Raw genomic sequence first — 72,089 nt, forward strand, 5'->3', positions numbered from 1 at the left:
CTCAGTTAAGGTGGTGTCTTGTCACTGCTCCTGTTTGTGGTTTTCATGGACAAGATGTCAAGATGCAGTCAAGGATTTAAGGGTATCCAGTTGGGGAGTTTAGGGGTAGCATGGTTGGTTAATGCAGTTGGTGTTGTGCTGTTTGTTTCATCTGATTGTGTACTTCAGCACACACCTGAATGATTTGCTGTTAAGTGTGAAACAGCAGGGATGTGGAGCAGTACCTCCAAATGAGAGGTTGTGGTTTTCTCCCAGAAAAGAAAGGATTGTTCACATCAGGTGAGGGGGGACATCTGTCCTTAGGAAGAGTTCAAATATTACAAACTCTTATTCACAAGTGATGGAAGAAGGAAACATTGACTAGCAGACAGGAGCAACGGTAGCTGTTCTGCAAGTACTATACCTGTATATGGTAGTAAAGCAGGAGCTGAATCTAAAGACAAAAGTGTCAGTTTACTGATTAACCTATATCCCATGAGCTGTCGGTAATGACTGAAAAAAATTGGATCATGAGGTTTCTTCGTAGGACCGCTGGGCTGATGCTTCGTGATAGGATGAGAAGCTCTACAATTAAGGAGAACCTCAAAATAGATTGACTGCCTCTCTTCTACCTGACAGGTGGTCTGAGCATGTTGTAAGAAGGCCCATCCGAGTGGCGTACCCTGGAGCTGCTTCAGGCACACCCCACTGAGCGGAGACCCTCTGAAGGACACTCTGGAGGGATTATACCTCTTGGCTGGCTTGGGAAACGCCGGAGATTTCCCCAGTAAGAGCTGGAATCTGTGGCAGGGCACAGGAGAATCTTGGCATGCTGTAGCCCCGATCTTCACCAGGAAAACAGGCTGAGATGACACGATTATGAGATGAGATCCATCCACCCACCTTTCAAACCCACTTGTCCAGGGCAAGGTCATGAAAAAGCTGAAGCCTAACCCAAACAGCATCAGGCACAAGGGCGGAACAATCCTTAGACGAGGCCCCAGTCCATCACAGATGAGCTGTTAAAACAAATTACGGCAGAACAGTGGTACATTGGATAGTACTGCTGCGACATGGCCTAGTGTATTGCATTTGAATTCTGTGCCTAGATGACGTTCGTGTGGAGTTTGCATGTTTTTCCATTGTCAGTTTGGATTTTTCTATACATATTCCAGTTTTCCTCCCTAATCCCCAAAGACTTGCAGATTAGGCCAATTGTCAATATTAAGAGCCCCAGTGGGAGTGTGAGTGGGCCCAACAATGGACTAGCACCCTGTTTACAAATATTTCCTGCCTTGCACCCACTGATTACGGTATAGGTTTTCATTCCAACACCTCACAACCCCTCACTGGATGAAGCAGATTTGAGGGAGAGGCATTTAGAAGGATATTTTAGTTTATTTTAACAATATTATCTCAGCTAATTTCAGAGGAAAGTGTGACAAATTAATATTTAGTTTCACATGTTCTTTTTAATTTACATTTGAGTAGATTTTTAAAACATTGTGCATTTATAATTTTTGGGAATATGAACAGCCAATATATTTTGCCATGTCTCTAAACACTCCTATAAAGTAAGTAAACTAAAGAATAAAATTAATTACAATAGCAGCCAAGCCACAACTATCACTGTAGCCTTTGAATTTGAAATGAATATGCAATGAAATATTACATTTTTCCATCCCACCAAAAGATTACATATGGGTCTTTCCTGCCAGAAGCATAAACCATGAAATAGAAGGCAAATGTAAAAATTCGTTAACAAAAGGAGAAAAGCTATGGACTGAAAAATATGAATGATACTAAGTATGGTACAATGACAAAGGAGAATAAAACACATTTTCTGCAGTGTCAGCTGATTCTATTTCAAACCAGTTTTTTTCCATTTGATGTCATCACTTTTAATCTAAATTTCTGTTTAAATAGCTGGCATCTCTGAGCTATCAGTTTGTAATTGGGGAAATTACCAATATATGCAGGATTTGTTAGGTACAGTTCGGTGTAGGACTAAGTTGTGTTTATAATTTTCTTTCTTAGATCTAATGTCTTTAAACTGGGCTGCACAGCCTGCTCCCTGTGGCAGGTTTGGCTGATTAGCAAGATAAACTTGGAGGTGTGAGTGTGTGTCTCGTGATGGATTGGTGCCCTTTACAGTGTTGGTCTCTGCTTTAGCTCTAATCATTCCAGAATAGGTTTTAGCCGTCACCATCTTACAAATGGATGACTTAGGTTTAAAAATACACGGATTGATGTCACTAAATCTTACCAGCAGCAAAAGTAATGGATGTTGAGATCTGATATTAAGCCACAAATTGGATTAATGATCTGCTCCTCATTTTTAACAGCTGTGGTAGTTAGCCCCAGACACAGACAGACAGACACCGAATGTTCCAAAATACACACAGTTTATTTACAACAGTCCGGCACACAACACAGTGCTCTTGTACCAAACAGTTTCATAAGAGTCCTTTTCTCTCCCTCCGGACTTCTCCTGTCGCCTTTCCTCCACTCCTCCCAAGCGTTGCCTTCTTCCTCCCAACTCAGGCTCTCTCACTCAAGGGAGGTGGCCTCTTTTATAATCACCCAGATGTGGTCCAGGTGCTCTCTGACGACTTTTCGGCGGCACTTCCTGGTGTGGCAGAAATGCCACATGAGCACCCAGAAGAACTCCAGATGTCCCCGGTATTCCTTCCGGCAGAACTTCCGGGTGTGGCAGAAGTGCGGACATCCAGAGCTCCTCAGTCCTCCAGGTGCTCCCTTGTGGTTGAGCTTCCATGCTCAGTTCCCGTGGCCCCCATACAGACCAGGGGCCTCATGTATAAACGGTGCGTACGCACAGAAATGTTGCGTAAGAACTTTTCCACATTCAAATCGCGATGTATAAAACCTACACTTGACGTAAAGCAACGCACTTTTCCATGGTACCTCATACCTTGTCGTACGCAAGTTCTCCGCTCAGTTTTGCAGACTGGCGGCACCCAATGTCAAAGCAATGCTGTGTGGTTACACTTTATTTTCCTGACGCGGCTTTATAAATACACTGAAACTAACCGCATATTGTTTATTAGTATAATGCATCTGATTGTAATTAACTCGTAACAATATAGTGGTTCAGGGAACAGCCATAGTATTCCAAATACCATAACTGCTTTATTGTTGTTACTCTAAATGCACCTTCTTCTTCTTCTTTCAGCTCCTCCCGTTAGGAGTTGCCACAGCAGATCATCTTTTTCCATATTTCTCTCACTGCACCACTTGGAGTATTGATATCACTGTATCTGAGTGTGAATCACAGCAGCAGCTGATCGGAAAGAGAATTATCGGTATACAGCATCAAGCACATGCTACCACAGCCACGGCAAAACGTTTCAAATTTAACGTGATACTTTAATTACGATGTGATTTGAGAAACTGGTTAATTAAACGATTTTAAGATGAAGTTTATGATGTTTTACTTTAATGACAAAATAAACTACGTGATTAAAGTGGAGATGTCGAGATTGAAGTTGACATTTCGTGCTTTTTCCCCACTGTGTGCCTTTTTTCTCTGTACCTTACTAAGCTTTCATATGACACTCTGACAGTGGGCTACAACTCGCCTTTTCATGGCGACTTTGATATGTGACTTTTTTATTTCCAGCACTGTGCGATTTTGTGAACATGAGCTTTCAAGTTTCTCCAACACGTTATGTCACTCGATCAACTTCCTTTTGTTGATTATACCACGGTTTATTTGAACAAATACTATGTTTTCCTTTGCCTCCACTTGGTATTCGCTGAAATTCTTATATTTTCCCCCGTGCTTTTCCCATTGTCTTTTCACAGAAGGCTGAGCTTAAGGGCGATTTATATTGATTTGCATATTCAAAGAGGCGTAATTCTGGGAGGAGTTGGGGCGTTACATAAAGCACGTGCACGAGCGTTACTTTTCACGCTGATCGGGATTTATGTAACGGAAGAACGTGGAAGTTGGAGTACGCACAGATTCCTGCATCTGGATTTTTCTGTGTGTAAGCACATTTCGGCTTTTGTGCTTACGCCATGTTATAGTGCGAGTTCTACGCACGGCGTTATACATGAGGCCCCAGGCCAGTTGCCCTCTCGTGGACCGGGGGAGGTATGCTCACTCTCCCAGTCCTTCCAGGCATCCCGGCTGGGCATGGGTCCCATTCGTCTGCTACACAGCAAATATTTTTATTATCCAATTTCAATGCAATGTGTAAATAACTGTTTTAGGAAATTACGTTCTATTGAAAATGTATGTTATTTACAAACCTTCAAATTAAAATCTAACTCTTAAAAGAGTCATTTGCCTTGCCCTTAATAAAGATGCAGCAGAACTACAACATCAATAAATAGCAGGGTGCATCAGGTGTAATGTCCGTTTTAAAAATCTTTTGATTCCACTCTGCTCACACTACTATTTTTCATGATATCATAAATTTTACTACCTGCTTATACAGGTATCAAGGGGAGTGGGTGCCTCTCATGATTTACCCACCTTAATAAAAGGATAAATGTCTTGAGTGTTCATCTGGTTCTTATGGCTCTATCATTCCAAAAGTTGGCATATCACAAACATTTTTAGTAATACATTACATTCTCATTCCAACAGATGACATTAACACTTATGTTTGTGATGCAATCTGTTGGAACGTCAAATGTAATTCATTACTACATGCATTGCATAATACATTCCAAATAGATGGCACACTGCGTATGTTAATAATGTAGTCTACATTGATTACATTGATTACAAACAGTCTTCAATGAGTAGTGTAGATAGTGTTAGATATTTCAACAGACATGTCTTCAAGTAAAGCATATATTTCATTTCTAAACAAAACGTATAATTTACTGTACTGGTAACTGATTTGACACAGTGAAACACTTGTTGACAGAAGATTGCAAGTGTAGACACTGTGGGAGTGGGCTGGGTGAAAACATGGCATTCCATTAAATTTTCCTTGCACAAATGGAAATGGCTGCAACATCTGACAGCTGCTTTATTGTAAACTTTCATCTCCTTTTGTAGTAAAGTTGATTAATTTGAGTATTAGTTACTGTACTTGTATCCATTTCTAGTGTAAGAGTAACATAAAATAAATTTAGTTTCAGACTACAATCACAGCAAGATTTTACCCATCTCCTGGAAATGAGTTCTGTAAGGAAATGTGGATTTTGTTTATTCAATTACAGGATACACCAACAAAGTCAAGTAGAGTCAACAAAATCCTGATTTGCACATCTTTGGATGTAGGTGGAAAATCCAAGCAAACTGCAGTTTAAACAGCAGTCAGTAATTTAATCAGAAATACATAAATGCTAAAAATAAAATAACCATGATATCTGAAATAACAACACCTATCTGCCCCAGGGTTATACCAGCAATAAACACAGGAGGACACATTTTTATTCTTCAAAGATCATTTTAAACATTTATGGTTCCATTCAAAATCTATTTTACAAACTTTGTAAAACCCCAAGGGTTCCTTTTCTAATACTGTTTCTCCTGGCTTCTCTTCCATTAATCCTATTGGTTTTCACGTTCTGCCATCAGTGTATTTTCATAGATGCTCGTTGGTCATGGCACTATAGCATATATGATTGTGGAGCATGCTAATAAACCTCATGCAATTTCGATGATACAGAAGTGTTTAGAAGAGGAAAACCACAGACACACAGTGGTAAAATATTAACAGCACAAAGACAATGACTGGGCACAAGATTTTTAACCAGGGGTGATGGATGCATGAAGGGGAGCACTACTAACTGCAGCATGTAGCAAAAAACACAAAAGTATATCCCTCTGTTTGTTTGTGTAACAAAGATGCACTATACCTATCTTGTTTTAAACAGTAACCAAGGGAACAGTGAGACAACAAAAAGAATTTATAATTACAGAGCTTCATTTTAGAAATAAATGTGTGTGTGTGTCAAAGACTTTTAGTATGTTTAACGAATTTGGTACATCAGATTTTAAGACATTAGTTATGTTACAAGAGCATACTATTTATATGTATGCTGATCAGGATATATTGAAATGATTTAAATAGGATATATAAATGAATCTGATGTATTGAAGATCTTTGTTTTTTCCTTTAAGTCAATCTCCCATGCTGTTTTGGACAATAGAGCAAGCACATGGTTGCTGCACCACCTTGGTGTAAATAAAGGACATACATTTTTGGATGCATCTGGAACAGTGGCTCAAGTCTATTCTTTATTTTCAAAGTATTTCCCTAACAGGCACCAAAAGGATTTTAACCTCCTTAGAGTTAAGATTTATTTCTCAAAAAACATGTAAACCACATTGCACTTTTTGGCTTGAAAAATTACATCTTGTTAAATCTCATCTTTCTACTGTAAAACGTGCAAAACACAATCCTGAAGAAAAAAAAAAAGATACAAATAATGATTACTATTAATAATAATATGATTAGCATCACTTTCGTATTCACCAGAATCACTTTCAGTTTCACCGACTGCTTCAATTTCACTGCCTAAAGACCGATTCACTTTAGTCATCACTGCTGATAAGAGGCATTTCTTATGAGATGCCATTATGAGGCTAGGAGAAGATGTGTCTACATCATTGATCAGGTAAAGCTCAGGCCTGACCCTTATGCAAGACATGTCTATACCGTTACCTAAGTAGCTTTTACGGTCTAAGTAATCCTCGGGCAATGGTATAGATTCATCTCGCATAAGACCCAAGTGCATTTGGGACTTTAACACCATTTTTACAGCTCGAGTGACACTCAGGTCTAATGCTAAGGAGGTTAAAGTAAGCCATTTCAAAAACTCTTTAACAAGGGTTCACAGATTTTGAAGTCTTTCTTTCAGTGTGGGATAGGTTTCATAATTTCCATATATGTACAATATATACAGTTTTACCATACATAAATTAATAATTTGTGGTGACGCACCACTTGCTCCCAAGTGCTGTGTTTGAATCATGTCAGGCAATATATGTTCTTCCCATGTCAAAGACCCAAGTATTAGGTTAACTGGTGACTCTAAACTGGCTCTGAAGTATCTGTGTGGATGGATGTGAGAGTGTGTCCTGACCAGTGATAACCTGTCCAATCTTGGTTCCCACCTCACACCTAACGGGTCCCTGTATACCAGACACAGAGGAAAATCATTGGGAAAAGGGCAGGTTTGAGAATTGGCAATAAATTGTTCACTTAAAAGTACAGTATTCACTTTATTTAAATAGGAATATTAAAAATGCTAAAAAAAATACATGAGAAGTAAAACATAACAATAAAAAAAGATAACATCTCCAGTAAGTCAGCCCAACAAGGTTCCAAAAAAATTCAGTCTGGCTAGCTTACAGCAGGTTGAGGAAACTACTAGTCCGATGACATTTTGGGGGCGGACAAAAAAAAAAACCACCACAACTTTCCATTAAAATATTCACTTAATTAATGTATTAAATACAATGTATATAGGTAGTATTAAAGCACTATATATTTGTATTTCACATTAGTACACATAAAACATCAACAATCAGGGTGCAGGTTTTAATATGGTCCAAAATGTGCAAAATATTTGTGCATTATTATAGTTAGATCCAACCCTTACTGAGCTGCAGTGAGCGACATAACAATTACAACCCTATCAGCATTTAAAACAGAGCAGTTTAAGCCACTCCCAGATAAAGAGACAGTTTGGTGAGCACATAAAAGTAGCTATGAAAGCACTCAACTACATCAGTGGTTTCATATTTAATAGGTGATCTCTAAGGGTGATACATACATATGAAAATGAAAATAAAAACAAGGATGATAATACTTGTAATCTGCACAGAATTAATGATCTAATAAAGGCAAACTTCTAGTATTATAAAAAGTGTTCTACATTAATTGGCACATGTGTATGAAGTGGCACATTCGTTTTGTAGATTGTATAAGTATATTGACAATATACTAATCTGACTATGTGATTAAGTAATATGGCATATGGTAGTGTTTACTTTCATCCTAGAGCTTGGTGTCTGTGTGTTTTCAGCTATAAGTTACTGTACCTTGGGTACAAAAACGTGGACGACAGCATGCGGAGTGGTCTTTTCTTGTTATAAAATAACACCAAAGTGCAGATGTCATTACATTCACAACAAAAAATGGTAAACCATCTTGAAGTTATAACTGTTGTTTTATAGCTCACAAGTCATCAGACTACAGAAACCGTGAACAGAAGATGTCACAATCCATGTCATGAAAATAACTTGTACCAGCAATATGAGTTTGTATTTTCTTTATATATATATATATATATATATATATATATATATATATATATATATATTATACACATATACAGTATATATACATACTACTACAGACAGACAAAACATTTCTGCGGTCCAGTTAATTTTTCATGCATATCTTTGATTAATTTAAATGTCTCAGAGAGCTGCAAATGAACAAAATAAATTAATCATGATTCAGCAACAGAATTTAAATCTACCAATCATATAACATTACTGCCTGCTCAGTGTTCCTAACTTATCTGTTGCTATTTTCCATTAAAGAAAAAGTCTTCATGTTTCGTCCATTCTTCAAATGGCATCTATTTGATATAAGGTATACATATTTTTAACTAAGCCTTTCGACTACTTTAAGCAACAATAATACAGATGTTTTTATTAACAAACATTTAACTTGGAATAAAATTATTAGATTAAATTCCCTATTAAATAAAAAATAAAAACACAAGTTCACCCAACCACAAAGTCTGTCCTGACTTTATTATGCAGCTGTCAAAAAAAAAAATCAAATTTATGTCCTGGTGTTTTATATACTTTTAGACCGTACATAAAAAAGTCCCTCAATATCGAAAAACACAGCAAAATGTTGAAATAGAAATTAAATAAAAACACTACCAAATAATGCTACCTTACCAGTCTTTTTTCCTTAGAAAAAAACCCAACATCTCATCTTTCATTAGCTTATTTCAAATTAAAAAATGTGCAAAACTAAACATTTTTAAATAAAAGTAAGCAAGGAATGAATGTAAGCCTTTTTATATATTTTTTAAACTAAAATTGATGATTTGTGTGACAGTGGAAGACAAATCATGAAAATGTCTCACAATTACTAATTATAAAGGCAATGCTTTCATGTTCCCTCATCTTAACGTATTAGCCCAAAAACTTTTTTTTTCACAAACCAAAATCCATTTATTAAAAATAGTCATCAAATGCAGTGTTAAGCCTGCATAACATAAAAGGTTAGCGTTTTCCCAGTTCACCTTTTGCTATGCATTTCTCACTTAAATGACCAAAGTCTTTAATGAAATAACAGCAGTCACATTAATTAATAAATTAGAGAGAGAGACATAATTAAACAAAATGAAAGACATGTATTTCATCAAACCTTTTGATCTTTTCAAAGTTCTCATTTGGGTGGTGTTCTTTTTTTAGTGTTTGACAAATAGAAAAAATTACAATTTTACATCTTACATGATGGTTCACCTACAATAAAACACTACAGCAGAATTTCCCTGGAAATTACTGCATCCAACTCTCAGACATTGATAGTAAATTCTGGCTAATACATCAAACAGATCTGTTAATGGAAATGATTAGAAATCAAAACTTAGCAGTACCCTTTTGTAATGGGGAGGAAATTCAGTGTATCCATCCCAAACGAATCAGTTGATTTGAAAATGGGTTGCATACATTACAGAAGATATTACAATACATTTACCTTTTTTAAATAACTATACTGAAAACATAATAAAACTTAAAATGCAACAAATAGCTGTATCCCCGTTTTGGAAATATTGATTTAGCTGACGTTATAAAAATATATTACACTCTGATTCATGGAATAGTTAAAACTAGTATTTTCATAAATTCTACAATTACTGAATTGTGAACTATTTACACCAAAATTAACATGAGCTGATGTTAGCTGTTAGCCTTCAGAGTAAGAAAAAAAAAAAAGGATACAGTATATTGTACTATTAAAAATATTAAAGGAGTACTTTTCTAAAAGATCACATGATATAAAACATCCAGCTTTAGTGCTGGAGGTATCACAATAAGATTTATAAACATTCATCTAAACTACAAAAAAAAATTAAAAAACGTGGGAAAAAATTCAGCAAAAAAAGGCATAATTCTGTTTAATGTCCTCTTTCTGCACACGCTCTTTTAAGTTTATGTCCATGTTTGCTGCATTAGCTCTTCAAATTCCCATCTTAACATACGCAGATGGTTTTTCGGTGCTGTTGCAACAAAGCAGGCATCCGAGGCCGCCTCTGTCCTCTTAAGCTACGACGCATAGACAGCCTATCAGAATTCTTGCGTTTCAGACTGCTTGGAAGACTCAACGATGATCCTTCTGCTGGGCGCGGAATACTACGGCGGAATCTTTTGCTGGCTGGAACAGAATTTGACTCTTCTAATGTCCTTTTAAAACTTGGCTGCAGATGCACTGAAGAGGACTTCACTGAGCCCGAGTTGCTGCTACTGCTATGTAACCGGACAGCATAAGAGTCCACGTGGGTGACAGAGGTAGTTGGTGTCAGTTGGGAACAGAAGCTGCTATTTTCTTCTTTGGTTCTTACTGACAGACATCTTTCTGGAGATTCAGGCACAGCTCCTGTTTTCGGATTAAAAATAAAGGGGCTGCACTTTCCAGAAAATGGACTACAGCCACTGGTTATTACGTCTAGCTTGCAATTTGAAAGAAATTCCATTTTGGATTCCATACTTAATCCGCAAATTGCATTTCGTCTCTCCAGTGGAGGCAGATCATCACATAATGAGGATATATCTGTAGACTCCGATTCAGTATTCTGCATAGGAAGAAAATGGATAAATTAAAAATACAGAGCCTGACAAAATGTTTCTCCCCCCCAATTCCCAAAACAAGGTAACTAAAACAAAAGCCTCAGCATCGACTTGAAACAAAACACCACCATATGTACATCAACACATCAAAACGTGATCACCACTAATCAGCAATGCTACCCACAAAAAACAAAACTACCTAATCCTTCTTTTTTCTATAGCAGCACTCCATTTCTAATCATAGCTTTCTTTCGTATTGCTTTTATTCTGCTCTATATAACATGGAGAGAAAATTGGCACACATGAAAGCACAAGTACTTTTGCAAAGTCATTGATTAGAACCGCCTACTACCATTCTCAGCACTCTTTACCATTGTAAACACCAAATAATATGCACCCTAAAAAGAGCTCCTTGTAATATTACAGGAGAGAAAAAAAAAAACCAATCTGAAAAGACATACAATCGCCTTTGAAGAGCTTTCCTCAGTAAACCATCATATTTTTAACAAAGCTGCACAATCTTAAGTAAGCTTTTACTATAATTGGAGTAGCAGACGAAAAACACCACAAGTGTTTTGCTATCTGTACTTCAATGGTAATTTGTAAGGATGTGCAATCTGCCTGCTAGCCATTTTCCTCTCTCTCAACTACAATGGTGCAAACACTTGATTTATCAAGAGAACACGGTGTTATGGTATTTAAGACAGTGAGAGAGTCTACACCCATTATAAGGCTCTTCATGGCCGAGGGAAGAATAATAAAAATAAATAAAAAATAGAACAAAAAAAACATTAAAACAAATTTGGTAACTAGTAACAAAACAACATTGACTATGAATAACAACTTTTTTTTATTTTTGCCATCACCCGGTTTCTTTTCAGATTTCACATTATTTTTCATGAGTACATTGAGAACAAGGCAAGTTGAAAAATTAGAAAAGGGCTTACATCAATTTTTTTTTACTCAGAATTCAAAGAGAAAATAAAATTTTACAGACTGCCTTAAAGTGATTAGCAAAACATGAGAAAAATCACTGAAAACATTGAAACTGAAAAAAAAAAAACCCAACAAATCAAAATAAAGATTCAAAAAGCAAGCATCTACCAATATACTTCCTTACTAATCTAACTTCTCAAACGAAACACACACCTTTTTAAAAGGCTGGACTAAGATTTCTTTTTTTTTTAACAGAAAATAAGAAAATGTTAAAAAGAATCTACTGTAATTCTTAATTTAGTAATAAATAATGAACCCAAACAAAACAATATCCAGCACAAATAATATGGATAATGCAATCTATTATGTCACCAATTAAAAGTCAATGTATTTTGATACCCATAAATAGTTTAGTCAATTAAAAATTATGTTTTGCAAATCCAAAAGATTTTGGAAATTCATGTTCAGCTAAACCTTCAGCATAACATCTGTTGAAAGATAAGACAACAATAAGGAACGCTCCATTACTAACTGTACAATAACAATATATTTTATTAAAGCTGCCAACCATGTTTTTATTTTAAAATCCGGTTTTATGAACAGGTAAAGAATTATAATCCATTTACTTTACTATACATCATCACTTGCTTAAATCCTAAATAAAAAAAATAGTCTAATATTAAATAGTTGTTCAAGACCAATTTTTCATATACTGTATTTACAAAAATAACCCACTACCTTAAAAAAAATATTTGATTTAAAAAACTGGTAATAGTAGTATTGAAGTTAACCAATTGAAACCTTTTATGTTTTAGGTTTGCAACTGACTTTACACTTAAAAGTTCTGTATTTGTTAACACTAACATTAATTAATGTTAACACTAACATCTAATTAACAGATTTACATATTATGAAATAAATCCAAGTCAAAGATTTATACAAACTGCCCCACAAGAATTAAAACACTTATCAGAAAAAGAAAATAATTAAAACTTGACAATACCCTAAGGGATCAAAGCAGTGATCTGACACAATGGTTATGTACCTTGATAAGTGGGGTGGAAGCTCGGGACCCCAGGTTCTGGCAGGAGCTGTCATTCAAATTCAGCAGCATCTCTTCTTTACGGATTGATGCATTTTTTTCAAGTGGAGGTGAAATGGCAATAACGATGGCACTGGTGTTGTCTGCACGCAGCATGCGCTGCCTCCACCTTAGCAAAGAGTGACTGACCAACTGTCTTGCACTGGACATGCTAAACTGCCCCTAAGTAAAAGGTAACAAAAACAAATGCAGTCATTGAAAAGTTAGAGATCATGTCAATCCCTTTAAAGGAAAATGTAATCTGAAAATTTGTATGCTACACAAACTTAAAGATACTTCTTACAGAATGCTAGAAGGCTACTTAAACATCTCCAAGTATTATCCCAGACACTCACCATCATGTCATTCTCATGGTCCTGGCACATAGAGATTGCTTCTTGGGGTGGAATCATATTCCAGAGACCATCACTGCCCAAAATTATGTAGCGATGTTTTTGCGGGTCAATTACATGCACACTTGTGTCTGGCTCAGGTGAAACTACAAATTCTCCACTGTAGAAATCATAGCTCCAAAGGTCCCCTACAGAAAAACAGAGTTGAACATGGAGTATGTCACAATTTGCTTGGTAACAAAGCTGTAAACTGTAATGTCCAGCAAAATGTGTAGGCATTTTTGTCTTAAATCTAATACCAGTTTAAAAGAAAGAGAGAGATGAATGCTACAGTGTTTAAACAGCATTTTCAACATCTAATGTATTCTTTAAAGAAAAAAAAAGGTACAAATACAGAGGCGTGCAAAAATATTCAATGCCCTTGAAACTTATCATTACTTCCTCCATGAAAAACTATTTGTACCCATGTTTATCCATTAAGTATTTCAATGTGAACTGTTACACTGTAACAATAGTCAAATAGTCAAAAGTAAAAATAAACCATTTTCTGTAGATATTTAACTGAAGAAGAAACACTCAAATGTTAGTGTTTGCAATATTCCCAGCCCCAGAACATGAAAAGGATCCCCATAGCATGATGCTGCCACCACCATATTTCACTGTAGGTATGGTGTTTCTTGAGGCACGGCCAGTGTTAGTTTTATGCCATTCATACCTCTTTGCAGTCTAGCCAAAAAGTTAGATTTTGGTCTTCTGACTATAAACCCTGCTCCCACATCTTAACCGAGTCTTTCTTGTGCTTTGTAGCAAGTGCTATATAAGTTTTCATGTGGACCTTCTTAAGGAATGGCTTTTTTCTTAATACCCTCCTGTAGAGGCATTTTTTTTTTGTGGAGAGCTCTTGAAATTCTGGAACCAGGCACCTTCACTCCAGTTTTAGCCAAAGAGCATTGCAGACTTCTGAGAGTGACCGTTTGATTTTTATTAGCCTCTCTCACCAGTCAGCGTCTTGCTGATGTTTAGGTTTTAACAACAATCTGTAAATGTTTGGGAACTGAGGAGACCAGTTGCCGGACTTCTGGGTGAAGAATTTTGTTCCATTCTTGTCTGATATAGGATTCTACCTGCTCAACAGTCCTGGGTCGTGTTTGTCATATTTTTCATTTCAGGATGTGCTAAATGTTTTCAATTGGTGAAAAGGTCTATACTGCAGACAATCCAGTTCAGCACCCAGACTCTTCTGCTATGAAGCCATGATGTTGTAACAGATGCAGTATTTGGTTTAGCATTGTCTTGTTGAAGTAAGCAAGGCCTTCCCTGACAAAGACATCATGTGGATGTGAGCATATGTTGCTCTAAAACCTGAATATACCTTTCAGCATTGATGTTGCCTTTCCAGATGTGCAAGCTGCCAATTTCGTAGGCACTAATGCACCCCCATAAAATCCGAGATGAAGGCTTTTGAACTGAGCGCTGATAAGCTGGATCGTTACTCTCCTCTTTATTCTGGAGAATGTGGTGTTGGCATTTTCCAAAAAGAATTTCAAATTTCGATTAGTCTTACCACAGAACAGTTTTTCACTTTACCTCAGTCCAAGTTTTGGCCAAAGAAGATCATGTTCACATATGGCTTCTTCTTTGCATGACAAAGCTTTAACTTGCATTTGTGGATGGCACAGTTCACAGACAATGATTTCTGGAAGTGTTTCTGAGCCCATGCAGTGATTTCCATGACAGAATCATGCCCACTTTTAATGCAGTGCCACCTGTGGGACCGAAAATCTCCGGCATCCAATACTGATTTTTGTCCTTGACCCTTGTGCACAGAGATCTCTCTAGATTCTCAGAATCATTTGAGGATATTATGAACTGTAGATGATGGGATATTCAAAGTCTCCGCAATTTTACATTAAGGAACATTCTGAAATTGCTCCACAATTTGTGCTCAGTTTTTTGCAGATTGGTGAACCTCTTCCCATCTCTCTTGTGAGAAACTCTGCCTCTCTAAGATGCTCTTTTCATACCCAGTCATGTTACTGACCTGTTGCCAGTTAACCTAACTAACTAGTTGCAAAATGTTCCTCCAGCTGTTTCTTTTTAGTACCACTTACTTTTCCAGCCTTTTGTTGCCCCCATCCTAACTTGTTTGAGACATGTTGCTGTCATCAAGTTCAAAATGAGCTACCATTTTTTCCTGAAATTGTAAAAATGTCTCACTTTTAACATGTTCTATTATGAATAAAATATGGGGTTGATGAGATTTTCAAATCATTGCATTCTGTTTTTACTTACATTTTACACAGCATCCCAACCTTTTTTGGAATTGGGGTTGTATATCATCATAGATACATTTAGTGGTGTAGAAATGTATATGGAACAAAATAACCCATAGTCTGGTTAATATTTGATTTGATATCTGTGCATTTAACAATGGAATAGATAAAAAATAAAAAAAATAAAAAGATGAGCACAAATATTATTTAAACCTAACAGAAGTTACATGTGAAAAATGTTCATTATATACAATGTTAAGTGCCAGGGAAGATTAGCATCCTGCCCAGGAGAAACGGGGGACCCTTGCCAAGGGTGGAAACCAGAATGGTAGGACAGCAATGGAACAAAGGAGTCCTAGTCAATAGGAAGGAAGGCAATTCTCACTGGAGGGAAGTAACCAGAGAGAGAAGAGAAAAGAAGGGAAGGAAAGAATAATTTTGCTTGTGCAGCATTTGGAGAAAACCTTTTGAGAGGTATTTTTATAATAAAAACCTTGGCTTTAAATCCATGAGTGTATTTGTGTTTGTTGTGTCCAGGGTTTTGGGCTTGGGGCTCGGGGCTTAACACTGCTGCCTTACAGATGCAACATCCTGGGTTGGTATACCATACTTAGTCATCATCCATGTGCAGTCTGTAGCCCATCAACAACCTCCTTCCTATGTCTGCATAGGCCTTCTTCCAGTTTTTATCTGACACTCCAACTGGCAACTCTAAAAATTGGTCCTGTGTGATTGTAAGCATAAGTGTGTGTGTGTGTATATAAGGAGAAAATGCAATGGACTAGAAGCATTCCACAGCCATTTATTGCCTTGTACCCAAGTACTACTAAGAAAAGCTAAAACAAAACCCCCATTATCCTGACCTGAATTAACCGGGTGTAAGAATGTTATGTTACAAAAAACAATAATGGCCCCTTTTCAACATAATAGATTTTCTGACAAATGCACTGAATGTGTTTTTTGTCGAGTGAGAGTGAGTGAGGTTTATTGCTCGAGTGCCTATTCATGAAGATCTACTTTTATGTCTGTCAATATAACATGAACATTTGCCGATCCCTCCCCATTCAAAAATTAAAATCCAGAGCTGTATACTGTAAATGTTATTTTGCCTCAGTGCATTATCTTCAGTTTTGTTTGAAGAGTGAACCTATATTTTGTGAGGGTGGATGTTTAATGGATCAAAGTGCATGGATATTTTCAAACTGCAGAGATGAAGTCATGCTGTAAATGACTTTTCAAAGGGTCAGAAGCATTTTTCGGCTTTGACCAAGCGTTTTATGGCAGTCCATTGTCCCCAGTATTAACTGTGTGTCTGTGGGAGCTCAAGTCACAAGATGGATGTTCAATCCATTGATTAAGTCAAGTGGTTGTAGAACATGTTGCGTTACAATCAGGCTGTAAGAAAGTTTTAAGGTGTAGTTAAAAATTACAGTTTTACTTTAAAACTTAGATTAAGAAAATAAAAGGAGTGAAATTACAACCAAATGCCACAAGATGGCATAATATAACACTTTTACATTCTGAAGGGCTGCAATAAATTTCTTTAAGGAGAAATGAGGAAATAGTATCTAAGAAAGTTTCAGGCAAGTATACTTTTATACGTGCATAGTATTTTAAATTTCAATTCTAAGCCGTCTCTGAATACTTAGTTTAGAACGAAAGCATAACATAGCTGCATCTTGTGTTTTTATTTTCATTTGCTGTCCTTGTAAAGGTACTGAGCAGCGTGCACATTTTATACTGAAATGTTGTCATTCATGTGCATGCCAATGAGCACAAAGGGTCAGGGTAAAGAATATAGGGGACAGGTTAGATCAGTTTTTGCTGTAAACTATAGTTTTGACATTAGCTTCATTAAAATGACAAACTGTATGAAACTACAAGTGGTGACCCAGAAAAGAAACCCACGTCCAGAGTAGTGCCACATGTAAAACTGCATTTTGCACCATGACGGTACACTTGCACTAACCGCATTGTATGATGTTTTTGACCAAGAACAATGTATTTGCTGCTTTGCACCCTGCAATTTTGCTAGAAGTCACTCCCTGTAACTTTTTTGTTCTTGAAATTAAAATTGAAACTAAAGGGAAGTTGCCTTGCTACCATGGAAGAAATCCAGAAAAAAATAAAATCTCAGAAGGCTCTAGACATGGTAACAAAATATAAGTTGGGGAAATGTTCACAGTAATGGAACAAGTGCTAGGACAGGTGTATTGCATCTCAAGGGGAGTATTTTGACAGTATAATAAAAGCTTTCTTTTCCCTTTTCTTATTTAAAAACTTAGCGATTTTTGACCAATCAGGATGGATGGACAGCTTAAATATAAAACCCACTCTGGATTGCTTTGGCCAACCTACAACATGCACACTCATTTGAACTAACTCTTTTACTTTTACCTAGGGCCCTTGCGACAGCAAGAAAAGGGATCTGATCAATGACTGTACTTCTTCTCACAGGACCATTGTGGGTTAGGCGTGGACGCTTCCAAACCACACGATTGACTCCAGACTTCTTGATTACACTGAAACAAAAAGAAGCTTATGAATAGTGAAAATAATGAAAGGCAGGCACTACTTGTGCCTGACAAACCCAGGCATGCTGCAGCTATAAGACATTCCCAGAACTGGAAATAAAGTGGGAAGCACATTTTACTGACTATTGAAAAGTGCAAATTGACAGAAAAGTTCTACACCAATAAAGTCTCAAATACTTCAGAAATATCTAGAATCTTAGGATTGTCCCAGAAGCTACCAATATGCATTTACAGTACACTGTTAAACGTTTTAAAGTGCAATTTATATGACATACCTGTCCATAACCAATTTTATATCTATTGATTCTTTTTTAGCAATGCATTTTTGTTATGTACCCCAAAATGATTCAAACTTCCTTTTATGATCACATGGACTTATTGCAGTTTAGTTGTAAAATAGTAATTTTAATATTAAACAAAACAAAAAACAAGGATACTTCTTGGTAGCACAATTATGTCTTCAACATTTTTCATATTTTCAGGAGACAGGTTGGATTTGCAACTTTACCTTTTATTTTTGATCTTAAGAAATGGGATGTGCATTGCTAAGGTACAACCTGGTAAGATGGTCACTTTCCAATAGCAAGCCTACACCGGAAGCAATGCAATAATATCCTTAATTTCTACATTGCTAAATACAAATAATATTGATGAACGTCTGAGCTACTGAAATGTAACTTGGAAGAAAATGTAAACACTTACAATTTTAGGACAGAAATGACTGCCATGGTTTCCTAAATTACAGTGCCATGCAAATGAATTCAGGATATTTAAAAGTGTTAAAAGTGGGTTGATTTTGAATGACACTCGCACATGTTGTCCTAATTGAAATTTTACATTATTACTGCATACTCAGAATTAAAAAAAAAAAAAAAGTATTTTAAAGATAAAAGTGGTTATTTGTCAGTACATATATTAAAAGTGAAATATGCATCTTTCTGAAGTTTTGACCCGTTTGTTCATTTATCTACAATTCTTTATTTGAAAAATTATACCAAAATTAGATGAACTGCCTTAACAATGAACCTGTGAGGAGTTGATGTTACTGTCACATAGCCAGCATATTTCAGAATCACTGGAAAAAACTGTAAAATTTAAAGAAAAGGAATGAACACTAGAGTAACCAGTAAGGTGCACCATGCATACCTTGGTATGCTGGTAAAAGGGAAGATCTACATTGCTGGATCAATACTCTATTAATGGAAACTACATCACATCACCCAGATACTGACTGGAAAAGAATGTCCATCAATATTCATCATTTGAACAAGATGGAAACATGTTAGAGAACTTCAGAGCAAACACACATCAGTTTGTAACACCTATAAGGTGTAGTGACAGAGACTGAAGAGGAAGTACATCAGTCAACTATATTAAAGGCTATGCATAACACTGGCTCATTTGGGAAGGATACAGAAGAGTAATCATTCCTGAAAAACCATGTTTTTAGACTAATTAGCCACAGGCAAAAGAGACAATGATGAGTTTTCTGGCTAAGATTCAAAACACTATGCATGAAATAATGCTAACACTGCTTATGCTCTACCTGCATTAGTACGGCAGGAGTACAATGCTGTGCGGATGTATCTTATAAGGGAGGACACAACAAAATACTAGAAAATATTGCAAAAAGAAGAAGTTTCTTCAATCTGGTAGATTAGAAAAAGAAAAAAAACACATAAAACATGGGAGTAGCTCAAGTGCAATCAGTGGCCCAGTGTGAACATTGAGAATGTTCATAAAACAGAATAACTTGAAAGTGGTAGACCATAAGCAATGTCCTAAGAAACTGTAGGAACTAGAAAAAAATATCCTAAAAAGGAATTTTTTTTTTAAATCACTATCAGTGAACACCAAAAGACTTGTACCTGGCACAAGAAATTGCCAACATGAACATCAGTGAATTTAACTTTTTAATCTACCAAAACAAGTATAGGCACCCTTTTACCACAAATTGGTAAGTTGACACAAAGAATGCGTTAGGTTTTCTTCATAATCCAGCAACATGTAAAAGCTTTTAAATTTTAGTGTGTGACTGTTTCTGCTAGACATTGTAGTACTATTCATTGGGTTTCCATGAGTAGCAGAGAGTAGCTTAAATCCTGAATGTACTCTGCTTTATTAAGTTAATGTACTTGTTTATGAACCGCAACACATTTTGAGAAAATAAAAGCAAAACTCAGGAAAACCTACCTAAGCACTGCTGAGTAAACAAGCTGGTTACTCCCATTACACCCATCAGCAGCAGAGAGCATCAGCTTAAGCAGCATTTACCAGATTAAAGTGTATAGATTTTACACAGTAGGTCAGTAGGACACATTTATGCTTGGTAAGTGAAACAGGAGGAATAACGTCACCATTTGTGACTGCCTAGAAGCAGCACAATCTAATGGTGGCAGCTAAGCCTCTATAACAAGGAAGACATAAATAAAAAAAGGAATTACATGATATCTGTAAAACAATTTGTAGGCTGTCCAAATAAATACAAGTATTCAAGAACTGTGCCTTACTTAGCGCAGACCAAAGCGCCGACACCTGCTTTCACGTCATTTTACAAGGCTAACACAAACAGTGCACTACTATCAAACTGTCCAAATATTAACACAAAAAAATACAAATATAAGTGAATGAGAGTAAATATCTATAAAAGGGGGAAATCACAATTCCCTAGAATAACTTTCACCCCGTAGATTGAAATGCACCAAAAAAAAAAAAAAAAAAATGATCAGTACAGCTTTTATCTAGCTATCAGCGTGCTGCCAAGACACATATTACATGTTGTACAACATATAGTTGTGAAGTGGGGAAAGGTGAATGTTAAATTTACAGTTGTAAATAAGCACACGCAAGTAAAGTTAATGCATCCTGTCATGCTATTTATTCACTCAACAGCAGGCGATCATGGTACACGGTGCTCAGTTCTTAAAAGTAAGGAATAACCACATAGCACATTATAAGTAATCTATACAAACTTCAATCTGCACAGACTGTGCATAACAGAATGACACTGTCACTATATTCTTCATTCTGTTACAATTAGGTCGGTCACAAATGATGTTATGTTTAGCCTGAATGTTTTTTTTAAGCCAAAAGTATGTGGGGGTACAACAGTGACACAACTAAACAACATGGTAAATCTAATCTGGAAATCTTGCATACAAAATTTGCAGAATTAGGGGTCTCTGGCATTACTCAAATTTACCTTTTTACTCTGCCGTTACTCAATTTTCCTTTTTACTCACCAAACATAAAGGGGACAATCAGAAAAAAATCTGTCAATCCATCCATCCAGTAGGAACTTAGAAGGCAATCGATTGTTTTCTCCAGGTTGGCTAATTTCACAGACCAAGGAATCACAATTACTGCAGTTTAAAGGACACTTTCTAATATGAGTCTTACCTGCCACCCAGCTCCTCAATTCTTTGCCTCTCACGAGGAAGCTCTGGCTTATGATCTTGTGTCACTTCAATGGCACGAATGAAATTTTCCTTTGGATCATCCTGCACTCCCAAAACGACAGCAGAGTCTCCAACATGTGCCACAAACATCTGGTCTCCCCTGATAAGCACCACACTGGCAGTTGTACCGGATGTACTGGGAAGCCCTGTGATGGTTTTTGGCCAGTCCGCTATATAAAAAAAAAAATAAAAATAAAATACATATTTATATTTGAGAAAAATCACAATTTGGGATGTAAAAATGCATTCTGTTCACGATTCGATTCACAATACTGGGGTCACGATTCAAAATCTCAATTTTTTAAACAAAATCTCAATGAAGAAACCCTATAATTGAAAAGTTTGTTTTTATTATTTCTGAGGCAATTCTTCATCCGTGCATTTCAGAATCACCAATTGTATTTTCCTTGCCACTACTTAAACAATATGGTAATACCGAACGTCGTCTTCACTATGTATAAAAAAAAAAAAACATACTTTTAATACTATGTTTAATGTTCTACTTATTAAATACAACTAATGATTCTAAAAGTTTTTTTTTCTTTCCAGAGAAATTATAGTCCCAAAAATAGCCACTTGTCGGCTCTGCCGCTCACGTATGGGGAAACAAATGGACAGTTTAAACAGATTGTTATTTTCCTGGGAATTGTTACATATACATAATAGACCTAACTATTTCACATTATAGCGTGTAATTAACCATAGTAAAAAACAGTAAAATTTAATAAACTGAAACAAAATTGTCTCATGTTGTGTTAGAGGTATTCGTTGGATTATACGTTTCCGTTCCGTTTGGCTTTGAAATTTAAAAATACTTTTTAAACTTACACTTTTACTGTAAAACTTCAGTAAAAATAATTTTTTTAATTAACTTTTCGTCAATATCGCATTGAATTTTGATTCTGTGTTTGGACTTGCATCATGACAACGCAACGTATAACTCAGGTTAGTGAATACTGTTTCTTTCTCTCTTGACTTTTTCAAATGTTTCTCCCTGTGATTTGTTAATTGTCATAGCAAAAGCTATTCTAACAGGAAACTGTAAATATTTTAATACGAATGCAATATCAACATCTCCTTTGGTGTCGAATGTTATTTGCGGAAGATATACTACATTACCTTTTCTTTTGTCGCCTGTTAAAATTTTACATGTCAGAATTCTTCCACCAATTTTGAATACAACTAATCTTGTCCTATAACATAGCCCATCACTCATACATAAATTACGCAATAACATTACAATACATCCTCCTTTCAACAGTAATTAGGCCGGTGGAAGACCGGACGGTGTTAACAGTTGTATTCAGTCTATAGGATATTGTAAGTTGATGTTTTCATCTTCCGCACAATCACCTCCAACGTTTTCAGCATAGGCTATTGATACACATTTAACCAATTTGCAGTGTAACAAATAAACAATTTTTGCGTTAATTCGTTTCATTTCATCGTTTCTCAGTGCTAGAATTTCTTCTGTTGATAACCCTTCGGGATGAAATTCTTCAATAAGATTTGGACATAAGTCTTCTTTAATTGGGAACTGAAAGGGAGGAAGATGTAAAAAATCATAACAGCTGAGAGCGCAGGAACTATGCCTGACAAAAGCATTCACACAAATGAGAGGACCGTGGGTGTGGGCCATTAACTGTAAATGGTTGAGAGGAGGGTGGGACTTGAGAAAATCTCTTGGCAATAGTCTTCCCTCATCATTTTCTTTTAGAATAGAGAGATTATATCTAATAACTGGACTGAATATGAACACTAAGAATAAAGGTTAATCTCATTTCTTCGTCTAGAATATCAACACATTTTTTAGGAACGCAAGCATATCCATATTTTCAGGTAGCAACTGCAACCTTTGGGCATTCACAATATCCCCTACATTTAATAAAAAAAAAAAACACACAACAAACATTCAGTTGGAACAGCAGTTGCTGAAACTGAGAGATGTGTTTTGACCAGTAGGGAAATGGTCTCCACCATTTCAATTGGCAGCACGTCTTTCTGTACATGTCAACTTCTTGCTCCGTCGCACTCATAGGCAATGCCACTGATTCAGTGAAATAATCTCCAAGCAGATCTTCCAGAGACAAATTTTAGGAGTTGGCTGTTCCAACGAAGCACCATGTTGTTCTGCTCCCTTATTCCCTCAATTTTCCATAGTTTTTTTAATATTAAATAAAGTTTTCTTACTATAAAAACGACTAATTGCATTTAAAATGCCTATAGGTAAACTCTGACTAGTGAGAAACAATTTGGTTAGGTAGTCATGATATATGTCCAACATTTAATATGTGACTAGCGTCAGCATTTGAACTGTCACTATTCTGCTTTCTATCTCAGATGCTACTGTGAGTAGTACTACTTGCACTTTACAAAACTTACTTTTTACTGCTGAGCACAGACACAGACCTGGCTGTGCTGTAACTGCTTAGCTTCCTCCTTCAGTCAGATGAACACAGCATTGCTCTGGCTAGGCTCCAGATATGGCAGAGCTCTAAATCTTGCATCCATCATTGTGCTCTCAACAAGAATTGCAGTCTTTATGCCAGACACAGTGGTTCAGTCTTTTTTGTTTGGTGCCATGCTTTGTTCAATCATGTGCGTCTTTGTCACGATGACAGACACAATGGGAATATGTTCATTGCATAGCACTGCGGTGGGCTGGCTTGACGGGTTTATGCAGTTGTACGAAGTCCTCAGTGCCACTAACGTCATTGTCATCCAGGGTGTCAATTTCACATGCTTTTTGCTGTGTCTGTGTGCTTATGAATGCTACTGCTATCAGTGCTCAAGATAACAACCAAAAATTTCCAGCGTACTCTCTCATCATGTTATCATTGTATGCAACAGTAGACCCAGTAATTTGTTTGGTGGCGAATACAGCTGTAGCTGTGTAGCTCCAGTGAAAAAACAGATGACAAGGAGACAACTAATATGTGATACAGCCAAGCCTGCCTAGGAAGTGAAATTCAGAGTATGTGCAGAGCTCCCGATATGAGGGCAAAGCGCTGCCAGCCTCTCTGACTGCTACAGTCATGTTACGTGCATTTATCATTAACAACAGTGATGATGTTGTGATTAGCCCTTTCAAGCTCCTACTCCAAAATTGCCGATTTTAGTACCTCAGCAATGTTGCGTCCAGAATGGGTTTCAAAAGAGGACTAGTTTGAGGCACAAAACACCACCATTTCCCACCATTTGCTGGTGATAGCTTGGGTTGTGATTGTGACAGAACTTTGGTTCGCCCTGGAGGTCCATCTGTCAGCAATTATTCCAAAGCTCTTGGCGTCTTTCAGAGATTCCTTCACACTCATCATGGCCTCGTTGTACACAACCAGCAATGCAGTGCCAGTAAAGTGCGCGTGTGAGGCAAATGTTGTTCTTTCAGCTGTAGGGTGTTCACGAGCAGCCAAAACCCCTTGTTCTCAATGACTGAAAACAGACCCATGTTCTTTGCAATTAAAACACCAACACACCTTGTTCTTTCTTTGTCCCTTGCAATCGACAGTGGAAGCAGCCCTGCAAATACATTTGCCAGAGATGCTTGGACTTTAGGGAATTGCTTTTTTGCAGGTGGTGAATTGTATTTGTCACTTAGATGGTATTTATTGTACATTGTTCAGAATGTTGGAAGCGTTTGCTGTAACTTATGTGAAAATTCTCTTGCAGAGCTTGCAAACGGTCCTCATCTCATCAACTATTTTTTTTTTTAAACCATAAAAACAATAGGTTCTCAGACAGCAGACTTAAGACAACAGGGACTTCTCAATTTCTACTTCTCCTGACTCCATTATTATTTAGGTTACTCCATGCTTAACCAGACACACTCAAACTAAGGCCAGAACTTGTTAATCCATGTATGATGCTGACTGCACCCACTTTTTTTTTTTTTTAAAACAAAACAACATTTAAGAGAGACCGCATATCTTTTTGTTAGCGCTTAGAGAAACAGATTCTACATCATTGCAACGAACATCTACATACCCATGAAGCATATTGTCCCATTTTTGAATCACGAAATTCCATGGCACAAAATATTGTTAAGTTCCTAATCACAATAGTTCTTTTTATTATAATTACAGTATAAGAAACTGCATTCTGACAAAAAACATTTATGAAGTCCATTGTATTCACACAACAAGTTTTCATGAACACTCCTTACACTCTAGGTACAGTGTACCATGTAGAGTTAGCTAATCTGGTAATGTTTTCCATACATTCCTCAAAGTTTCTTGTTCGTACAGTTATTTACCATTTTAGCTTAACAATAATAAAACTTGTGAAACCAATTTCTTGGTCAACAATGCTATGTTAATATTAAACGAAATGTTTAAAAGACAATTCATGCATCTTGCCTTCATTCTAATCTCACACACAGAATGCTATCCAAGCAACTGTTACATCAGAACAAAATCTGTGTAGTATTTAGTTGAGAAAAATGATAATTAGAGATGTACAGTACACAGTATATTGCTTATAAACGTCATTGTCTGTTAAGATGTCTACTAGTTCAGCTCAGAAACTTTCAGGAAACAGGGTATAACACCTCTTCAGCAGTGGAATAACTCATCATACAGCCTGATAATCTAATGGTGAAAACAACCTTAAACAGAATTTCTTGGAGCAATGAAGTTGTCTCTTGTCTGCTTGTAAATGCACTTCTCCGTTTGGCCTAAACCTTATACAAGGGATGTGTGCCATTGTTCAGGATAGTCAGCAGCTTCCCGAGTGACCTCTGTTCTACCACCAGCCTTTTTGATCAGTTTGTTTAGTCTGTTAGCATTACTGGAACTAAGGTAATTTCTCCAACACAAAAAAAAAAAAAAAGTATTCCACCACTCTGTAGAGGCCAGAGCAAATATAAAGTATCTATCTATCTAAGAGCAGCCAGCATACAGAAAACCTCAGCTTTCGCAGAAAATGGAGGAGACTCTGACCCTTCCTGTATACAGCTATTCAAGCCTGTCATTCAGATCCACTTGGAGGTATAGGTGTACCATCACCACCTCCATATCTTCACCATCAATGAGAACTAAAGGCAGAGTGGAACAGTGATATTTCAGTTCTGATATTAATTGTTGTTTTAGTGGAACTGACCTTCCTGAAGTGTACAAAAATCTCCCTGGTCTTACTGATGTTGAGGTGCAGGCAGTTTAATTTCTACCATTCAACAAAGTCTTCCACAAGTGCCCTATATTTATTCTCCTACCCAACAGCTCATACACCCTTCTGTTGATGACATACCTAAAGTCTAAAGTATAAGAGGTAGAAAAAAATGGGAAAAGAACCAGAACAGTTCCCTGTGGAACCCCCTTTCCTACTCATTGTCCATTGTCCCCAGCAGTTTGGGCTGTGTAGTTGAAACTAGAGAAGTCAAAAACCACACAACCCCTCACCATGCAACCCTGTTTCTCCATGAGGGAATAAGCTCTATGCAGCATATAGATGACAGCTTCGCCCACTCCTATATAGTGAATGGGACCATGGCAGGTGGGGACTGCATTATACCTTTCAAAACATACCTGGTACTCTTCAAATTATACCAAATGCAGCTCACATTTCAAACATGTATTTAAGTTTAGGGATAAGTTTGAATTATGTCATAAATAGTGTTTTCTTCAGAATCTAAAGTCCAAAAGGAAAAAAATAAATGAAGCAAGTACAAAAATTTTAGTTTGTTATAAGTTTAAGTCCTTTTCCTACAAAACATCATCCTGCAATATCCCATTGTATATCATCCAATTTAGAAGGTTGCATACCCTGATATGGAAAATAGACAATGGCTTGAGGATTGCTTCTTGTCTAAAGTACGGTTTTATGAAGCCATTATTCATTAAGGTTTTATTGAGAAGAACAATGCCTATTAGTTGTAAGTGCCTTACAGGATAGACAGGCATCCCGACCAGGGGCCTCATGTATAAACGGTGCGTATGCACAGAAATGTTGCGTGAGAACGTTTCCACGTTCAAATCGCAATGTATAAAACCTAAACTTGGCGTAAAGCCACGCACACATCCACAGTACCTCATACCCTGTCGTATGCAAGTTCTCCACTCGGTTTTGCAGACTGGAGGCAACCCAGCGTCAAAGCAGTGCTATTGTTCCTGTGTGATTATCCTTTCTTTTCCTGACGCAGCTTTATAAATACACTGAAATTAACTGCATATTGTTTATTAGTTTAATGCAGCTGATTGTAATTAACCAGTAACAATATAATGGTCCACTCTGAGCAGCTGATCGGAAAGAGAATTATCGGTATACAGCATCAAGCACATGCTGCCTCAGCCATGCTTCCTATTTGAACTGTTTCTCACACGGCAAACGCTTCTAACCTTTCCTGTATGGTCCTCGAGGTTTAGAAAGAGTTTCATCCCAAGAGCTCTAAACGCACTCAATCAAGTGCTCCTTGTAGAACTGTTTGTACTTTAAGCACAACCACCTCACTGTAAACAGTTACGATATTGCACAAGCTGAGCCACTTTATAAAGAGTGTATTTACATATGATGACGATATCATTTTAAAGATGAAATGCAGCAAAATATGTTCATTATACAGATAAAACTTTAACTTCATTTAAATAATCTATATTGTTAATAATTAAAAGGACATGGTGTTGCTACACTAGCAAGGATCTGGCACTCTGCTCACAGATTTTTGTTCATGTGATAATCCTCGCACTGTATGTTTCACTGGGACTGGCGTGAAGGATAGAATAACTAAACATGTACTACGAAGATATTTAAATGTTCCTTAAAGGTTTTGAATAATCGGCGTTCTAAGCTTACAGATGGCTTAACGTCTATTACAGAGCTGATTGTGTGGCGATCGGTTACTTGGAGAAAGAAAATGAAGGACAGAAATTGGAGGTTAGTACGTTTGAAAGAGACAGTACTGCAGGGATGGCCTTAGGCATGTGCAAACTGTGCATCTGCACAGGGCCGCCAAGCCAATATATATTGAATATAAAACAGAAAGAGAAAATAACAACACAGCTAAAAACGCAGTGACAAATTTCGGCAAACGTTTGTGTCATGAGCACGAGGCAGTTATGCAGGGTCTGCAACGGACGTGGCCATCGGCTGTGCATAAGACACCATATTGACATTGGCAGGCGAGGGGGCCACCGATTCTTTCTCTGCCCAGGGCCGCCACGAGCCTAGAGCCGCCCATGAGTACTGCTGCAATAAATGATTTCATCGAAGGTCGCGCACAATCACTGCAGCACCATGTTCCCATGTTTAATAATGTGCTTTAACTCCTATCACCATGAAAATGATATCACGTATACATCTCAGTATTTTAGTTATTCAGAGAGCTGTAATATTACGAATGTAATGGATTCTGTGTCCTGTCAGAAGAAAAGAAAGCCTGGAAGCTCGTAGTGATTCACACACATAGAGCACATAGAAGATCAAATACAAAACAAAGCCTTTAACGTGCTAGTTTAATTACGATGTGATTTGAGAAACTAGTTAAAGATTTTAAGATGAAGTTTATTATGTTCTACTTTAATGACAAAATAAACTATGTGATTAAAGTGCTTTTCCCCCCCACTGTGTGCCTTTTTTTTTCCCCTCTGTACCCTAATAAGCTTTCATATGGACACTCAGACGTTGGGCTACAACTCTCCTTTTCACGGCAACTTTGATATGTGACAACAACTTTTTTATTTTGGGCACTGTGCGACTTTGTGAACTTGAGCTTTCGAGTTTCTCTGATGGAGAGGAAGGAAGAACTAGCTTTAAAAGGATGTTAGCGTCCCCCAGGAGGTTATATTGCAGCAGCGCTGGGTAATCGGTGCTGGTTCGGACACCAGCACGGAATGCCGGGAATTATAGTCTTGTAGCGTAGCCCTGCTGGTGTCCAGAGGTGCCACAAGAGGGTGCTGCACGGAGATGCATTCCCGGTTATTCAGAATTTCTGCATGACCTGGAAGTGCTTCCAATAGTCCAGAGCCTTAGCACGGAAAGTACTCCTGGTTCCATAATAAAAAAAGGACTGCACTGCCTTGTCCAGGAAAGTTGGAACTGGGAGGCAGGAAGGCTGCACTTAACTGGAGTAGAGCAATGTGGTAGAGAAAGGAGTGGAGGAGAAAGAAGAAGAAACTACTTGTTTTGTGCTCATTTAAACACCTTTTATTTGATCCTGGGACTGTATTGTGTATTCGTGTTTGGGGCTCTGTAGCACCTCCTAGCCTTTACATAGTCAAAACATGAAGAGTGAACAGGAGACTGCATTAAATGACAAATGTTGGTGTGGTAGGAATATTTTTACTTCAGTTATTTACTGAGAGAAATAGCTTACATATTTTTGATTAAGGGGCAACACAATAGTCAGCCCTATTGCCTCAGAGCTCTGTGGAGTCTAAACATCTTCCCTGTGTTCAGGTGGGTTTTTCATGGTGTACTGTTTTTTCTCCTCTCTCATCCTAAAGAAGTTGGAGGCAGAATTTTGATTAAGAAGCCAGAATTTTAATTCAACCTCAGACCTATTTCAACCAAGATAAAACAACAATCACGTATGAACTCTGGCTTCCACAACCTAAATATGCAAGCTGTGTTGCACGAAAACTTCAGGGATTGGCAGGCAGAAGACAACCGTAATTAATTCTATGCAATTCTCACATTGAGACAAAAGAAAATGCACAAAAAAAGGCCAATCTTCAGAAATAACTATGTTAAAAGTGTGTATAAAGATTTAATTTTTTGTTTTCCATTACAGGAAACTAGCCAGCCAGAACCCATAACAGCAGCGGTATTAGCAAGGCAGGAGCCAAAAACAATAAGGTATTATTAACACATCTAATTTAAAGTCCCCAATCAACCTTGTCACCACGTGTTTGGACTGTGTTATGAAACTGAAATCTCAAGAGAAAGTCCATAGAAGTATAAATAAAACACTGAATGTGACTGGGAACCAATCTCACTCTACTGGAGGTGTAAGGCAGAAAAAACTAAATTGTATCCCTGTGCCATTACAATAAAAAAAGAATAAGAAACCAGTAAATACAACCTCATACTAAATTTCCTTTTCTTCACAAGTAATAAACAAAACACAATGCTACATCTGTGCATGTTTCAGTCTGTGAAGTTGAAGTACATGGAAGCATGGTTTTATTCAGGTGAGAATTTTTTTTTTTTTAAATACACAGTATTAAAATTGCACAGTAATTAAGTTTTTTTTCCTAACATTGTAATAGATGTTAAAAACTTGAGTTTTTATCATCTATTAGTAAAACTATGATTCTGTTTTTACCGAAGTCAGAAACGATGTATTAAATAAATATTAATTTAAAAAAAGACAAAATTTTCTGGAGGGGAATAAACTCTATTAAGCAGTGCAGTCAACACTGTTGTATAAGTATACAAAGATCCTTCCTATCTATGGGTTCCTTGTAGATTAGACAGACATGAAAATGGAAGGATAAATAAAAAAAGTGAATCATTATAGCAAGCAATATTTGGATATTGTCAAAATTTTAAACCTTTTTGTTTTTCTAAAGTATCCTTAAAACTCTTTGATGTTTGCTCCTGCCTCCCTTCTTATCCCATCATCTCCATGCTAAAATATAAAACAGCAACTAGTTATCTGAAAAGATCATTTAAAAAAGTAAATTGAAGCTTTCACAGACTATTGCATTGTAGTAATTTCTTTTTTGCTTAATTGTATACCATGTTGTTTTCTGGACCTTTATTTTTTTTAAAAAGCACAAAACGGCATAGCATGTGATGTAACAGTTGGCACCTAAGCATGGCAGTGCAACACTGATCCTTCAGAGGCAGCAAACAAATAAACTTAGATGTAGGCAGTGCTGCCAAGCACCAGGGGGAGCTTCAATGGTGTGGATTGCTGCCTAACAAGCCTGGACATGACTGAGATGACTACAAGCTGACCAAACAGGGTGGCACCTGAGCAAATCCAGTCAGAGTGAAGAGAAGGAAAAAAGAGAGGCAGTCAAGGAAACAGTGACATGTTGTGAAAGCAGACAAACCAGAAAGAGCTGTTCCTCTTGACAGATACCCTTTGTGTATCAAATGATTGTAACCCACCCATGTGGGGAAGTAAAATAGCTAGGGTGTTGTACCAGGTTAGCCATTAGGAATGTAGTACCAAGTCAAATTAAATTACACCTTTTATTGGCTAACTAAAAAAAAAAAAAATTAGAATATGCAAGCTTTTGTGGCAACTCAGGCCCCTTCTTCAAGTAAGATGTAATATTAGTTAGCCAAGAAAAGGTGTCATTTTATTTCACATACATACATACATACATAACTATTCACACACATATCTATACACACACATGGTGCTTCTTCTCTTATTTTGCTCTATTGAAGTATCCTACACCACATTTTGTTCTCCATGGGTTTATGGACATGTAACATTTAAGAGGGGCAGGTTCATTTGGGAATTGTATAAAGTACTATATGACAGCATTTTTTTCAAAAATCCTTCTTTATTTTCAGACATCAGTGTATTTGTAGCCCCTTTTCCTTGCCATTTTGTATTTTTTTTAAATTGGTCCTTTTTTGGGGATTGAGGACATTAAATCATAATTGAGGTTGAGAAATTACTAAAACTGACAATGATGTACAATACAACGCAGAGAAAGTCTTGTTAAAATGTAACTATCTTAAAATGTACACCAGTAGTTAAACAAGATTTCCCTTTTGAGGTTTCAAGTGAAGCGCTCCATTTTGCCTCATATTTTATTTTAAATACAGTTAAAGTAGATGTGCAAATCAGCTGGGGAAAAAAACCCTGTCTCCTCCTATTCCAGCATTGTTGCTGACCTACTAAGCTATTACCCATTAGCTTGAAATCTCCATGGCAGCAAGGGTATTCATGTTTAATGGACTGATTCAAATGAAAGAGTCACTCGTGCAAATACAAAAAAGAAAAAAAAAAGAAAAAAAAAGAAAAGAAACAGATGGAGCCATCTAAATGAGGCTCTGTATATGTGTTTTGCAAATAAATAAATACAGACACCTCGCCATGTGTGACACACACTCAAAAAAATCGTGTGTAGATTTGGCATGTTCTCCCAGCTTTCAGCAGAGCTTCTTCTCAAATTTCAAATAACACTATGTTTATAAGCTTAACAACTATAAACTGCCATATTGCAATTGGCTTTGTGCTTGGGTGGTCTTTGACAGCAAAAACAGTGATAGTTTTCAAACAAAAAAGCTAGAAAGATTGTAATGTAGTGCTGCCAACTTCATATTCCTAGTTATCGCATCACTAAATTAAACCATAGGCACAAGTTACCTTTACCTATTTTATTATATTATTAAATTAAAACACATACCAGAATTGACTCTTAGCCTAGGATCTAACAATTCCTCTTTTTTTCCTGTTTAATTTTAAAGCAAGGGAGGAGTCAAGAGAAACCCATCAATAAAAATCCCCCACACATACCCCTAAATCTTACTACTCATCCATCTCCTATCCAACCTATCCAAGTTAGGGTTACTAAGAGTTCCTCTGAATCTAGTGAATCATTATGTATACACAAATTGTGTATTTTGTACATATCCATCCACCCCTATACTGAGGCCACTTTATTCAAATTAAAATGGCAAATAAAAGCACAGACTCTTGTGCAAGCACCACTCTTCAGTATCTAGAGAAAAACTGCCATTGCTGCGACAACTTCTAAAAGCCCTGAAATAAGCAAAGATTCTGAGACACCTGTCATAAACTCTTAAAAAATGTCACCATGGTTCTTCAGAATCGTCAGAATAGGGGAATCATTTTTGGCTCGATAAAGACCCATCCATTGAAGGTTCCAGAAAGAAATTTATTTTTTTATTTAGATCCATAACATACTCCAACCGGTAAATTGCAATAAAATAGATGGTACCATATTTCTGAAATACCAATAAGTCAGGATTTAAAAAGTACTCCATAATTTATTACTGTTCTGCTAGGTAGCCTAGCACGCATTAAAGACTTCAGTTTTCTCTACATATAAGAAAGTGTTTCAAAGCACAAAGAACCAAGTTCATGCGTAGCAAACACTTCTACATGGAACCACACAAATCAATAAAGAATCATAAAGTACCACTCAAGAATTATTATTTTTAAAGGGTATACTACAGGTCTTTTGCAGGGATTTTCAGTTGTAGCCTTCATTTTGATAAACTTGGCGAGTCAGATAGTTGTAATACAAACCTGATGTCAGTCATCTAGTGCAACATCCACAAGGACTCAAATATCATAACTGCGAAACTGGGTGGGGCTCCAGTGTGTGCCACTTTCAACTAATGAGCGTTCACCCAAAAGTCTAATACATATACCATGGAGGAAAACTGGTGTTTTGAACTTTGTGTTTTATCATGTTGCTCTACCACAACAGAAAAAAGAAAACGGGCTTAACTTGACACACTTCTGTTGGCATCAGGCAGCACATGTGATGAAAAGCTTTAAAAGCAATTGTGTAATTTGTCTTTGCCCTGCAATTCCTAGTTTTGTAATCTGACATCTACAATGCAGAGAGATCCAACATCTGCAGACGTCAAGACATACTCTCAAGTTAAGTTATGAAGGGTGCCGCCATCCATATCTCTCGATTATAAAAAAATAAAAATAAAAAAAAAAAATAAAATAAAAAACTTGGAAGGGAGACCAGGAAGACGAGACGTGATCGTCTCAGAAGACACTCAAAAGACCCGCAAGACGAAAGAGATTGGCCACGGAAAGTCTTGCGGGGAACTTAAACATGAGAGATTTGGTGCCAAGAGAGATTGTCCCAGGACCGTCGCACAGGGACGTGTAACATGAGATTCTTGGAAGTCACGCACTACTTACAACAATTTTCAAATAAGACCACGGTCATCAAAACTCTCAGTTGTATGAAAGCTTTTAAGCACACACAGATCCTGTGCTCTCAGCACATATAAAAGCGTACAAGGACAATACATTCTAGATGAAACGTCAACGACTAAGCAAAGAAGAAAGAGCAGCGCAGAGGGAAAAAAAAAATGAGAGAGAGACCCAAAAGTGTTGGAGAGAAAAAAAAAGGCAGATAGATAACGAAAGCAGTGGAATTCGAACGACTTAAACAAACGATGGCATGATACACATGCAGAGAAAGGTAAAGAATATGAAAGCAGTAAAATTCAAAAGTATTGCAGAGTCCCAGCCAGGTTGAAGCCTTTTTTGTTTTAAGTAACTGTTAGGTCCGATTGAGGCAGGGAAGAGTACAGCACAGAAGACTGATAGCGGGGGGTGAGACCCGGGGGATGAGGGGTTGGAGAGGGTGCTAGAAAGTTGTGTATGGGGTTACGAAATCAGCGATTTTTCAAGTAAAACTTTTGTGACATTTTATTATGTCAGTCGCTACAGTATCAAAAAAAAGATGGTAAAGATCGCATTAGCGCAAACAAAAGGAAATTAATCATCAGGACCAGGTGTGACTGAAAAAAATAGCAGGACAAAGCGAGGTCAGAAATAAAAGGCAAATAGTAGAAAACAAAGTCTTTTCGCCTTCGCATCATCCAATGCACAAAACGAAGATTTACACAATAATGGACCATACGCTATGAGAATCTGTGGTCCCGCAACAGTTAAAGCAACGACAAGTTTAATTTCAAAGAAACCATAATTCAGTCAGGTGTATATTTATGATCACAGAGAAGCAATTACAACGCGAGCAGCAGAAACACGAAGTGGCAAAGGACAGCAGCTATACAGGCTTTAAAATGATCGACGGGCAGCGCCCCCTTCACAACGCGCGCAGTGTTATACTTCCTGTAAGAAAGAGATTTAACCACGCCCCAGGGCCAGAAAAAAAGGACAAGTATTGTTTTTACAATGTCACGCGAGACAAGGCAGTGAGCCATCATTTAAAACAAGTCCATGGACATCTAACCTAGCAGTTGTTGGATTGCTTTTGGCAGACACGCATCATGTGCTCCCAGCTCTTAAAATAACGACATACGACAAGCAGAACAGGCAGCTAGCCAGCAGCAGAAAGATAGCAGATGATCCGACGGCATCTCCTTAGCGTGCGTTCAGCTGCCCTCCCCATCACAAAGCGAGCAGCGTTATACATCCTGCAAGAAGGGGATGTAACCACACCCGGGTCCAAAAATAAAGGACAAGTATTGCTTTTACAAAAGTTTTTAAAGTAAAAGCGAAAATAATGCATATGTAACAATTCCCATGAAAATAACAATCTCTTTAAATTTTATATCCAGTAAACCAAACACGGGGGTGGACGAATGAAACGAGTGGGGGGGTGGAGCCCCCTAGTAATGCAAAAGATGAGCTTGTTAACAGGTTAGCACTGCATACTTTACACATATGTCTGTGCTTGACTTCAGTGTTTTCATTAAATATACTTCAAACATGCACCTACAAATGCTGCCTTGTACCCCAGTAACTCACCCAGTATGGAGCATCAGATCCATCCATTCTTCAGGCAAATAAAGTGCCCTCCATAATGTTTGGGACAAAATACACATTTTCCCTTTGATTTATCCCCTGCTCCACAGTTTAAAGTTTAATCCCATTGTTTGATATTTAAGTGCACATTGAAGACTTTCATTTAAGGGTATTTGCATACATTTTGGTCATAGCATGTAGAATTGACAAAACGTTTTCTAAATGGTCCGCACATTTCAGGGCACCATAAGGTTTGGGACATAGCAATGGCAATTGTTGCATATGACTGCTTGAAGTCTGCAATTCACAGACATCACCAGCTGCCGAGTATCTTCTCTGGTGATACTCTGCCAAGCCTATAATGCATCCTTCTTCAGCTCCTGCTTATTTCAGGGGCTTGTCCCATAAAGTGTTCTCTTCAGCATATTGAAGGTACACTTCATTGGATTTATATCGTGTCAATGGCTTGGCCATTCAATAATTTTTAGATGTTTTTAGCTTTGAAAAAACTTCTGTGTTGCCTTAGCAGTATGTTCAGGATGATAAACTTGTTCCAGGATGAAGCACCGTCAAATGAGTTTGAAGGCATTTACTGGAATTTGAGCAGATAAGGCTTTTTTTTTGTACAGCTCAGAATTTAGTGTGCGACTACCACCAGCAGTTCAACCATCAATTAAGATAAGTGTACCTATACCCAAGGCATAACATCCCCACCATATGTTAAAAGATGAGGTGGTATGCTTCAGATCTTGGGCAGGTTATTTTCGTCTCGTACAATCACTCTGATACAGGTTCGTATTTTTCTCATCTGTCCACAAGACCCTCTTCCAGAATTCTGCAGGCTTGTTTAGGTACTTTGTCGCAAACTGCAATCTGGCCATGCTGTTTTTATGGCTAACTGCTGGTCTGCATCTTGAAGTGTGGCCTCTGTATTTATGTTTTGAAGTTTTCTGAGGATAGCAGTCTGACACATCCACATTTGCCTCCTGAAGATTGTTTTTGATCTGTAGGACAGGCATTTGGGGATTATTCTTTACTATAGTGAGGATTCCTTTGTCATCAGCAGTGGAAGTCATTCTTTAGCCTACCCGTTCTTTGCGATTACTGAGCTCACTAGTGCATTCTTTCTTCTTAATAATATTACAGGCAGTTGATTTTGGTAATCCTAAGATTTTACACATGTTTCTAATGGTTTTATTCTTGTTTTTTAGCCTCATAATGGCTTCTTCGACTTTCACTGGCACAGTTCTTGTGCTCTTGTTAAACAATAGCAACTACAAACTCCAAATGTAGTCTGCAGGCAGAAGCAAGCATAGATATCTTATGAAACACACTTGGGTAATTACAAACACTTTTGACGCCAATTGTCCCAAGCTGCCAACATACACCTTTGCAAAGGCCTGCCTCAAGTGCCCCTCGGACAAGCTACGAACTTGAGAACCATTACACACATTGCGATTATCACAGTATAAAGAGCCCCGTTACACCCTGTCAGAAGAGCTGCTTCACTGTAAACGAAATTGGGCGAAAGGGTGAATATCTGGAGCAAGGAGAAAGGTTATAAGCTTGTATGGAGATGAAAGAGGTGAAGATCCCATGCGATGACTAAAGTAAGGTGGTAAAGATTCAGACCTGGGCGGACTATATTTAGAGTTATGGTGAGCTGAGGTACTGTGATATTTGGGTCCTGCAGACAATTGGCTTACACATCTTTTCAGACCCTATTTTAATACTGGATGGATTTCATCAGGCTGAACGGAAAAAGGAGGAGGAGGAGGAGTGGAGATTTTTATGAATGTGCAGTGATGAAAAATGGAACACAGTATAATTAAAACTAAATGTGTAAATCCATGTCACTGCTCGGTAAGTAAGTTGCATCATCCTGGCTGACTCAGTAACAGAAATTAATCATCTGTACCAATGCTTTTTTGATTATTCATTCTTAATGCTGGTAACTTCAAAGAAGGAATCAAGGCCTATTAGGCTGGGTCTTTCATGGACACTGCTATCCAAATACTAATGCCTTTAAATAAAAACCTGTGGCACAATCCAAGCAGATCTGACCTCATCTTACTGCCACATACAAGCCTGTACTGACAATAGCAGCTCTTTGCTATCCAATCCAGAAGTCTGTGTGTGTTTGGGGGGTTGTTGTTTGTTTTTATAATTTTTTTGAGCTTCTGTAAAATTTGAATTTCCCCATTGGGTCAAATAATTTATAATCCATCATTATATTGCCCTGAATTGGGGCAATCATGTAGAAAAAGGTGTTGTAATTTCTACACGGTGTGACCAAAATGTATGCAAACACCCTCAAATGAAATTCTGCAATGTGCACTTTAACATTATAAATCAAAAATTTCAGACATGATTAATCTGTGGTGCAGAGGAGTAAAATTGAGCAAACAAAGCGTGTCTTTGTCCCAAACATTATGGAGGACGCTGTAATTTTTTTTTTTTTTTTTAAAAACAAATGAATTTCACAAGGAATAATGTAGCAATCCATCCACACTGACTAATAATCACATGCAAGACATAAAATGACAAAATGAAAAAAATAGTCAACCTTAAAAATATTATATCACACACACTTTTGAATGTACCTGCATGCCTAGATCATTAGACTTAACACTGTGGGAGGAAACACATATTAACAAAATGAAAACATAAAAAGAACAAGGTAGATAATACTGTACTTCAAATAAATGTGCAAAGCATGCTGGCCAGAGCATCCTGCCAAGCACACGGGACTGCTAGAACAAGATTTAAAATCCTATTAGGCCTTAACAAGGAAAAGGCAATTCTTTAAAACACAACATTCCACACGTTTTTATTGTGCACGTTCTGTGATTGGAACAGGACACAAATTAAGGTGTGCGTCAGTAATGCTATACTAAATTTAAAAATATATAGGATTTAACTTTTCTGTAAAAATTAAGTGTTCAATACAAGATTAAAGGTACACCAAGAAAATAGTAGTTATCTTGCAGCGCACGCACACACACACGCCATACAATTGTCAAGTTCATATTAAATTTCTGTCAAGTATATGCAATTCCTAGGAGTAATTCTGAGACACCTGATAAATATGGGCACTAGTTTCTGTTTAAATGTTAGAGGTAGAATACATTTTTGTGGAGAAAGATGCTGCAGACAACTTTTCACAATCATTTATGAGACATTAAATTTGTTCATTCCGAAAACACACGGCTAAAACCATACATGACAAGATTACTAAATAACCTGGGTGCACTGTATCAGAATTAAAATGCATTCCTTAAAATACATTCCTTCTTTCTATAAAGATTAGAGATTGGGCAGGTTATAAATATTAAAAAATTCCAAATATACTACACCTGTCAAATTATGACTAGCATATCCATTAAAACAAAAAATTTGCAATTACAATATTAATAATAATAGGCTGAATTCACACCGTAGCCAACAGTGACTTGATTTCAATTTCAAACTCATCTGTTTCATTTTTTTTTTTTTTTTGATAGTGATCCAAAAATTATGCAAGTACATTTCATATCCATCCTGAAGATTTCAAAGCAAGGTCACATTCAAGTCTCAAATGTATATATTAGATTAAGCACTACATAAAAAACAGTTACGATTCCATGTACTTTTTTGCTGTTTACATTTTTTTTAAAAGGTCAGATAATTTTGTGATAAAAACGTGTGATGTCTGGCAAAAATATGGAGGGGAAAAAAAAGAACATGAAAATTGAAAACAGTTGCGATAATTCATTAAAAAGGTTAAAAAAAACTGTTACAATTCCTCCCACTATCTGCCTTCCTAAACCACAAATACTTATTTTTATTCTTTCTGTCAGTTACACCTACTATGTTAACTCTAGCTGCCACATGCAATTCCTTCATCTTTGGCTTGCTTCTGGCTACATTCCTCATTCTCCCCTCCACAATATACAATATCTATGCCACCAAGACAATTCCTCTAAGGAGGATATACATGGTTCCCCAAACATATACAGTACACGTTTCTTTAGGGTCTCCAACAACATTACAAATCAAAAGAGTGGCAAACATGACAATAGAATATAGTCAAACTGTTTCATGGATGTAATTGAAATCGCCAGCACAAAGTGAAATACATTACTCCAGGATACGCTCAACTTCTTAAAACAGTGACCAGAAACTCGGCAACTGAATACACCTTCTTTAAGAACCAATATCACTTACGTAAAAGACCAAACCCCGTATTTTACAATTCCTTGAAAGCCAATATTGTAAAGTAACAAAGGCATTTGCAAAACTGTGCCAATGAGACATTTTGAATATGATTATTAAAAGAGCTTGCCAGCTGACCAAAGTGTCAAATATTTCATAGTCTTAATTAATTTGAACCCCAAATATTATTAAAATAAATACTTTAAACAAAGGCATTTGATAAAACACAGTGATACTGTCAAACAGCATGATAAACTTGACACCTAGTGCGTTGCTTTGTTTTCTGATGCTTGTCAGTGTCAAGCAGGCCACCATCCCCATTTTCTAATTCCATTTACCATTACCCATATACTGTACAGTCTTTTCTTGCTGCCTTTCACAAACACTATGCCATTAAATCAAGCTTCAGTCTTCTTCGTCTTGCTGTAATTTCTGTTATTGTTTATATCTGGATTTTGTTCCAGTATGCAGTGTTTAAGCTTACTTTATTGTTTCCAAATATATTTCATTACTGCTATGAAGGTAGCAAGCTATCAATTTTCCCCCTCTTACTGTCTGACATATTTTTGTTCTGTTTGGCTGTCCTGTAGAAATCACAGTTAAAACAATCTGGTTAAGAGTGAAGATTACGGGCAGGAAGATGGCATGGATGTATAGCTAGCTGCATTTACACACAGGAAAAAAACTTTGATTATGATGATAATATCTAAACACTAACCGGCATTATTGTAAACGAAAAAGAAACTGGTTAGTGCAAAGTCTGAAATATGTATTTTTTTTTATTCTTGTAATTGGAATTTCTCTTGAACTTCTTGTGAAGCACTTATATAAAAGCAAGCTACATAAATAACTTTTTGAAATGTTATTTTAGTTAAATTTAAATGTTATGACCAATATATAAAAACAAATGGCTAACTGTAAAACTGTAATATGATTATAATGTATATTCACAGCAATTTGCAGGTTCTCTTTGATACTACATGGGTTTTCTTCCCACAGCCTGATAAATATTTAAGTTAACTGGCAATTCTAAATTGCCACAGTATGTGTGGGTCCTGTAATTGACTGGCACCTTGCCCAAGAATGCTTGCTACTTTCTGTGTGATGCTGTCAAAACAGGCTACTTCTTTGGCCTTGAATTAGATTAAGCAGATCTGAGAAAATAAGATGTTAGCGAATGGCAGTATGATCTATTTTTGCACAGATGAAAACTGTTGCTTTTTTGCTCCAATGGCCACTGCGCCCTGTGACGTACAAGGTCCTCTATTACACATGTCAATCCTATCACCATTGGAGTTATATATGAAACATTTCAATCTGAGAACATAAATGGCAACATTAATGTCCCGTATGTGTCCAACAAGAAACTATAAATCATTCCTAAAGCAAGATATAGCAACTTCCCAGATGTTTTGTCAAAGAGTACCTGCACCTAAGCCCTGTCCCCACCAGACCCTTACCCAATTAGAGAAAGAATTCAATGTAGTCTCTTTGACAAAGTATATGTCAATTCTATAAATGTTATAAAATAAGCAACCACTAACCACTCTCAGGTAAAATCATTTTGGAAACCCTTTCTTATCTGTCCTTCTCATTTTGAGCACTTTAATGACATACACAGTCAGAAACTTAAAAAATACAGTAAGTGACCCAATGCTGGAAAATACAACTTTTGTAACGCAGGCATGAAAGCAACAGTGAGGCTATAGTGAAGCAGTGAGAGCAAAACAAGTACAGAAAAAGCATACTTTAGTGATAATAAGAAAGTGAAGCGTGTAGAATGGGCACACGAATGCCCGGTTTATAGCCACCATCTGAAGCCGGCGTGCAGACAGCATCACAAAGCGCACGCGCAGTGAGCAACCAAAACACATTTCTACTTGTTGAGTCCCGTTCGATCGGGGCATTGATATCCTTCAACTCACTAAGTGAGTGTTTGGGTCAGTGTTGCATAGCTCATAATATCACAGTCATAGGCCTGGCTAATGAAAAAAGAAGTGTTGTGGCGAACGTTATTAACATTAAAAGGAAGGAAATGAAAAAGTAGAGAGTGTCCGACACATTGATCAGAAGCGGCGAAGGATGGGCGAGTGCTACCTGTTATGATGAGCTGATGCACCCCAGATATTTATGCATGTCTTCTTTGCGTTTTGACCACATATTGCATCATGTTCGGCCCTTTGTTCATCATTCTGGCACCCACCTAAGCATCCTCTCCTTGAAATTTACCATTTCTGATAGCCGCCACGACACATAGAAAAATTTCTGCACACCAAGAGTGTCTTCAAATCGACATCATTTTTGCCGCCCGGCCCTCACGTTCAGCGTGGACGCATCGAGTAGAAACTAGGCTTAAGAAAAGTCTTTCATCTTTCTCAGACACGAGACATATTATGGGGAGCACAATAACCAAGGTTTATCATCATACAGAACAGATGTCGACTATAGTGAGTTCTTGCTGCTTTAGCGGTTATACGTATTTTATTAATGGTGTTATCTGTAGCTTGTCTGTGGTTTCTGCTTACAGGTATGCAGACCGTTGTTATTCAATATTTTTGTTTTTCTTAAAAAGAAAATAATGCTAGTTTTTAAAATGTTCCTTTAAAAACTGAAGGGATGTGCTAATAAAGTTTTCTTAGCAAAGGAATTATCATCATTTGTAAATGTAGCCTTTCCTTATGCGGGTCAATTACTTCTTGTCATTTGCTGCATGGGAGGTGAACGTACATGCAGATTAACTATTAACCGACATACTCTGTACTACATATAATCGGTCTTATCTAGAAGAATAAAGTTCACTTTGTCCACCAACATAATCATAAAAATGAATAAACCGCCAGCTTTTGTCATGCCAGTAGTCATTATTGAGTTATTTGACCTTTCAGTGTTCTGCAGAATACGGCAAAAATATAATTAAATCTGCCAATTTTGCGTTTCTGTCATTCAACACTAAGTTTATATTTCATTGCAAACGGTTACATGATGCAGATTCTTTATACAAAGCATTTACACAAATTTTCAGACTTTAAGTATATCCTTAAATACAATATTGAAATATTGCTCAGTCAGAAGACTGGTAGGTCTGCAGTACCAGACAAATAGGGAGGCAGGCAGGCAGGCAGAAAACCTGACGGACGACAGAGAGTGTTACTGACCCCAAAGGCAAAAAGAGACATTAGTAACACTAACACGACTTTCATGCAGGAACCAGACTGTTTGTGTAATCCAAAAATGTACTTATGGGTTTACAAATCTACCTTAAATCTGAGAACTGACAGGTCAGAGCAAAGAGGTAAAGCAAATGCCTGGTTCTAACATGCTTATTGAAGTTGAAATGGTGGAATTTGTGGGGTTTCACTTCTTACATCATACAACTTTTACATAAACCAACATTATATTTGACTTCTCTTGTGACAAATTTCACACAAAGGTGTCACAGTCTAAAACTCAAGTCACATTTTTAAGCCTTTTCTTCAAATATAAACCAATAGTCAAATGTTTTATAACACCTCACTTTGTTCCCCCAATGTAATCAGTTTAAATATAATGAATTACCTAAAATGGTGAAAATATAAGCAGTAAACTGCCAGAGGTTTACATTTAAAGTTTAGGTTAGCAAAAACTGAAAAAAAGGATATCAGAATATTACAATTGGACTTTCTTCAGGGAACAATTATTTGGTTACAACCTATAGATACTTTATTTGCTGCAGAATACTGTAAATTAGGACTTGCAAGTTGAAGCAAACAATTTGCTCAGGTGTCCCCACTTCTGTTGTTTATTTAAAGACCATCTGTTCCAACGCTGCTTTAAGACAGACAGACAGTGTTACGAACACCCTCTACATCCTAAAAAATTGTAAATTCCAGTGATGATGGCAAAAAAGGGCAATTAACAAATGAAATGAGACAGAGCATACAATACTGCTTCCTCAAACATGATCTGAATGGAAGAGAAGTCAGAAGAAAACCTTTCATATCATAGCAACATGCAACTTACACACAAAAAAAAAAATCATTCACATAAATCAAGACGCTTTGGGCAAATGAAACAAAATTTAAGCACTCCAGAGACAGCTACAAAAAAACAGGGAAGAATCAGCCCAGCTAAGTATAAATTAAGTCTGGAAGCAAATGCTTCACAGTCCTTTGAAAATTTTCAGGTGACAGAAATATTTAAGGGAGACAAAGATGCAAAGGGATACCTCAAAATCAACCACAAAGTACACGGCTGAACGACAGATTCATTATATGAAACTTCCTTCACAGTTCCCAATCTTGAATATTATTAAAAGTTTGCTAAATCCAATATCACATTACACAACTTTTAAGTCACAGGGTACTCAGACTTGTTGACTGTAGTTGCTGATCTTATAGCTTGACCGTGTCAATTTAAATGACGGTTTACAAATGACGCAATTGGGTGCCAACTTCCCGGCGCAGTCATGCTTGCACCTTTTTCAGAAGGCCAACTTCATTCTTTTTAATGGAACTGGTATCATATTAAGGGTTATAGCAGGTACAATGAAATCAGTTGTATTCTCTCCCCCTTTTTTTCTATTCTGTTGTGGTACGTAAAACAAGTGACAGACAAGCTTTTCTTCTGTTGGAAAGTTCAAACACCAGTGTTCCTTATTCCTCGTTGCTGCATTATATGCATTATTACTTCCAGATAAGCATTCATTGGTTGCTTACTCTCAGCACACAGAGCCCACCCCTGCAACAAAAGGCAAAAAATCAGACCTGTTGTGGAAAGTCACATACTACATGGAGGGAGTTGTTGAGTATGTTAGATGAGACGACTGGCCTTTACAGGAGCAGGCTGCCGAATGCCTGTGACTCAGAAAGTTATGTAAATGAAGGCTATCACAAAAATCGCTGGAGAAGTCCTCAAATATGTCATGGCCTTTTAACTCCCTGGCTCTGGAGTCTTCATTATAGTTTCTTTTCTTAGGTGGTTGGGGCATCATTTTCACTCCAGTTTCTTAATGAGAAGTTAATTCTGTTGTTAATGAGACCCATTATTTAATTCAGCAGCTTGTTAATGCTCTCATTCTGTCACATCAAACTTCTGAAATGTTTTTTCTTTTTATTAGAGCTTTGTCATAATGCTGAGGACCAGAATAGATCAATATTTCTCAACACACCAGCATATATATCTGCAATAGGTGTATTTATGCATGAGAGCAAGCCAGCATGTTACTTTGTTTGAATGTATGCATGCGCATACACACGATGGCATGTGTGTAATGTTAAAGAAACCAGAGAGAATGAACAGGAATGGTGGACACCCCTAGCTAGCAATGACAAGAACACCAACCCGCAGAGCTTCTTCAAAGCAGTTTTCAGGTAGTGTGAAGGGGTGCTAGCAGTACTTTCATCCAGATATTCCTGTACATGTGCATAATTGACAAAAGAGCAGTGTTATGGTCTGGCCAGGGTTTCATTCCTGGCTACTGCTTATTTTCTTTTTGTTAGTTTAATTATCAAATATTTTATTGAACCCTGATGTTTTAAATGAAATGAAGTTAGCTGGTTATAGGTTGGGGCTTGCTTTGCATTTGATTATTTTTTGGCTACTGGTTAAGGAGAGGGTGGCGCAGTGGTAGCGCTGCTGCCTCACAGTTAGGAGACCCGGGTTCGCTTCCCAGGTCCTCCTTGCGTGGAGTTTGCATGTTCTCCCCATGTCTGCGTGGGTTTCCTCTGGGCGCTCTGGTTTCCTCCCACAGTCCAAAGATATGCTGGTTAGGTGGATTGGCGATTCTAAAATTGGCCCATGGGTGTGTTTGTGTGTCCCCTGCGGTGAGTTGGCACCCTGCCCAGGATTGGTTCCTGCCTTGTGCCCTGTGTTGGCTGGGATTGGCTCCAGCAGACCCCCGTGACCCTGTGTTCGGATTCAGCGGGTTGGATGGTTAAGGAGAGAAGGAATAATTAAGGGTTTGGAATGTAAAAATGAAAGTCAATTAAAAAGAAGACCAAAAAAAAAAATCACCAGCTGCAATTACTTAGTAGTAACTAAGAAAAAGAACAACAAAAACTTGCAAGCACACTGACACTCTTGGGTCTGTCCTACACCTCGATTTAGATTGCCTGTGAAACTTATTGGGGTTACCTAAACTTTTGCATACACGTCTTCTACTCAACAACACGTTCACTGAAAAACGTTTTCTCTAATGAAATAATAAAAAAAGTGTTTACAGGAATAAGAATATGAACCTCCGAATATGAAAGGCTTATCTAAAGATCCGTGCTAATTAATTGGATTTTAAATTAGTGTTTCAAAAATGACAAAAAATGTGAAATTGGAACAACCTAATTAATTTTCAGTAACTTGGAGAACAGAATGGTCTCCGCTCGTTTGTAAACGTTTTATTTCTACATTATATTGCACTCCATTATAGCTTATGGTCGCCAATTTTGTTCAGGCCGTTATACGTGAAAACAAATAATAAAAAAAAAGCTATTATATAATCAAACTCCGTGTCAACGGAAAGCCAGGAGATTGGTATTTGCAAGCCTTACAAATTGGGGCGGTTCTTCGGAATGAAAACTAAAACTACGAGGAAGCTGAGAAAAAATGCCAACCAGGAAATGCTAAAATTGGGAGCGGCTTTGAGATGACAGTTTTATTTTGGGCGGGGAGTAATGCAAGGCAGTTTGTATTATAAGACAAGACACAGGTTCGATGTAATAAAATAAAAAAAAAAATTCACACATTAATGCGACAAATATATCGTCCCGATCCTTAACGATAAATTGATTTTTCCCTGTTGATTTCACCCGTCAGCTTGAAATTTGGCTACATCGTGTATATCAATCAACCTATATTTTCATATCTCAAAAAAGACACGTTATTTTTACTGTATAGTAATTCAAAATGTTTAGATACATCATCGCAACGACACCACCTTCTAGAACCTACTATATATCTTCCAGCTGTTCGTTCTACATATATCCCGCCTCTCGTGCTGCTGATTGGACGCTATACGTCATCCCAGCGTTAAAAGTGACGATCTATTGGGCTAAATATACTGCTTATCATTTTAAAATCGGCCTCCGAGAAAAAAAAATATGCACCGGCGTTTTGTGGTTTAACTGGAAAACAGGGTCTCATTCGGTCACTGAGGTTAAAAAGCAGGGAGCTACAGAGAAATGCTTGATGGAAAGGATGCTGCTGCAGCAGCAAAGTAAGGGTCTGTAGCTAGGTGAAGGTGGTGGTTTTTAAAGCCAACGTACTTACGTTGCACTAACTACTGTTTCAGAAGATCTAAAACTATTCATATTCAAGATCGAGTTGTACATTAAAAAAACACACAAAATGGACTACACTAGACTAGTAAAGATACAGTTCCGCGACGCAGACCGCATGGTTATCAAAAAAGCCAACACGCCGCGTGCCGACTACCCATTCACGAGCGAATAAGCGTAGGATCGACTTGGCTGAACTACTTACTATTTAAGTAGTCTAAAAATCATAATTTATATGATCTGTTCAGAAATCAAACCCACCGAGTCACTTCCAGCCAACTTCACTCTATCGCATGCTTTGTATACTTACGAAGCTTCTTCCACATGGCATGGTGACATGCAATGAAGCCTTTGCGGATGGCGGCGCACACCTCTTCTGTGTCCGACGACCAAAAGCCACGTTGTTTCTTTATAAACATCCACAGGTGATCGCGAGCAAACTGAGCTGCCTCCAGGCCCCCGTGCCCATCAAACACTGCAAAAAATGCTACGGACCGTTGTCTCGTTGTACCGATTGTGCTAGACAAGGAGTCTCGGTGGTCGTTTAGCACGCTAGCATCCGAAGCTAAATTGCAAGTCTGTCTGATTGCTTCCCCTGGCCTAGTGACCTCTTTTACTTCACCGATTCCGTAAAAACTCGTTTCGTCCTCGCTTAACTCGGGCTCCGGCTCAACCACCACCTCGGTCAAATCCTCCATGTACTTTCTGCCTCCTTGATCGGAAAAAACGCTCACTCGCATCGAGAAGAGGTTCTCCATAGCTGATTATGATCTCTTCACTGCTACACCAGATGGCTTTGTTCTTATTTAGACAAATTATAACACTTGCTTTCGCCAACTTGTAACACTCCAACAGCCGTCCTTCCTTACTTGGTCGCTATTGTTTATGTTCAACGTTTTGTGGGCATGCTCCGAAGTGACGTGACGTCACGAGACGATCTGCTTTCACTTTACCAACACCGCCCTCCAGCTGCTCTAAATTGACTTGTCAGTGTGAAACGTCGATGATCAAAACGTGCAATCGGAGTATTTCTACACTAAGCGAGGGGAGGGAGGTTAAGAGAGCTCTGCCAGAACAGAGCGTTGACTATATTGTCTTATTCTTGGCAACGTTTTGCAATAATAAATAAAGCTAACAGCTACGATATCGCTTTTAAAGAAACATGTATTATTTTAAAACAGATATACGTTTCTGCTGCTGTCTTGCATTGCGACTAGACGTGGTTTGATGAACTGAAGATTTTTCATCAGTTTCTTGGATTGTTACATTACTCGCAGGGGAAGCTCACTTTTATTGCCATAGTGATGTAACATGAGAGCTGATTACTTTCTTATATATGTCAAATTGGCCATAGCGGTTGAGCTGCACCTTCCCCCCCAGACTCAACACACACTTGGTACATTACAACACAGAAACAGTAGTGAGTTTTGGTATTAATTTATGGACAGAAAATTCTTAGTGCTAATTTGTGAACAATACGTTATATTTATTTTGATCACTGTCGCCACTGACATACTACAGGAGCTAATAATACTCTAGTGCCAAGCCAAGTACCAATTAATTGATGCTCCTTAAAATATGGAATGTAATTTCTGAAAAATGTAAATGCAATCCAACATGTTACATACATTGCATTGCAATGTACTGTATATGCACATGATGCATTTAATTTTTCCCCAGTATTATCGTGTCAAACTAAAAACACATCAACCAAATGGTCAATTTCTTTTCACTACAACACACACTTTTTGTGTCAGTTGTCACACATGCGTGTTGGAGGACTCCCTCATGAGCTCAAGTCTGTCATTGCCAAATCAAAGCACACAGTTTAAAATGCAATACAAAGGTGTATTGCATTTGAATGCATGTCCATAGATCACGTCATAACTAAAGGCAAAGCAAATTTTCATTTCATTTAGTAACTGTTCCTGGTGTATTGCATTTCAACTGAAGACCACACATCAATTGAGGAAAAACTGAATATAATCAAAAGGAAGGGCAAGGGTGTCAACTGTTGGGGTAAGAGGCATTTCAATCACAAGTGTGTTCATCCAGAACTAAAGATAGGGATGAGGAGTTGATAAGGCAAGGGATTCACCATTGCATTGGACAAGTGGAAGCTGGCGATGTAAGCGACCACTTCATTCTCTTATGTGTTGACTGGTAGCTGGAAAAGGCAGATGTAGCGTCAGAAGCAAGCAACCGTAACATCCTTAGAATGCATACAAGGGCTAATGTCCTAAAGAGTTACAGCATATGAGTATGTAGATCATCAACATCAGCATCCATATATCAATATTCCCCTAATTATGATTTGTAAATATGTGCAGATTAGGATGACAGTACTGGCATATTGCTAAACGTTTTGATTCATTTGCCAGTATTATCAGAAGAAGAATGGGATAATGTGATATAAGGCACATATAACACCTTATTTAGACAACTTGATATAACAGTAAACTCTTTCATTGAGACCTAAAACATAGTTCTTACCATTTCTCACCAAATTGATAAAACTTACACTTTTCTCCAGGATACAAAAATGTTTAGAAGTGGAATGCCTGTTACCCCAACTGTAGAAACCCTTGCCCAACCTTTAGATGCTGATTGGCCTTTTGATTACATTTAGTTTTGGAATGATTAATGCGTGGTCTTGAATCAAAGTGCAATACACTTGGAGCAGCCACTAAACAAAATCCAACATGTTTGCTTTTAGTTATGAGAGGCAATTTATGGACATGCTTTTGTATTCTGTTTTAACCTGATATGAAAATTGTGTGATGTAGTAAAAATCAATTGATTGATTTTTTGATAGGTTAAGTTATGACATGATAAAACCATATTGTGTGCCATGTTCTTAGGCATTGTATTGTAAGTTAACATGTTAGACTAAATTTAATTTTGGCACAAATAATCTTGTCTCATCATGACTAAACCGTATTCCAGATTTTCAGAAGCGCTTTTGTTTCTGTGTTAATTACACATCACTTTTATTTCTACAAGTGCCCTCTAGTATGTGTTCACTATTTAACTAAAAAAGTTTCTGAATCACTTCTGATGCATTTAATGATTTTGATCTTTACACAGGCTTCTCTGTTGAAGACAAAAGAAGGTTAAATTGTCCTAATCTGTCAGAATGTGGCATGTATTTCAGTCCTGGGATGCATTTGGTTGTTCTTTCTTTGCACAGCACTCTTGTCTCAGTCCAACTGACAAACTTGAAATCCAGTTTTGTAAGTTTCCTCTGATGTCAATGGTTTCTAGTGTAAAAAATTGTTTTTGTTGCAGATATGTATAAAAAAACTTTTAGAAATACTAAATAATGTATACATTTTGCTTTTGTCCAGTACCCCAGTTAGAACATTAGAACAATTTTGATGAGAACGTGTCATTAAAAACCACAAGCTCATGGATCCTACTCACCGTATATTTTAAAAACAACAAGTTGAGATTTCAAGGTTACTAAAGTCCTGCTGTCTACCACACTCCTCCATTATCCAATATGCAGTTGCATGTTTTAAAAAGTAATTGATTGATCTGGATGGATCTTCCTTTCATTAATCCATTTTTAAAAGCTGTCAAGGTTTCCAGTTTGACTACATGACTCGGTAGTGCATTCTGGATTCCCACCTCCCTATGTAAAAATTTACATTCTTAATTTCATCTTTAGTGTATTTTCGCTTATTTCTAACAGTGTCCTTGAGTATATAATTCATTATTTAACTGAAAAAGTTCTACTGGATCAAGTTTGATGTTTTTTGAATTTTAACAACTAAGGCTTGGTGTGTGTTTGTCTTGTGGTGGGCTGGTGCCCTGCCCGGGGTTTGTTCATGCCATTGTGCCCTGTGTTGGCTGGGATTGGCTCCACAAGACCCCCGTGACCCTGTAGTTAAGATACAGCGGATTTGATAATGGATGGATGGATGAATAACGGATGGATGGATGGAAGATTAGCTCTCCACACAATTGTATTTGCTCCAGACTAAAGAGTTTTGGTTGTACTCCTACCCATCCCAAAAATACTATCATTAAGTTTGCAGACGACATTACTGTAATGGGGCTAATATCAGAAGGAGATGAGTCGGCCTACAGAGATGAGGTTTAAAGACTGACAGAACGGTATTCAGTGAAAATAGATACTTAACACTGAACACCACAAAAACCAAAGAACTCATTCTGGACTTCAGAAAGCATAGCACAGAACCAGTTCCTCTCTACGTGAACGGAGACCATGTGAAAAAAGTGAACATCATCAAATTCTTTGGAACACACATCACAGAGAACCTTACCTGGTCCGAGTATACCACAGCAATGGTCAAAAAAGTGCATCAGAGACACTATTTTCTGAGAATGCTCAGGAAAAATAACTTGGAGCAAAAACTATTGGAGGCATTTAATTGTTCAACCATCGAGAACATCCTGGCATGCTGTATCACAGTATGGTATGCTGGATGCGCGGCAAAAGAAAAGAAGGCTCTCCAGAGAGTCATAAGCTCAGCACAAAAAAAAATTCACTGGCTACTGTCTGCCTTCCCTGGAAGACATTGCCTGCTCTAACTATCTCACAAGAGTCACAAATATTATTAAGAATCCTTCATACCCTGGTCACCATCTCTTTGACCTGTTAACCTCTGGTCGGTGTTATAGATCTTTAAAAGCATGGACCAATGGATTCAAAAACAGTTTCTTTCCAAAGGCCATAAACACATTGAACAAAAATAAGCTAATAAAGACAGGTTAAGCAATTTTTGGTCAGTGCTAGGAAATAGACTCATACATGCTGCTGCTTCCCTCATGCAGCTACTCTCCAGTGACATGGTATTATATTACTACTGGTTTCATTTTTGATTTCATTTCTTTTTAGTATACATTTTAAATATAATACAGTGGTGCTTGAAAGTTTGTGAACCCTTTAGAATTTTCTATATTTCTGCATAAATATGACCTAAAACATCATCAGATTTTCACTCAAGTCCTAAAAGCAGATAAAGAGAAACCAGTTAAACAAATGAGACAAAAATACTATACTTGGTCATTTATTTATTAAGGAAAATGATCGAAAAGTATGTGAACCTTTGCTTTCAGTATCTGGTGTGACCCCCCTTTGCAGCAATAACTGCAACTAAACATTTCCGGTAACTTTTTATCATTCCTGCACACCGGCTTGGAGGAATTTTATGGCGCTTTTCCACTGCATAGTACGGCACAGCATGGTTCAGTACAGCTCACCTTGGTTCGGCTCAGTTCGGCTCGGTTTGCGTTTCGACTGCAGTTTAGTACCACTTTAGAGTGGGCGGGATTATTCACGTGTCGTTATAGTTGCGCCGCCTCTACTGCCGTGACACCGTGGAACTTTTACAACAACACACAGACAACGACAACACTTTAGCTCGATGACGCGCAAGGGTAAGCATCTAAAAAAAGCACATCACTAGCTAACTTTTATCACTGTTGCAAAGCATAAAATGAACTTAACTGTCAGTATAACATTAAAATGCTGATTCTGTATATTACAGATCTTCCACATTTTGCAAAAAAGTCGCCGCAACAGACCATCTGTTTGGACATTTAACCGTGCTTCAGAGTGGTGGGATGTGATTGTTCCCGGTTTTACAAACACTCAGTGGCTGGAGAACTTTCGAATGTCTGAAGAAACATTCATCCATTTATGCAACAAACTGCGTCCAGCGATGGAGAGACGGGACACAAACGTCCGCGTGTGTGTACCTTTAAAGAAAAGAATAGCCAGTGACGCAGTAATGAAGATTTTCTCCGGCCAATCAGTGACCCGCAGAGTTTACACGTCACGTTTTGGTAACGGTTCGGCGCGCTTGGAACCTCGGCTGAGGTGGTACTAAAAAAAGGACCAGGTACTGTTCCCAGTGGAAAACCCCCCAAAAGTGAGCTGAACTGAACCATGTCGTGCCGTACTATGCAGTGGAAAAGCGCCATTAGCTCATTCCTCCGTACAGAACAGCTTCAACTCGTAGTAAAAAGTGCAATGGATGTTCTTGTAGCACCAATTCTAAACATTATCAATAGTTCATTATTGCATGGCACAGTACCTGATGCACTAAAAGTGTCAGTCATTAAACCTTTACTTAAAAAGTCAGACCTAGACCCACACATACTAAATAACTATAGGCCTATTTCAAATTTACCATTTCTCTCTAAAATACTAGAGAAAGTAGTCGCCAGTCAGCTTCAGTCACACCTTATGCATTACAATTTATTTGAGAAATTCCAGTCTGGCTTTCGCACTGGTCATAGTACAGAAACGGCACTAACACGGGTTGTAAATGACATTCTGATATCCTCTGATGAAGGAAATTCCACTGTAATTATGTTGTTGGACTTAAGTGCAGCGTTTGACACCATTGACCATTCTATTTTACTGCACAGGCTAGAAAACGATGTTGGACTTACAGGCCCGTGCTCGCTTGGTTCAGTTCTTATTTATCAAATCGATTCCAATATGTACAGAAATATGCTGACAGTACTCCATCATTATACACAGAAGTTGAATATGGTGTCCGCAGGGCTCAGTACTGGGACCTTTACTGTTTTCACTTTACATGCTTCCACTGGGATCTCTCATTAGGAAACATAATGTTAATTTTCACTCGTATGCAGATGACACCCAGTTATACCTTTCATTTAAATCAAATGAAGTTTCTCCGATGTTGTCTTTAATTAGTTGTGTTAGTGAATTAAAGGAATGGATGAATGAGAACTACTTGTCTTTAAATACAGATAAAACAGAGATGTTAATTGTTGAGGGAATGACGCTGATCACAGCAATATTTTGTCGCCATTTAACTCAGTTGGAATCCCAATTAATTTTACTGAATCAGCCCGCAATCTAGGAGTTATCTTTGACTCTAGCATGTCATTTAAAGCGCATATTACAAAGTCGTCCAAAACCTGTTTTTCCATCTTAAAAATATTAGGAAATTAAGGCGCTTTCTAAATAAACAGGATTGTGAGAAATTAATTCATGCATTTATCTCTAGTAGGATTGACTACTGCAATGCGGTGTTCACTGGCTGTTCAAACTGTTCTCTATACAGCCTCCAGTTAATCCAAAATGCCGCTGCAAGAATTATTACAAGAACAAGAAAATATGAACACATAACCCCAGTTCTTAAATCTTTACACTGGCTCCCAGTTAAATTTAGGGCAGATTTCAAAATCCTCCTTTTAACATATAAAGCATTAAACGGCCAAGGTCCGCTTACTTGTCTGAACTTATCATGACTTACAAACCTGAGCACATTAAGATCTCAAGATGCCGGTCTGCTTAGGATTCCAAGGATTAATAAAATAACAGTGGGAGGTCGAGCTTTTAGTTACAGGGCCCCTAAACTGTGGAATGGTCTTCCTGCTTCCATAAGAGATGCCCCCTCGGTCTCAGCCTTTAAATCCCGGCTGAAGACTCACTACTTCAGTTTAGCATATCCTGACTAGAGCTGCTGATTAACTGTACATACTGCATCTCTGTTGTTAGTCATTAGCACTATAACATAAGTAACATGATAATTATATTTGAATACTAACCCTCACCTATTCTGTTTCTTTTCTCGGTACCCAAATGTGGCCATTGGTGCCACGGCCCACCTGCCAAGTTGTTTGCCTGCCTATGGTAAAGTCATCCCTGATGGAGGATCACAGGAATCATGGGAAAGAGAGGTCCTTTCATCGGAGCAATGTTTCAGCCGTGGCATGGCCAAATGGAGATGCAGCTAGATGGATGAGGTCTCCAGGACTCTAAAAATATCGAAACCTAATTATGTCATATCATCTACTGTTAAACCGTAATTCTAAAATTTTTATTATGCTGTCTTAAGGAATTGTTCTGTTGTGTATATTGTATTGTATTGACCCCCTACTTTTGACACCTACTGCACGCCCAACCTACCTGGAAAGGGGTCTCTCTTTGAACTGCCTTTCCCGAGGTTTCTTCCATTTTTCCCTACAAGGTTTTTATTGGGAGTTTTTCCTTGTCTTCTCAGAGAGTCAAGGCTGGGGGGCTGTCAAAAGGCAGGGCCTGTTAAAGCCCATTGCGGCACTTCCTGTGTGATTTTGGGCTATACAAAAATAAACTGTATTGTATTGTATTGTAACTCTGGGATGTTGGTGTGTTTCCTCATATGAACTGCTCGCTTCAGGTCCTTCCACATTTCGATTGGATTAAGGTCAGGACTTTGACTTGGCCATTCCAAAACATTAACTTTATTCTTCTTTAACCATTCTTTGGTAGAACGATTTGTGTGCTTAGGGTCGTTGTCTTGCTGCATGACCCACCTTCTCTTGAGATTCAGTTCATGGACAGATGCCCTGACATTTTCATTTAGAATTCTCTGATATAATTCAGAATTCATTGTTCCATCAATGAATTCAAGCCGTCCTGGCCCAAATGCAGGAAAAGAGGCCTAGACCATGATACTACCACCACCATGTGTCACAAATGGAATAAGGTTCTTATGCTGGAATGCAGTCTTTTCCTTTCTCCAAACATAACGCTTTTCATTTAAACCAAAAAGTTCTATTTTGGTCTCATCCATCTATAAAACATTCTTCAAATAGCCTTCTGGTTTGTCCACGTGATCTTTAGCAAACTGCAGACGAGCAGCAATTTTTTTTTGGAGAGCAGTGGCTTTCTGCTTGCAATCCTGCCATGCACACCATTGTTGTTCATTGTTCTCCTGATGGTGGACTCATGAACATGAACATTAGCCAATGTGAGAGAGGCCTTTAGTTGCTTAGAAGTTACCCTGGGGTCCTTTGTGACCTTGCCGACTATTACACGCCTTGCTCTTGGAGTGATCTTTGTTGATCAACCAATCCTGGGGAGGGTAACAATGGTCTTGAATTTCCTCCATTTGTACACAATCTGTCAGACTGTGGATTGGTGGAGTCCAAACTCTTTAGAGATGGTTTTGTATCCTATTCCAGCCTGATGAGCATTAACAACTCTTTTTCTGAGGTCCTCAGAAATCTCCTTTGTTCCTGCCATGATACACTTCCACAAACATGTGTTGTGAAGAGCAGACTTTGATAGATCCCTGCACTTTAAATAACACAGGGTGCCCATTCACACCTGATTGTCATCCCATTGATTGAAAACATCTGACTCGAATTTCACCTTCAAACTAACTGCTAATCCTAGAGGTTCACATACTTTTGCCACTCACAAATATGTAACATTCGATCATTTTCCTCAATAAATAAATGACCAAGTATAATATTTTTGTCTCATCTGTTTAACTGATTTCTCTTTATCTACTTTTATGACTTCAGTGAAAATCTGATGATGTTTTAGGTCATATTTATGCAGAAATGTAGAAAATTCTAAAGAGTTCACAATCTTTCAAGCACCACTGTGTACTGTTATCTATAAACTAGGCTAAATGTGCAATACCCTTTAGTGCAATAACATTTTTTTATATTTATTATTTTTATGTTGTTCTTCTTGTGTGTATTATGTGTTGTAAGTTTTAATTTTTTCTTTCAAAAAAGTAGTATTGTTCGCTTTTTTGTACCAAGCTTGAGTGGCACAAGTTATTTCCTAGGAGATATTGGTAGAGAAAGCAAAGCAACAAGATGAGGAAACTGTGTCTGTTGAGTCAGTCAGTGATGAAAAATGTATGAAGGAAGGAAGGTTGTTTTTTGTTAAGATTTGTAATACATCTGAGGATCGCCCAGACTACGGGGCTCACTTCATTGAACGGAGACGGCTTTGTGCCTTTTGCAGTAAAGACTCCAGTTTGCTTATCATGAAATTGAGTGTTTTTCTTTGAAGTGGGAAGTTTTTCTCCGCAACAGTAGCCCTGCCTTAGGATGCTGCCATGTAGCGCATTATGGGAGCATGTAGCCCTAACCAGTTGTCTCACCTGGTTCTTTTCTCACACTGGACTCCTGGACGGTGTGGTCTTTTTTATCCCAACCAATACCCCCAGGCCGCCAGATGGAGCCCTCCCTGCTGTATGGAGGTGCCCTAAAGACCAGCAGGGAGTCATGGACTATGTAGTTTTTATACACGACCCTGCTGGATACCACAGGGGCCGCAAGAGGGAGCTGCAGGGAGGACCGAAGATTCATTTGTGCCCTATAACCGGGAAGTGCGTCAAAGGAAGAGCGACGTGCTTCGGGGTGAGAAGAAGGACTTGTACCTGACCCGGAAGTGATAAAGAATCACGTGGACTGGGGATTGGAAACACTTCCGGGTCAGGGAGGATAAAAGGACTGTGGGAGCTCCCAGACGGCGAGCTGAGCTGGGTGAAAGGGTGGCAACGCATCTGGGAGTGGTGGATTGTATTTGTGATTAATTATTGGTTTGTATATGAGTATAGTGGAGGAGAGGGTGCTTTGTGCACTGTGCTGTGTTAATAAAGTCAACATTTGGTTCTTTTTCCTGGTGTCTGAAGTTGTGGACAAGGGTTCAAGGGAGTGATACAACCTTAATCTGTCACAGTGGCGTAGCCGGCAGGATTCTCTGACTGTCCTTTTGGCAGAGGACCTGTACATAAAAATTCTTTGAGCAGAGAACCCTAAGATGACAGCATCAGGTCACACAGCAACATCGTCAGAACCCCATTTTTCCATGACCGTCAAGGGGAAAAAGAAGAACAGGCAGAGCGGCAGCTCAACTGGAGGTCCTACGTTTCATGTGGCCTACACTCAAGATGCGCCATGGAGCGGTTACACGTATCGGGAAAAGCATCCGGAAGAGGGTATGTGCCGGGGAAGGATTTGAAAACCTTTTTAAAATAACACATTTTGTACCGTGCACATACCTCCCAGATGTCCATCCGGAGGCTCTGCGGGAGGCAGGAGACGATCCTGAAGATGGTGGTATACTCTGGTATGAGCAGATGAGCACAAGAAGGGACTTCCGCATATCGGCTGCCGGCGAGGGACACGTGACCAAACTCGAGGCATTTTGGGAAGGAGAAGGTCCGCATCCCGCTGCTTGCAACTTCGCCCTCAAAGAGACGGTCCCGGACTTTCCAAAGGGGAATGGGGAGGTGAGTGAAGCACCGCTCACCCCGCAAGAAGGTAAGGAGGGCCGGGAAATGACTGAATGGTCTGCCGTCAAAGTAGAAAAGGCGGATCACAGTTGGCCTTTAGCGGCCCCCATCCCTCTAAAAACTCCAATTCCCAGAAGCCTCCAAGAGACCCGTCAGAGCACGTTCCAGAAGCGGGCATGCTCATTGGCTCCTGGTCGGCAGGTAAGGCAAATGAGGAAGTGAGTCTACTGCCGGCCGAAGTAAATAATATTGTTGACTTACGGGAACTCGAAAAACTGATCGAGCCCATGCAAAGTTTTTTACAGATCCTGACGAACATTGAGAGGATCATCGGGGAGTTGGGAGCAGCAGCCAAAGCGACGTTGGAGAAGGTGAGAGCCTACATGCGGCGATTTGCTGGAGAGCCTCCTGTAATACATGATGTGGTGGTACAGGTGAGTCAAGCCGGTACCGTAAATAATGAAATAGGAATGCAGTGTGATCCGGGCCTGCTTTTAATAAATAGCGGGTGCCAATACACAATACAATACAATACAAGAGAGGCCGAAATGGTAACAGAGTGGTCGGGGGAAGGGCCCATCAATCCGGAGCAGCTGAATGGTGCTGGCTTTCGGTGTGAATCGGTCCTAAAGACCCCGAACCAGTTAAATATTAAATCTAGAGTGGTGAAAACAGGAAAGGGTCTCTTTTTATTAAATAAAGTGGCTCAGACTGTAGAAAACCTCCAAAGCAAACAGGAGATCTCTAAAATAAAACAGGGGTCTCCTGACAAGCCGGAAAAGGGCCCTAAAAGCACAAAGGCGGCTGGGGAATTCTCAGCGGAGAAAGGGGCGGAGCCAGAAGTACCCAGGTGCTTCAAGTCCCACAGAGAGAGACTACCAAGGGGACCACGGCTGTGCTATTAATGCTGCAGGCCGGGCCATGAATGGAGAGGTTGTCCTAGGAGGACAAGGGTGCAAAAAAATCATTCTTATATTGTTTCTCCTAGGTTTACACGGGAGTGTCAGCTGCATCATCGGGGCCCGACCTTTGAATCTCCTTGGGGGAAGATGTCCCGTGTGGGACAGGACGCGCAAAACCCTGGTTTTCCGCTGGGGGAGGAGTACTGTGGTCTTTGGCCAGCTTGTTATCCCGACCAATACCCCCAGGCCGCCAGATGGAGCCCTCCCTGCTGTATGGAGGTGCCAGCAGGGAGTCATGGACTATGTAGTTTTTATACACGACCCTGCTGGATACTACAGGGGCTGCAAGAGGGAGCTGCAGGGAGGACCGAAGACTCATTTGTGCCCTATAACCCGGAAGTGCGTCAAAGGAAGAGCGATGTGCTTCCGGGGTGAGATGAAGGACTTGTACCTGACCCGGAAGTGATAAAGAATCACGTGGACTGGGGATTGGAAACACTTCCGGGTCAGGGAGGATAAAAGGACTGTGGGAGTTCCCAGACGGCGAGCTGAGCTGGGTGGAAGGGTGGCAACGCGTCTGGGAGTGGTGGATTGTATTTATGATTAATTATTGGTTTGTATATGAGTATAGTGGAGGAGAGGGTGCTTTGTGCACTGTGCTGTGTTAATAAAGTCAACTTTTGGACTTTTTATTGGTGTCTGAAGTCATAGACAAGGGTTCAAGGGAGCGATACAGCCTTAATCTGTCACACCGGTTATTGTTACTTGATTTTTTGTCACCCTTTAAATCGGGTTTATTTTAAAACCTACATATATATATATGTGGCTTGACACAAGGAATGCGACAGCTGAAACCCATGTCTTGCATATGTCTATGCGTGGTGGTTATTGAAGCACTGACTCCAGCTGCAGTCCACTCTTTGTGAATCTCCCCCACTGTTTTGAATGGGTTTTGTTTCACAATCCTCTCCAGGGTGCGGTTATCCCTATTGCTTGTACACTTTTTTCTACCACATCTTGTCCTTCCCTTCGCCTCTCTATTAATGTGCTTGGACACAGAGCTCTGTGAACAGCCAGCCTCTTTAGCAATGACCTTTTGTGTCTTGCCCTCCTTGTGCAAGGTGTCAATGGTCGTCTTTTGGACAACTGTCAAGTCAGCAGTCTTCCCCATGATTGTGTAGCCTACAGAACTAGACTGAGACCATTTAAAGGCTTTTGCAGGTGTTTTGAGTTAATTAGCTGATTAGAGTGTAGCACCAGGTGTCTTCAATATTGAACCTTTTCACAATATTCTAATTTTCTGAGATACTGAATTTGGGACTTTCATTAGTTGTCAGTTATAATCATCAAACTTAAAAGAAATAAACATTTGAAATACATCATTCTGTGTGTAATGAATGAATCTAATATACAAGTTTCACTTTTTGAATGGAATTACTGAAATAAATCAACTTTGTCATGATATTCTAATTTTATGACCAGCACCTGTATATATTGTGAACGCTGGCCCGGACACAGACAGACGGACAGCATATTTCTCCCAACACACGTTTATTTACAGTTATTTACAGTTATCGTTCACTCACACCCCAGTGCCTCTTGCACCGATTTCCCCAAAGTCCAGGGCCCACAGTCTCTGTGCCTTCTCTTCCTGGCCACCTCCAGTCCTCTCCTCAGCTCTGTCTCTCTACCTCCCGACATCCACCAATGACTGGAGGGAGGCGGCCCCTTTTATGGGAACCCGGATGGGCTCCAGCTGCTTCCCGGCACTTAACGTTGGCCACACCCCTGTGTGGCGGAAGTGCCGGCTGCACCCCGGAAGCCGTCCGTGTCTCCCCGGTCGTCTTCCCCCCGGCACTTCCTGGCTCCCGGGATAAATAGGCACTGGGGCGCCGCCTGGCGGTGGCCACAGGTCCCTACAGGGCTGGGCTTCAAAGCCCCCTACCCGAGGCATCCTGCATAACCAGGACGGACGCCTTCTCGGTCTGGAGGAGGCACACGCCCTCCTCTGGTCCTCCAAGGCGTCCCGGCCGGGCTTCAGCCTCGGCCGAGGACCACACGGGATGAACCGGCATCGGGGCGCCGCCTGGCGGTGGCCACGGGTCCCTACAGGGCTGGGCTTCCAAGCCCCTTACCCGAGGCCCCCAATATAACCAGGACGGACGCCCCCTCGTGGTCTGGAGGAGGCACAAGCCCTCCTCTCCTCCTCCTGGCGTCCGGCCGGGACCACTATATATATATATATATATATATATATATATATATTTTGGGTGTATTATAGGAGGGTGTGCTTTGAAATAAAGTGTACACAAGATATCCACAGAACTATTCTCTTATCAATTTTTTCTTTAACTTAACCTGTAAGGGTTTCAGACAGTACACCATTCTTCTTCGTGGTAGAAATGTTTAAGAAAGCCGCGTGTTTCTGATTTGTTTAGTTTTGAAGAAGGAAAGTTTTATTATTCTAAAAATTTATGGAAGGCAAAGCAATCAGAATTAATAAAAAAAAAAATGCAGCTCTATATTATTTTCCATGAAATTGCTCTGAAGAATACTGCAACCATCAAACTGCCTGAGACAGTAGAATGAACCTTTTTTTTAAAAAAAACTTAAGTCTCAAAATTTGCATTTAACGTAATAGCATTCAAACTGACATTTTAATTTAATGATGCTGACAGTAATTTGTCTAAAATTACCTGAACAGTCTGATTAGGTGACTTAATTGACATAACAATATAAGACTTAGTAGCATTATTGTAGTGGTTATTTTGGAAAGCTTAGTTTAATATTAAAAATTCTATCATATAGAAAAGTCATACCTATTGCACATCAAAGACATGGGTTAAAGAAGGATACAGGTATGTAATGCAATCTTTATTTGTAGTGTTGTAGCTGTAGCAGTAATTTCTAAATCATGTCCAATCCTAAAACCTGTTTATACTTTGATTTATTAAAACAGCTTTGGGAATATTTTAATTTCACCCTTTCAGATCATGAATGGAAGGCTTCTCTTCCAAGACTGCTTTCTTATCTTTACAGTTGCACTAGGCATGAATTAATTTAAAATTATTCAAAGACCAAACACTCCACTGAGCTCAGATTCTTCAAACTTTACTCAGAGTCTGACTCCATTTGCATGGGATGTCAGTAAGCATAGGTTTTAGCATCTCCGTAAACTGAGACTATACCTAGCATCTATTTTCAACATCATCAGAAAACCAGACTTTCAAAGATCTTTATCAGCTTATTTACCTGTATGGAAATATTAGATCTGAAACAGGCATTCCTAAAAACATAAGCAATATTCTGGTTTTTGTCACAATTCTGGCTAGTTGACCAATCTTATTGAGCTGTAAGATTCCAACTTCATTCACAATATTTGAGAGATGTACTGTATTAAATTTTACATTTTAATTATTTAAACTGGGAAAAAACACGGTTACTTAATGGAGACCGGTTCCTGTATTTTACAGACTATTACAGCATCTAAGCACTCTTTTAATTTTATCTACTTGTTGTTTGTTGGTGTAGTGTATGCATATATGAAGTTATGCAGATTATTGTCATTGGTAACGATAATTTGGCCCAACATGAATAAATGAGGATATGTGCATATGTGTGTCTTGTGATTAACTGGCAACTTATTCATGGTTACTTTACAGCATACATACAATGCTCTTGCATTAGGAGCTAGTCCCCATGATCCTGAACTAAAGTTAGAAAATGGAGGAGAGAATAGATGGATGAATGGATTTCATTTAATGATGGTGGAAATATGGAAAGGAAAGGGAAACAACTGAATTAAATGCCTTATTGTATCATTTTGCTACCTGAAAAGCCTGTAAACAGATTTATAAAGAAAGGACATCAAGGTAAGAAAAAAAAATGTAATAATTGAATAAAACGTTTTTATTAAATTAAAATACCACAATGGAACAAATAGTCTGTCAAAATACATTAATGTTCCTGAACTGTTGTTTAACTTTAATAATTGCCAAGATACAGTAGATATTTTGCATGGAGATTTATAAATTACTAGCAAAATACCCGCGCTTCGCAACGGAGAAGAAGTATGTTAAAGAAGTTATGAAAAAGAAAAGGAAACATTTTAAAAATAACGTAACATTTGCTTTCTATTCGTTTGCATAAGCACAGTCCTTCACATGTATCTCGCAAATATTGCATTCGTCTTAGGCATGACAAACGCCAGCGGCAGCGTGTCTATGAACTTAATTTAAAGTTAAGCTTTACACCTTGCTTTCCTATTCGTTTGCATAAGCACAGTCCTTCACCCGCAAGTTTAACTCAGTTAGAGCAATTTTAACTCCATTACAAAGTGATCCAAAGTCTCGTTTATACCCCATGTCTTCTCATTAAACTTGTATCTCGCGAATATCGTATTCGTGGTAGGCATGACAAACGGCAGCGGCAGCGTGTCTATAAACTTAATTTAAACTTATGGTTTACACCGTGCTTTGTTTCCGCAGTAGCTGCACTTATGAATATGCTTGTATACGCCACTCGCTTCATATTCTTTTGCTGCCTTCTCAATTGTATAATGCGTTTTTTGTTCAGCGCTCTTTGGAGCTCTTCCTTGTTCTGTACTTACTGCGTTTACAGTCAGTTCACGTGAGCCGCTCTCTTGTGCGATCTTGCGATGTCCGCGGCTTTACCTGACCATCTCATCTTCGTTTGCATAATCACAGTTCTTCACCCACGAATATTTAGCGGCAGCGTGTCTCTTGGATTGCCGCTGACGGACGGCCTTATATGGGCAGGCACTCAATTACGTGGGAGGCTTGACGATAAGGGACGCAACTCTGCCTCACACGGCGACCGAGCTGCAGGCTATGGCCGTATATATGTACATAAGTAGGTTCCCGTTATGTGTAGAATTTCGAAATGAAACCTGCCTAACTTTTGTAAGTAAGCTGTAAGGAAGGAGCCTGCCAAATTTCAGCCTTCTACCTACATGGAAAGTTGGAGAATTAGTGATGAGTCAGTTAGTGGGTGAGTGAGTGAGTGAGTCAGTCAGTCAGTCAGTCAGTCAGGGCTTTGCCTTTTATTAGAATAGATTAAAAATCATGATAACTCTGCTACTGAAATTGAGGACATACAGACTCATAGATCAACCTGATGAATATACATGCAGATGAATCTCTCGTTGCTCCGCCACATAGCAGCAGTGATATTACAAAGTACATTGGTTTCATATGGTTCTCGAGACTTTCAACATCAAACCCAGTCGACCCAGCCATGGTTGATCAGGTCATGGCTGGTGCTCACATGGCACTTTTCTCCCCATTGCCTCCTCTCCTGAGCCAAAGCCAACTTGTGGCCCTTTCTGCTGCCTTGTGATGATATTGATGGCTCTTCTCCTCCTCCCCCTCCTCCTCCTCCTCTCTCCAGTGATGCCTGCTGTGCTGAAGGTAATATAAATTGACTGCCCTGCAAAGCCCCTGCAAGCAACATCAATGGCTAAACACCTGGCCTTCTAGGCCTGTTTATAGCAGTCCAGCACAGGCTCCTGATACATAGCCCTCTTCCTAATATGGACCTTCTCAAGTCAGTCAGCTCCAAATGAAAGAGGCCCTTCATTGTTTGAGGCAACAAGGAAATTTGGCCTCATGAGAGTTGTGTGGAAATTCCAATCGCTTCTCCAAATCCACAGATAGCTGTCAATCCTGAGAGGTTATCAGGATTCCTACTGGCTTCTTGTTTCTTCCTTGCAGCTGTTCTCTAGCTTTTATGAAGTTGCACATGTTTATTTCTGCAATTAAACAATTTTTTTGTAGATAGCTTCTGCAATGGTTTTCAGCACCCGATTATGGCACCAGCTGTACCAGCCTTGTACTAGCCTAGGGCCCTTCAACTGGCAGCCCATGGCCCAGGACCATCCCATTAAAAAAATAATAATTTGTCACGTTAAAATGCATTTATTACCACAGATAAACTCGTTTCTGAGCACCAATGTACAGATTTCAAATTTCTCATCTTGTTCTCTTTGCTCCTCCCCTTAGCGTCACACCACATTTAGGGGCCCCTGAAGTGTGCACTCTGAAGCTTCACTAGGTACAGAGATTCTACTACTCTTCTTTTCCAGCCAGAAAATATCTACAAACATGTTTTTCTCAAAGTTAAAAAAAAACAAGCAGCCTAATAATGGAGTGAGAAATATCTATTTGTTATTTCAAAACACATATGTCTGCTCTGTAACAAGTCTGTTGCTGTCAAGAATAGAATTTCAGAAGGCACTTCAATACAAAGTACTCAAACTTTGACACAAATTTTCCAGCTGGCACAGATGTTCGTAGACGTAAAGCACAAAGTCTAGTAATGAGTTATGAAAGCAGACAAGCTATCCTGGTTCTATCATGTTCTGAGCAGGGAAAAGCTACAACAGCCTCCACTCAGTGTAGCATGAATTCTCGGAAAAAAAGAAAAAAACATTCACCAACTGAGTGACTGTCAAAGAATGCATGTTAGCTACTACAGTATAGAGAAGGTAGTGACAGAAGACAAAGTAAATAAGAGCCTAACTTCATTCATTCAGAAAATGCCAATGTCTTATACAACAACCATACAACCATGACAGGGGAAATATTTTTTTGAAAATCTATTTATTTTTTAATGAAAATGGACTAGACCAGAGGGGACTGGGCAGTCTAATGGTCTGGAATCCCTACAGATTTTATTTTTTTCTCCAGCCGTCTCAAGTTTTTTTTTGTTTTTTCTGTCCACCCTGGCCATTGGACCTTACTCTTATTCTATGTTAATTAATGTTGACTTATTTTATTTTCTTATTGTGTCTTTTATTTTTCTATTCTTTATTATGTAAAGCACTTTGAGCTACTGTTTGTATGAAAATGTGCTATATAAATAAATAAATGTTGTTGTTTTTGTTGTAGATCCCCTATTTGCTTTACCCACACAAGGAGTGTTCATCTAACAAGCTGGAGGTGGAATAGCACTTAACTCATTTAAGCTGAAATGAAATCAAATCAGTGTTTAAATTGTCAAAATAAGGAAAACAAGATTAATTGGGGTGCCTCTTTTCTCTCTGCCTTATTATAAACCTCTTAAGTCTTTTTACTCCCTCTTGTTTTCTTAATTTATTTTGGGGTTTACTGACCCCCATGACCAACTACACTCTCCCCCACTAAAGTGAATGTCTCCTGTCATTGCTATCTTTCTGTATGACTTCTTATTGTATGGGAGTGTACTAGTTACGACAGTATGGTTGGGGATGGATGGGGCAGGGAAAGGGCACAGAGTTTTAAGTTGTTGATAAAGGGTGGGTGAGTAAAAAGGGGTTTACATTTGCACTAAAATTGTAATATGATGATAGACCTAGACTGTCATATGCAAATCTCAGTGCTGTCATCCCTCTCCATTATGATCTCCTCACTTCACCCTATTCTCCTTCGATTTCACCAGCCACCTCTTCCACTGGATCAGGCTTTCCACTACTAACTGTGACCTATTCTCTTGCTCTTCAGTATCCTCCTTTCTTTCAGTTCCTTGTCTGGCTGTTACACACAGCTAGTTGGGAGAACTCTGCTATGGCATATACTGGTCCCTGGTGCTGAGGGTTTACCAACCCATAGCATAGAATTCTGCTACCGAGGTCATGACAGTAAATATACCCCCCCCCCTTCTTCATCAGAGCTATTCGTAGCTGGTCCACTACCTTTTTTTTGCTCCAGTTGACGATGTCTATTCTTTTTTGTCTCCCCGTCACAGGTAGTTGTTCTTTAAGGACTAAGTCATTTGAGAGATTTAACTAGTACCCTGGCAACTGGTGGAAGTGCGACAACTCTCTATCGGACTTCTGTTTGCCTTTAGTTGAGGACTTCTCTCTGTTGTCTATAGCAATTTGGTAAGCCACTTACATCCTCTCTGCCCATTTCTGTGCAAAGGTCTGATGACTGTGTGACTTAGTAACTCTCCTAGGGTTGAGGAGCAATTTCAACAATAGTCATGGAGCTCTGCCATACAAGAGGAAGACTGGGGAGTATCCTGTTGCTTTGAGTCTTGTGCAATGTATGCATGCACGATTTGAGGCAGATGATCTTTCCATTCACTCTTCTCCTCCTGCAGGGTGCGTGGCATTTGGAGAAGTGTATGATTTAGATGTTACACCAAATTGCACTGTGTATGATAAGGAGGGGTCAGAGAGTGAGCGATTCCTGACAGGTGGTGTACAAATTCATGTCCTTGATCATGGTGCAATTTCTCATGGTAACCAAAATGCGGAATAGTCTTTCTCAGCACCTGTCTTTCCCAATTTGTTTTTCATTGGATATGCCTGGGCGAAGTGCGTGAAGTGGTCAGTGAGGACTGGGATATACTCGTATCCTCCTTTGCTGGGCTAAAGGTGTAAATAGTTGATCGAGATCCTGTTCTATGAACTTGGTAATCATGTTCATGGCCAAGGTGAAGTGGATCCCAGAGATTGTACAATGATTCACATTTCCAGCTTTTGCCTTTCCAAAGTCGCTGTTCCTGTTGACACTCGTTTACAACCAGTTGTAATAGTTCACTATGAGATGTGCCACTTGATCTGGCACATGCTTTAGTTTGGTTGTCTTAACCACCTTTTGAGGGATGGAGCCATAGCCATTTGCCCAATCGAGCCAAGTCTCCCTTGTTCTCCTGTGCATGTCTGATGAGCTGAGTTACTATCCCTGTGTGCTCATGCATGTCTGATGAGCTGAGTTACTACTCCTGTGTGCTCAAGACACCCTGGCACTCCCTGAATACCTCCCTTCTGTACTGAGGCATCTATGTATCTGTTGTTGCCAAGGAAGCCGGCCAGTGGCCTTCCTATAATACTCAAGAAAATATTTTCTTCCACACTCAGCACGGAGATAATCCTGAACTTGTCACTGCACTTAGTAATGTTGCAATTCTCAGGTTTTATCCAGGTGGCAAATGTTTACTTCTAGGATTTGTAAACTTTGATCACATAAACAAAGGTTCACAGATTGGAGGCTTATAATCAAGCTGTTTTGTACAACTCTTTTAATGGATTAAGAAACAAGTTAAAAATCTGCATTCCTACTAAGCCTACAAACCTTAAACACAAATCACTATTATGTATTTATATTACCAATGTAGAAGAGTTTGCTAGGTAGGGTAGCTATATGGGACAAAGGTATACTATAGAAAGTTATTAGGAAGGAAACACACTTTGTCATGCTAGAGCAGAACAAAGAGGACTTATCAGGAATGTAACTCTTTAAAATGTACAGGATGGCACAGAAGCTAGGAAGTAGTTAATGAGATGCAGTTGCCCAAATGCCCGACTGAAAGACCATAGAGGGTTGGAAGAAGCTAATGGAATACTCCATCTAAAATATTTTAAATATGTTACCCAATGTAAGTTGTAGTGGTGGCTTGGGGAAAAAATGTAATGTGTCTTGGAGGAAGGACAACGAGAGATTCTCATAAATGAAATTTGATAGGTGACCAATACTGGACAGCGGCAAAAATCGTGAAAAACATTCAACTTAAATTTAAAAAAAAAAAAGTTCTGTGTAATTCACCTGTCATTTATACTATTTCTAGTTACATTTGTGCAAAATTAATGCATTTGTGCCAAAATGCTGCTAAATAATTACATCCTGAGTCTTCAAGTTCACTTTTCACATAGTAACTTCCTGGAATATCAGGGGCTATTTAACACCATTTTAGTAAAAATCCATTTGCTTTGCACATTTTGAGCTAGCAATTGTATAAAAGATATGTGGATTATTAAAAAAAAACACAAGTAGAATAATACTCACTGTTTCCATCATTCTCAAATGTGTGCAGAAATAACCAGCTCTTTTAACGGTCTTAATGGACTAAGTCTGTACTTGCACGCAAACTCGAACAGGCATCCTACACCCTTGTGCAACTTAACTGAAATACAGGGCCAAATCTCATTGGAAAAACACCGGATCACGTGAAACACCCACAAAAGATGTTTTGGTGCTTGCTTCAGCTATTATGACATTGCTTGCTTGCACCCAGTCGAGGGCATGATGCGCTGACCACCATACATTGAACTTCTCCACAGAAAACTTGTTCCAGAACTGAAAAAGTGATTTCTGGATGGATCTGGTGTTTTTTTTTCCCAACATGATCTGGCCCCTTGTCACACATCGAAACGAGTGAAGAAATGTTTCGATCAGAATCAAATGAACATAGTGGGCTAACCTGGAAACTCTCCTGATCTGAACCCAATTGAAAATTTGTGGTCCATTTGTAAGCAACAACTTTTTGCAATGGCCTGCAAAAACAATAACAACAATATTTATTTATATAGCACATTTTCATACAAATGGTGTAGCTCAAAGTGCTTTACAAGATGAAGAAAAAAAATATATATAAGAAAATAAAATTAGGCAACACAAATTAACATCTCTCTATTATAAAAAAAAAATCCTGGAGAGAAACAGTAGGGCGACGAGACGTGATCTTCACATTAAGATCACAGAAGACACTTAAAAGACCCGCGAGAGACGACAGAAACTGGCCACGGAGCATCTTGTGGGGACCTTAAACATGAGACTTTGGGCCAAGAGATTGACCCAGGACCGTCTCACGATGACATAGAACATGTGATTATTGCAAGACATGCCCTACTTACAACTAATCTCAAATAAGAGCACGGGCAGCAACACACTCAGTCATGTTTTGTCTTTGAGCACACACAGATCCAGGGCTCTCAGCACGTATAAAGCGTATAAGGACAATACGTTATCGATGAAACTTCGAAGACTAAGCGAAGAAGAAAGCAGCATGGAGAAAAGAGACTCAAAAGCGTTGGAGAGACAAAAAAGAAAAAAGAATAATCTAGGAGCAAATTCAGAAAATAAGGAAAGTAATTATCAGCCCAGAACAAGTGGAAGTGAAAAAAAAGCACGTCCAATCCAGATGTTGGTGCTATACACATGCAGAGCAGGTTAGATATTATGAAAGCAGTGGAATTCGAAAGGCTCAAAAAAAAAAAAGTTGACATGATGCACATGTGGAGAAAGTTAAAGAATATGAAAGTAGGAAAATTAAAAAGTATAAAAAAAGAAAGTAAAGATCGCAGTAGCGCAAACAGAAATTTAACAGAAATTATTACTCAAAAAAGGGAAAATAATCACCATGGATCAGGTGTCATTGAAACAAAAGGAGGATAAAGTGAGGTCAGAATTACAAGACAGAGTAGAAAGCAAAGTAAAACATCATAAAGAGGTTAAAAAAACACGGGGGCCAAACACATGCAGAGCAGGTTAGAGATAATGAAAACTGGAATTTAAAAGACTCAAAAAAAACGTAGGCGCGAAACACACGCAGAGCAACATACAGAATATGAAAGAAGCAAACAACAACAGTGTCAAAACAAAGAAAGTAAACATCCCATTAGTGCAAAGAAAGAGAATTACTCGGAGAAATAACGAAAAGGCGAATAGAGAATATATGGACATACTGTAGGTGATGTCAGAAGTATGTAAATATTGTAAGGCTTTAAGTTTAAGTTGAGAATTTCAAAAATGGAGTTTACCTCACGTGCATTTATTGGTTACTTTGCAAAAAAAAATATTAACTGCTGATGATGATGTAGATCATTTTGTCTGTGCCAAAATTCCAAACAGAGAAACCTATCCTGAATTATGGTACATTAAACACATGTCTCACTGACCTCATTAAAAAGATCCAGCATGTTGGGACTCGAAAGATTCAAAATATTGTTTTTACAGAAATTCTGAAATAAAAGTGAAACTAATGAAATAGTAACAATTCAAAGTAAAAAATACTCTTAAAAGTGTGTATCTGGAAAAACAAAAACGGGGATTGGCAAGAAGGGGGCGAAGCCCCCTAGTAGAATAAAAGTTGAGGGCTGATGGCCAGGGAGAACAGAGGAAAAGGAAAAAAAAAAAAACCTCCAGATGACTGGAGAAAAAAAATAAAATCCGAGCTTCCAGGCCACAAGACCGCCCATCCACCGCTAGGCATTCTACCTAACATAAATGACCTCAATTAGTCCTCATGGTATTCAGGGTTCACATGGAAGAACTTGATGATGATGGTCATGTGGACATCTGGCGTTTAATCCATCAATGTAGGGACAGCATGGTGCTTTGATCAGGTGGTTGTGGTGGTGCAGATTGCCACGACAGAAAACCGGAAAGAGAACAGCAGAGAAAGTAGGGGTTAGCATGGATTTTGGAGCCACCATGAATGATAACGATAATTAATTGAATATACAGAGTATCAGGATTAAAATAAAATGAAGGTATGAGAAAGCCATGTTAAAGTAATGTGTTTTTAGCAGTTTTTTTTTTTAAATTCGTACACACTTGTGCACAACCTTGTATGATCTGCACTCCAAGTGGCTTGAAGTTGTCCCTTTGAGCACAGCAACGGCAATGGCTGTAATCAATGTATTGGATGATCCGAAGGCCCATTTTGGACTTCTGTGTGTAACTATCTATCAATTACAACTGACACTAAACCTCAGTTCATCTCAGCAGAATTCACATCATTCCTAAAGATCTCATGGTATCAAACACTATATCACATCTTATTACAACCCACTGGAAAATGGACGAGTAGAGAGAGATTTAATCAGTCACTTAAAAATGGTATTTGAGCACATCTTACTTAATGTTGCAATTTACCCTCAAAGAACCCCTACCCTCCACTATCAGGTGACTCAACATGCAACCACTGGGGAAATCACTAGCTAAGTTAATAATAGTTTAGGAACTTCCATATCCTCTAGATCGTGTTTGCACAATGGCTTTAAGTCATTTTGCACCCTCAGCAATCACCAAGGTTAAGCAAAGGCAAAAGAAAACAAGACAACGATTTGATCAGCACTACAGAGTGTAGTCATCTAATTTCAGGGGTGGTGATTTTGAAAGAGTA

General features: G+C 38.5%; 1 protein-coding gene across 1 annotated transcript; it reads right to left on the bottom strand.

Annotated features, from left to right (window-relative positions):
- Nucleotides 1–9,328: 9,328 nt before the first annotated feature.
- ppm1da (protein phosphatase, Mg2+/Mn2+ dependent, 1Da) lies at nt 9,329–48,432 on the bottom strand. The gene is made up of 6 exons (XM_039756740.1): nt 47,559–48,432; nt 21,363–21,591; nt 17,827–17,951; nt 13,160–13,344; nt 12,768–12,986; nt 9,329–10,791 (listed from the first exon to the last, which is right to left on the bottom strand). The coding sequence occupies exons 1-6, from the start codon at nt 48,004–48,006 to the stop codon at nt 10,192–10,194; spliced, it is 1,806 nt and encodes a 601-aa protein (XP_039612674.1). The 5' UTR covers nt 48,007–48,432; the 3' UTR covers nt 9,329–10,191.
- Nucleotides 48,433–72,089: the final 23,657 nt, after the last annotated feature.

This window comes from Polypterus senegalus, chromosome 6 (genome assembly GCF_016835505.1).
Source record: "Polypterus senegalus isolate Bchr_013 chromosome 6, ASM1683550v1, whole genome shotgun sequence".
NCBI lineage: Eukaryota > Metazoa > Chordata > Cladistia > Polypteriformes > Polypteridae > Polypterus > Polypterus senegalus.

Bases quoted from the DNA above. Each gene is read 5' to 3' on its own strand.
- ppm1da (XM_039756740.1), bottom strand. From the start codon at position 48,006: ATGGAGAACCTCTTCTCGATGCGAGTGAGCGTTTTTTCCGATCAAGGA. The intron at 13,345-17,826 runs GTAAAAGTAAAA...GTTTTTCTGTAG, and splicing joins TGCTGTCGCAAGGGCCCTAG to GGGACCTTTGGAGCTATGAT. The intron at 10,792-12,767 runs GTACATAACCAT...CTTCCTATGCAG, and splicing joins CTTCCACCCCACTTATCAAG to AATACTGAATCGGAGTCTAC.